Consider the following 72,089-nt stretch of genomic DNA (forward strand, 5'->3'; position numbering starts at 1 on the left):
ATCGCATGTTTAGACACAGCCTCCTATGTAGCGTCAGGGGTTGTGCTCACTCCTTCAAATAGGAATATCTTGTACATCTGATTTCATAAAGAATTTGAAATTAAAAGTCACATAGAAGCAGTCTTCATACTTAGTCTATTGATAACAAAGAACAGTTTTGGCTTTTTATCCTTCTAATGAAATAGCGTTACACACAGTGCAGAATTTTGGTAATTTTATTTTACTGTAATTCTCAATAATTAATAATAATAATAATAATAATAATGGATGTGCTGTAATGCACTGAGGTATTTTACTAGAAAACTGAGGGCCAGTCTTCTCTCTGTTTTCCAGATAACTTCTCTCCTTCTGTCTTTGTTGTGTTTTTTTTTCAGAATTGTATTGCTTTGGTGCCATCTCTCTCCTGCAAAAGGCAATTTTGTTAAATGTATTTCCATATGCTCTGATGAAGTTATAACTGTTTGGCAAAGGCTTGAAGATGAGGGTGCTGTACTGAAAAATGAACCTTGTCAGCTGGAAACCAATTTGTGATCGTGAAATGTGGACAGTATGGTCAACATTGTAATGTCTCTTTGCCACTCATTTTCAGGTGCATCTGCTGTCGTGAGAGAAATGTTACATGTCAGCACCATGTATGGGCTCTGTCAACTCTTCCTAATCAAATTAGATCAGAGGTCTTTTTTGTTTCTCAGGAGTACAACTTTTACTTGGTACTACTGGCTACTAGGATTTGGTCTAGACTGTTTGTAAAATGCTGTATCTTATTCCATTCTAAGTTACATGGTGTTTTGGTATGTGTGTGCAAGGCCGTTGCTCCCAGAATCTGCTAGGAGATGATATTTCCTTCCCCTAACTTGTAATGCATTTACCCTGACTGTGATTTATGTAGCTAAGAACAAGAACTGAAGCAGTTACACAGGGGAGAGAAAAGGTTCCTTGTATGCCAGAATTATTAAAACCTAAATCTTCATATCTTTAACCCAGAGGACAGTATTTCTTAGGACAATGCCCTAAACCTGTTTGTATTTATTTGTTAGTATCAATACTGTGTTATTTCTACACTGTTAAATGGCAGCTGATACTTTCTCACATTTTGTGAGATGCTGGGGTGTTTGTTGCAGTTGTTCTGTCCTGTAGACCAGCAGAGCAGCTGAATACCTATAGCAGAACGTGTTCAACCAATAAGCCATTAGTGTATACTGGTCTAGGAAATTATGCTTACTATTAAAATGCATCAGCTTATTTATTATCTCACAGAGTTGGCATTAATATGGTATCCAGTCTTTTTGAGATGCACGTGGCTTGTTTTGTTCCAATCCATTCCATGTGTTGCTTTGATGACAGATTTGGAATTTCCTGCCTTGGTGAAAGAGCTTTAACGGTGCCTTGGATTAGCGTTAATGGTGGACTTCAGCCTGAGCCACCCAAATCTAATGCTTGCCTTGCTCAGGGAGGAATAGCCCTGCTTTTACAAGGGATTCTATGAGAATCCCCTTCTGAGGAGGACAGGATATTACCAACTGATAACCACACTCCAGATGCTCAGATAAATTGCCAGGGGTGTCATTTGTTTTAAAGGCAACTGCTAAGACTTAGGACTGTCTTTCCTCTTTGCCACCGACAGAGGACTAAAGAGTGACTTTCCATGAACTATTTTTGTTTAGTGTTAGAGTATTGCTGCACATCCTACCTAAAACATGGGTCACTGGAAAGAGCATGTGATACAGGAAGGTTTAGCAGAAGGGCAGGCAGAAATGTTCTATCCCTTGTACAATTAGCATAAGAAAAAATTTCATGTATTTAATTATGTTCCCTTGCTACATGGGTACTCTTCAGAAGAAACAGAACCTGAAGAGTAAGGCAAGATCCTAAAGCAGAAATCTCATTAATAGGTGAGAAAGTAAAAGGTTGAAGTCTATGGTGGGCCCTGGGGCCTACTTGCATTCTCCCTAAAAACCTGCTGGCCTACTCACTAGTCTCTTTCCTTTTGTGTTATTGGTGTGCCATGCAAATAGTCTGATGCATGTGCAGTCTGGATCTCTTGCATCAGTAGGAATGCTGCCTGCAGTCTCCCTCCTGCCTCTGAAAGGAATGGCAGCTTCCCTGAGCAAACATTTTGGCCACTTTGTGTGAGAAATGGCCTCTAATTACTGCACTAACTATAAAAAGAGTAATAATAGCACATATTTAAATTACTTCAGAGGAAACTTTAAAAGATAACAAGCAAGTGTGAAGGGGACCAAGAGAGAAGGAATAGAACTGTATTAAGCTCTTTCTGTTTTGCATGTAATGGAGCCAAAACAACATAATAGCCTTCTCTGTAGCAGAAAACATCTTTCAGACTGGATCTGCCATGTGGGCACTGTAAAGTAAGTTTAAACATACTTGAAGTAGATTTACTGAAAGAGCTGTGTGTGGGCTCTCATTTCCAGCATCGGTGTTCAACTCCAAGGTATGCAGAAGCATCCGGCATAGCAGCCAATCCCAAACCTGTCTGACTACCACTTGTGTGGATATTGGTAATGTATGCTTTCCTGCCCCTTCAATATGCAGAGGTTGTATGGATTGCAAAGCCCTGCTTTGTGGTGTCCCACGCTATCTGAAGCTCCCATGGTTGAAGATCCATTGGAGCAGGGGCTCAGATGTGCTCCTGACGCAGTGCAGAAGCAGGGAGGCTCTGGGGATGCCTTTCTCACTCTTCCTGAAGGAACAGAGGGTGATGGAATTAACCAACATGGGTCCTCTTACGCTTTTTATTTAAATAGGATCTTCAATTAAAGCAATAGGTACTTAGGAAAGTATAACAACTCCCCATGCACCGTTTAAAACCTGAAACAACTATAAACACTTGCAAGGCACTTTTCACAAGCTCTTGATAAATCAAGAAACAAAAGAGGAAATGATATTAGAAGCCTATTTTTATTTTTATTTTTTTTTAATGAATAATTTCACACTAAAAGTAGGGAGATTCCAATTAGAGGCAAAAATACTCAGTGTTAGAGGGACAGCGCTGAATGCTGGAAGATACCTGAGCTCCCAGCTGACAAAAAGCTGCTAATTTAGGGCCAAATTAGGTTGGCATATATCCCCTCGTCACTTTCAGGAGCTTGAGCCTTACCCCCAGTGTGGCTGAGACCGTAAACAAGCCCTCGAGAAGCTTCTTTGCTACTGAGAATTTTTTCAGAGCCTTATCATTAAGTTCCTTCCTGAATAATGAAGAAGCAGAGGTAGTAGAGAGAAAAAGACTGGCAGAAATCTGCTGTCATAAAACAATGCAATTACACAAAACTTAAGGGCTCCAACTTCAATGTTAGAGGTAACACTATCTGAATAACTTTTTGTTGATGATGTTTAATTCCCTTAAACATTGAAAATCCAGAAAATTCAGATAATTAGTAAGCAATACGCTATTCATTTGGAGTCTCTTGGTCATTGTCGGAGGCTTTTCATAACTGTCTATCAGTGACTTTTTTCCCCAGACTAAGTAAGTAAATCAGATCTGTGTGGCTGGACATTTGGGTGGTACAGGAGGTGTGTTACATCCAACTCTGACCTTCAAACACCACTGGAGGTGGGTACGTCTCTTCTGGTTAATGTGATAATATAGTTTACGCTGGCTAATTAAATAAATCTGTCTCATTAGTGCCATATAATTTCTGATATTTTTTTCCCACTCGATAGTGCGACAGGTCACCTCTTCTATCTGTCTTTGTTAGATCAACAGCTAATTTTTTCCCTCTTCTTTCTCGGCTCTCCATCTGCTTGAGAAATATATTTAGTACATCTAATAAGAGAATTGTTGAAAGATAACGAGTAGCACCTCCTACTTGCCCATTAAATTCATTTTCACCAGTTCATAAATGGAGGCCCTTCTGAGTCCTTGACAGACTTAAGTTATAAACCTAATGGAAGTAACATTTTTCTTGTATGCGTTATAAATTGTGTTAATGCAGGGAGAGAACAGGAGCTGAAGGATTTTTGTTGTCAGCATGTTGTACGAAAGAATGTAGAGAATCCTACAAGAATTTTCACTCCTGCAGCACCTGCAGGGATTTTAGTTAGGAATATGCCAAACAGTATTGTCCCTATGCCTATTGTATGTGTCTCTATGCTTCCACATAATAGGAAGCTTCTTCTGTTCCCTCCTTGACTTTAGCCATGTATTAAGTACCTAATAATAGAGGTTTAAATTCTTCCTGAAAAACATGAAGAAAATGGCTTAACTCTCTCTTGGAAAATGTTGATTTTCTTGTACTTTTTCTTTTTTCTTTTTCCCATTTTCAGTACCACTTCATAAACCCCACATAAATGTGTGTGTTCCCCCCCCGTCCCCTCCCTTTTTTTTTTTTTTTTTTTTTTATTTTACAAGGCTTTTTTCCACATGCAAAGTATGAGATGAGGGAGCAATTCTCTTTACTGTTAAAAGCTTGGAAGAAATAGGTTTCTACAACAGCTAAACAAGATGAGACAAAAAAGAACAAGTGCCAAAGTTCTAGGCAACCCATAGCAACAATCCATGCCAGGATAGCTTGCTGTGATTCACATATGTGTTTTACTGGGGGAAAAACAGTGTTGATTTGAATGCACTGAATGGCAGTAATTCCCAAACTGAGAACTTCCCACATCTGGGCAAGCACCAAATATGAAGTGATTGCTCTGATATGAATGAAGTTTATCATCAAGTCCTAATGCATCTCGATCTGTTCTCATCCTTGGAGCATGTCAAGGCTTCGGAACACAGCCTGCTTCACCCAGGACTCCAGTTTGGGACTGTAATGAAATGATAGATACATCCTTGAGTAGTATCAGAGAGAGCTGCCCTCTCTGCTCACCTTTCTAATAAGCACGGCCTAAACCCACTAACACCGGGTGAATTAGTGCACCCAAAGCATCTTGTTCAGCATCTTATTTGGGTGCCTTGGGCAGGCAGCTGGCATCTGCTTTCAGGAGGCTGAGCCCAGAGCCAGAACACCTGTCTCTTTCTGCCTTCTTTGCGCTATATATAGTAGGTATGTTAGTAAAAGGCCTCGATATAAGAGAAGTCCTTGGGGTGTGTTGCTTCATCTACCACTAACTCATCACACTGTGGCTCGTCCTGCAGGAATCTGGGTTGCATTCAGAAATTCAGCTCATTATCCAGAGGTGGTGCAACATGACATTCGCCCGTCCTCTTTTTGCAGCTAATGGAGCTGTCAGCGCTGCTGTCACTCACTTATCACCTCAGCCAGAAAGGCAGTACAAGCCCTAAAGCAAACAGATCATGCCAAGACCAGGGTATTTAAATAAAATTGACCCTTATTCAAATGAATGCAAAAAATGAATTGAACATTTCCCTTCAAATGTTGTTTTTACCAGGCTTGCCTTTAATTCCAGAGATTTAAGGTGGGTTGAAAATATGTCATTTTTCAGGAAAATATGTTACAGGTTGTTCTATTGTCAGTGTTTTGTGATATTTTCATGACATATTTGGAAAAAAGATTTTCTCCCATCTCTTTCAGTTGCATTAATCCCAGCACTGTCATGTCATTCAAGAGACAATCATGACCGACTTCACTTGTTGCACTAGATGTTTGTGCCGAGATGTTTGTGAATGTTCTCACTGGTTCTCAATATAAATTTCAGTACTGAGAGATTCCTTCTCATCAAAAGTAATTGAGTTGCCAAAGCAGGGAAAGGAGAGGTTAAACAGGTAAAGTGGCAACAGTTAAGAAGGTGCTGGTTGGCAAGTAAAGTGCAGGGGATGACAGCTGGGCTGACAAAGTGACATTTGTATCTCCAGAGAAGTGAGACTTTCTTAATTTAACTGCGGAAGTGTCAAGATCATCTTCTGAGTGACTTTGAAGCAAGCAAGTTTCAAATGGAAAGAAAGAAAGTTTCAAGAGGAGAAATTAAATATGCTCAGAGCCCCTGAAAATGGAATTCATTATAGAAGTAGGTGAGCTCTGTGGAGGAAAGGTTTTTCTCTAACAAGTGCAGACTATAACCCATGACACATGAAGGAACGGAATCTCTGACATGTCAGGAGGGCATCTGAGTGGGATGTGGAATGAAAAGGACCTTTTGTAATTTCTCTTGTAAACAGCTTCACTATGGCCTTTTTCCTTAGACCTTGAAAAACCTTTACTCTGTTGTCCATTTTGGATACTGTAAGAAAATACTTGAGTTTTGCTTTAACCCATCATGAGCTGAAGTAGTTTGCCATAATTAACACATTCCTTGGCTAATAGTCATCTGGGGAGGACACATCCCAGGAGTGAGGATCTGAGGTCGCCATCCCATCTGGGAGAGATGACTGCATAGACTTTATCAGAGTGCTGCAGAGACACTGGAATGTCTCCCCAGTGCACTTGAGTTATTGTGTTTTTTATTCATCTCTGAAAGAGCAAATCTCCCTGTTAAGGGGAAGATCATCCTTTCTTAGTCCTTTCTTTGCTTGCAAGCAGCTCTTGGTTTGCTGGGAATGCAAGTAGTTTACCAGCAATCGTGTCAGATTGTTTGTTAGAATCAAACTCCCCCTTTTATTCAGTAAGCAGCAAAGAAAATTATTGCTGCCATCTTCTGATCTGACCCAGCTGTACTACTTGTACTACACAGTCCTGCCTGCTAAGCAAAAGAAATCTGCTCTATATTCATCACAAATCCAAAATGCAGCACCATAGTGGTCATTATGAAGAAAATTAATTTTCTCAGTCCAAACTAGGACACTCATTTAGGAAAGATGAAGCATGGACTTTCTTCTCTTGCTATGTATTGTCTACTGTAATATTTTCATTTGAAATCATACTTAGATATTTTCAGGCATCTGTCTGTTGTACAAAATAAGGCTGCAGTGGGAAGAGAAGTGGGTAATTGGTAAGTTTCTCAAGCAGGTCCTGAGACAGTGGAGTGATCATCTGTTGATTTGCAGCATATGGTCTTCGGTTAGTAAGTGAATGAGGGAAGTTGAGTGTTCCATTCCAAACTCAATACAACGTACAGTTTTCATGGGTGACTTTGTGCTCCAGTGTGTTCTGCTTGCAACAAATACTGCTGAAATGAATCAGCCCCTGGAGGAGATGCACAGAAAAATAACAAGGCAAAGTAGGTGACAAGTGTCCAACTGAGAAGATTATACTACCAATCACCACTAAATAAAGTGTCAGACCTGTCAGTGTGACCATCAGGCAGAGAAGTTAAAAGGTAACAAGGCAATCACTATAGCTGACTTTTAAGTATATGCTCCAGTTCTTATCAAAAGTGGTTGTCATCATTCCCAGGCTTCTTTACAGCAATAAATAAATAAATAAATAAAAATAAAGAGGCTATATAAATGCTAGATTTCTTCCTCTTGAGATTATTCAGTGACACTGAAAACTCACTATAGCCCAGATCAATTACTGCGGTAGAGGCTGTGCACTTGAGAACAACATTCTTCCCATTCCTAGATGCAGTGGTTGGAAACTTAATGTGCGGTTCAGAGCACCCACTATCTGCAGTCTGTGGGCATGGCTTATTAGGCAGGCAGTTACTAAAAGAATTTCAGTATCCACGACAGGCATTCATAGTGTGAGGCTTGAACTGAGCCCTAAAGCTCTTTGGTACCTTTGGAATCCTTACAGGATGACCAATCTATTTGCTACTTTATTATCATCATTATTATTATATTTAAAAGCTTTAATTTTGAATGTTTAAGCAAATACAAATATGGAGGAATTACAAAGGTTCGTCTTTTTGCTGTACAGTCACGAAGCCCCAGAGTATTGATATACAATAATACTACCAAGCTAATTTACTCTGAAGATTGTAACCAAGCCCACTGAATGCTTAGTCCCCTCCATTCCAGTCACTCTGTCTCCTATAGTTAGTGGACATACTCCCATCAAATTTGGCCAAAATGTTATGTTAGCACCTGGATATTTCACTTAATTTCTTGACCACAGCTGCCTTTTCTCCATCAAGACACAGTGCTGTTCTGTTATTAAATCAATGTTTATTCTATTTCCTCATTGTTTGTTCTGTTTCTTCTAGGGCTCTGCAGTCAGAATGATTATACTTCATTAGTGTTGGCATTAAGGGGAAATTGTCAGATCTGAAATGATCCGTTATTGAAGCAGTAGAAACTCCATGGCTTCGGGACATTTATCTTGAGCTTAAGCAATTAAGTTGCTCTGTAACAGCCAGATTTAGGATTTAGAGAACTTACTTTTGAAGCAGCTTGTTCTGGCTACTGTTGGAAACAAGACAGATGGCAGTTCCCATACAACACAGCAAACCTTGTATTCCTTACGAAGAAGATCTCGCCTTCCAAAATAAACCTTGGCCAAGGAAACAGAGGAGCTCTGTGTGTTTCTGCACTTGTTTCACTACAGTTTGGCATAAATAAAACTATGCAAAAGTTATATAGTAGATTTCATTCATAGTAGACAGTGAGACACCAGCTGATACTGCCTGTATATTTAGGTTGAATGCCTGTGTTAAAAGTACAGACAGTCTGGAGCATAATAGAGTCAAGTTCTGTTTATTTTTGGTAAGGTGACTCCAAATCATATTAGGAGTTGGGAAACATCATCAGTTCCTGAGGCAGTCACAATAGCGTTAGCTTTATCAGCACTCATTCACCGTTTTAAAGAATAAAGGTTAATAAACAGGAGATAGATAGAATATTTATTCTAATACAGGTCCCTGGAGTACTAAGTCATCGTTAATGAGAAACAAGGTGATTACCAGCTCTGCCACCTTACATCTCTCAGATACACATGAAACTGTTTAATATGAGCCCTGTGTTGTTCAATGAAATTTAAAGACTTGCAAATTATTGTAAACCACAGCAATATCACTCTATCAATGTAAAGACAGCGAAGACTGAATATCAATGGTGTTTGGAACATTCCTGTTACATCAAAATTGAATAAGGTATCAGAAGAAAAAAATAAACATCAGTTGTCCTGGTGTGTTTTCACCCCTATAATTATGGCTAAATAAGAGAGACTTTTTAGTTGGAAGTGGAAAACATAGTGGAAGAATTTGACTATGAAAAGTTTAGGAAGGACCTGCTTCCAAATCTGCATCACCTTCCTGTTTTGCCAATTGATGGAGTCAATGGGAAGGACACAGACACCAACAAAAGGGATAAGCTGTCTATTCCTTACTGTCTATTTAAAAATAATAGATAAATAAAGTGGTGCCTATAGTCAAAAGATAAGTTTAACAGTAAAGAAAATAAGCAAGGAAATGCATCTAATCATTACTACGTGAAGCTAATGATGGTGATTAAGAAAAATACACCACCATTTATCCTAATGCTTTGTCATCACCCAGATACACAGTCACCAGGGAGCCCTGGTAGCAGCAAGGATCTGGAGAATCTGCCTCAGAAACTGGGAAGTCCTACAGCGGTGCCTTCACCAGATAGGTGAGGTCTCCAAAGTCACTGAAAGCCAGGTCCAGCTTTTATATCACAGAGTAATCAAATCTGCATAACAGTCAGGCGAAACATCTGGTTTCTTCTTTCTCCTGTTGATTTCTCCCCTAAAACCTGGCCAGGGTTCAAGGATGAACCAAAGGACTTGTGTTATCTGTTTTGGAGCACCACGGGCCTCTTCGGCAAGACAAACTGTCTGCCCAGATCAACATGCTTAATTGGGTAACAAATATCACAGCAAAGTTCCCTTGTTATCTAGAAAGATATTATTTGACCATTATTAGCACATAAACGCTGGAATACACATATTCATCCTGACATGGCAAAAAAAAAAAAGGATAAAAAGCATCTTATATGTGCAATTAATACTATACATACTATGTATACTGTGAGGCTGTGAGGTTCATTGACAGGTCAGCTTTGATTGAAGGCCTATCTCAGACCCCAGCCTTTCACTACCTTCCAGCCAGAAAGCTCATAGAGAGTGATATGAGATCAGCTAGGATGGAAACCAATTGATCATGAAGAAAGAGCACAGAATGGCTCCCACAGTTAAAGAAAAGACAAGCAGTCAAGCCTCTGTAAGACTGTAAGCCTCATTTTCCTTTGTTTTTCTCTACTTGCTGGATCAAAGATTCTTAAAGCGGATTTGCCTTTCTGTGCCTTTCTGCAATGTCAGAGCAGTGTGAAGGAGATCCGATGCAGACAAGAACCACGTTCTGCAGGATTAGGTTATGGAAGGATAATTATACAAACAGCTCCCACCCACATGCTGCACGGTGCAGGCAAGATTTTAAATGGCTTCAGTTATGGAGGGTAAAATAAATAGTTGCTCTCATTTGGCCATAAATGCGCCAGGAACACAGCCCTCTGGAGGACAATTTCATCCTCAGGCAATTTCTGCCCCAGGAGTGTGGTCTGGAGAGAGCCCTGACTGCTCCTCACTGCTACATAAGAGGCTCACCAAGGAACAGACTGCCCCCATGGGCATTACATGGAGCAGATCTCCACGTGCAGCCATGGAGGAGCCTGTGGTACAGCAGTGGATGAGGTGTGAAGGAGTTGCAGCCCATGGACACCCCCAGAGAAGCATCCTGGGTCAGACCTGCAGCCATGGGGAGCTGTGTGGAGCAGTGCCTGAAGGGTGAGCCCCGTGATATGGAGCTGTGTTGGGGCTGTGCTGGAAGAGCTGCAGCCCGTGGGAAGTCCATGGGAGATCAGTTGCGGATGGCTGGCATCCCACGGGAGGGACCCACATGGAGCAGGGGCCAAGTGACCATGGAGGAGTGGCAGAGATGAACCATTATGGATTGGCTGCAGCCCACATTCTCTGTTCCTGCACTGATCTGAGGAATTAGAAGAGAGTGAGAGGAAGGTGTCTGTAGTTTGCTTTTAGCCTTTCACAACTTCGGTCTATTAGCAATAGGCAATAAATTACATCGGTCTCTGTTATGCTGAGTCTGTTCTGCTCATGATGGTAATTGGTGAGCAATCTCCTTGACCTTATCTCAACCCATGAAGTTTTTTCATCATATTTGCTTCCTCATTCCTCTGAGAAAGACAAGTGTAAGAGCGGTGTGGAAGAGCTGACTTAGCCCTCAGTGTGAGTCCGCAGCTGCCTCAAGAAGATTATGGTCAACAGGACAGAGTGGCTCCTTTTGCTCAGCCTGAAAACTCAGATGGCAGAGAGGCCCACAGTTGGATGCAGAGGTGAAGGCCAAAGGGGAGTGGGAAGAACAGGAGCAATAGTATATAGAGCAGGTAGGGCTGAATTCAAGTCACCATTTGGTGAAATTGTGGGGGAAAAGGCAGCTGGCAAAGCTGTGACAATACAGAAGTTTCTGCCTTTGGAAGAGGAGTAAACACAACTGTGACAAGAAGCTGTGAAAATGTCTTGTGGTGTCACCACCTGTGGAAAGACCTGGTGGTCTCGCTGTCAGTGTTTGTGTCTGTTCCTTTAACAGTGGTGTCACAGGCACTTGGGATGTTCCAGGCCCTCCTGGTTAGTCCTGGTTCTGGGGAAGGCTCTTGCAAAGGGAGCCATAGGGGCAGAGATCACTCTTTGAAAATTCAGCTCAGTATCCACAAAGAAGCAGTGTACATGCCCATTATCCATTGCTTTTCTCCATGTAAACATTTATTCAACTTTCAAGAGTCACTGGAAAGTGGCTGATGGTGTTGTTCTCGGGTTATAGTTGCTAAACCACCTCTAGGCTTGGTTCATTACAGAGTAATGATGGCTTTGCATCTTCTTCTCTGATCTTCAATAATTGTCCTCTTGAACGAAAGTGACTATTGACCTGAACGAAATATAATTGTGTCTCCCTTCAACTTTCAATTTTTCAAAAGCATTGCTCTGCTGAACTGGCTTTCTCCAGTAACGATTGTATTTGCTATAGATTTCCTTGGCAACAAAACACTACGGAAATAAGGATCTGTACTAATCCTTTCCACTTCAGTTCCAATATGCAATAGTCATTTTTAAATCAAGAAACCGCATCTCGCTTTCACTTCAGCGTAAAGGTGAAAGAGCTCCTCAGCACCGCTAGTGCAAATGATGTTTCTCTCTGCTTGTCTGCGTCACGGCTGCTCAGCAGCTCCCTGTTCCTACTTACTCAACAGGGATAAACCCAGCTCCCAGCCCTGCGGGTGCCGCAGCATCTGCAATGGGTTGGCACCTACTTGCAACTTAATCTGTAAAGACAGCTCTCAGAACTGCTGGCACTGGCAAATCTACTTAAAGATAGCGATAACCTGCAGGCTCTGATAAATCAACCTGTTTTTCATTTTTATTTGAAGGGTTGGAAAGCTTCCAAACCATGGAAGGTTTGGGACTGTGTTTCTCCTTCCCTCCTCCTGGTGCACTGCATGGGGAGTAATTGGGGGATTCACTGCCAGGTGGGCAGGGAAGCGACCCAGCAAACTCCCAGCTAACTTTGTGCTTTGATACTTTCTCCATACTGAAAGATCAGCAGTTTTATTTAAAACTGTGCAGTATAATTCTGCATAGCTGACTACTGTCATCGAGAGCATTGATCCCTTCCCAAAACTGCATATAGCACTTCTGAGTGTCATTCAGTGTTTTGGGTTTATTACCTTAATGGGCTGGAGAAAAATTTTCAAGACCACTCCAAGCAACAATTAGACGTTTTGTTACATTTAATTAATTCCAGTTTGTGTGATTTAATGCAGCATAAACAGTTAGGTGTAGAGAAATGGATAACTAAACAACTAAAATTCAAAGCACTTGTTTCTTCAAACCTGACTATTCTATCTTTGTTTCAGAGACCAGAAGTGGGTTCTGCTGACAGCAATGAGTTACCAAATAATGTAACAGCACACCGTGGGGTTTATATATTCAGTACAATTTTCACTATGGTTATTTGGTGTGGGAACTTAAATATTTCATTTAAAATTCCAGCATATGCTTGTTCCACATGAAAGCCCACTGCAAACAGTCCCAATTACTGCTAATTGATTTAAACTCAGGACTCAGTAGGAAATCACAGATGTTAACTGCTCGACGATGCACTAAAACTTCCTAACTTTCTCACAAAAGATTCAGAGTAATTGCAAGAGAGCTTTTTGAGGCTGGGGATTACATAAAGCTGTTCGAAGGAGAGTTGTTCCACAGGAACACTGATGTTAGGCTTGTAGGTCTGCTGAGGAAAATAACTCTGTTTTGGGACTTTCACACTGAAAAACTGAAGTCAATGTGCAACATTTTTTGCACTACAAGGAAGAGAGAAAGTCCCTCTTTCTTTGGACTCCTATGGAGGATCCCAGAACCCTTTAAAAAGAAAATTAGCTGTTTTCTTGAAAAGCTATAAAACGATGAAACATAAAAGCTTGAAAAAAAACTAACACCCAATATTAGCAAAAAAGTAGGTTATCAAAACTGTTGTGCAACACTGAAACTGAAAGTTGAGGACAAGGAAAATAGGGAAAATGTTCCAGAAGTCTTTGATTATAAAAGCAGAAAGATCAGCTTGGACTATCTGGGAGTCTGAAGTTAAATTATGGATATAATATTCCATAAGAGCAGGAGGAAGATGCAGTGACCACTGAAATGAGTAGAAAGACAAGCTTCTGCAACCAAATTGCTTCTAGAATTAAAAGGTCTGTTTCCCTCCTCATCCACAGAAACTACCTACCAAAGAAATCTGTTGGCAAATCACTGCCTTCATTCCTCTTGCTGTGGCAGTTATGATGATCTGTCTAGAAGTGATTTATCTAGAACTAAAAGAAGCACTTAAAAAAACAAAAAACAGCAACAAAAAGCAGAGCTAGTAGTCTGGGAAAACAAACAAACAAACAAACAAAAAAACCCAACAACAACAAAAACAATAAAGCATTAAAACATTATAAGGAATTCAGTAATATCCCTGGCAGATGGTGAATCTCCCAGCAAGATGTAGTGCTACAAGTCAGGCATTGGCAGTTTTCCCAGCAGGTGAGTCAGTAGCTCAGCTTGCAAGGTTTAAAGCTCTAGGGCATCTCTGGGCTGCAGATTGTTTTTCACTGTGGATCTGGGATTTCAAGGGTTGGTGGCTATGGCACAATACAGACTTGGAGCAACAGCTCACAGAAGAGCGTTAGTTGGATAAAACTTTGAACTATGGATCAGGTGAATAAAGGTCTGCTGTGTGACAACCATTTTCTCCTTCCTCTGCATTCCATTTGTAAAACAAAAGCATTCTTTGAATCGTGTGTAGCTTTCTGAAATCCAGTTGGAATCGCATACAGCAGGAACGTGGAGTTGGCAGTGCAGCTCGGGGGGGCCAGGCACAACTCCCAGCCCAGAATAGGGCCCAAGGACAGTCCCTTTCCTAGAAGGTGCTCTTCGATATGTTAATACCTGTTAATACAAAGGGAATTAAAATGGCTGTCCTCCTGTATGTCTGAGAGGCAATTGCTCTGGACAGAGATGTATGGCAGAACAACCATATGAAGAGGGCACACTGGCCTCAGATGAAGAGGACAGTTCTCAGTTAGGCAGGATGAGGGAATCCGCTCTGTCTTCACCTTATTCCAACCCATTCCAAGGCATGAAGTCTCCTCTGCCCCATTCTGTCCTCTCCAAATCTGGTGACACACATAGGTCTGAGAGGACCTGGGATGCCCTCCAGATCCAAGTCAGCTCTTAAGGCAAAGTCAACATCTACTAGGTTGTGCTCTCTGTCATCTGAAAAATTCAGAGATGAGGAATGAGAGATGGATGGTATTTATCCTGGGAAGCATTCCCAGAAGCTGGAGTAACATATTTCCCCATGTTATTATACGTACATTTTGGAAATGTTATCATGCTGTTTGTTTAATGAATTTGTGCTGGGGAACACAGGAGAAGGATGCAGATGTGGGAAATGTGTTCAGCAACTCCTTAAAAGCCTGAGTGCTGATGAACATAAGGTTTATTGCTGTACATTTTAGAAACTCATTTTAAAGAATTTCAATTTTGCTAGGTATTCATATGCATACAGGCAGTTCTGCCCCCTCTTCCTTGTAATTTCACTGCAGCTGTAACAGAGATTTGGAAATCAAATGCCTTCCACTGTATTTCAAGACTGCCCATGCTAGTGGATAGTATCAGATTTATGAAAAGGAGGAAATATTTGCCCCACCCTCTGTCTACTTGACAGAAAAACACACTAAACTAAGATGATTACATGATGATGTGGGTGGTTATAAGGGAGATGCAGTTTTGAATCTCATAAAAGCTTCTCCATCTGTCTCATTGACTTCAAACATAGTGGTCTTTTTTTTTTTTTTTCATTTTTACTCTTCTATTCCATGTTGGATGCAGCAAACAGGATGGTACCTTTGTTGGCTATTGGGTCTTCCTTAATATTGCTATAGTATTGGTCCTTCGAACTTGTCTATCATTTCTGCCTTCTTCAAATTAAATGGAGTCCTGGAAGAGAGGAGTTAACTTCTCCTGAAATGGCTACTGCCATTATATTGTTTTCTTTCAGACTCCTACCCATCTTAGCATCTGTTCTTTAGATAACAACTATAACAAAGCAATATCCTTTCAGTAACTGGAGATGTGACTCTTAGGAATAAGTCAGATCCCATTATTTCTGTAACCTATCAGCCAGTTTTAATTCAAAAGTGGCTCTGAAGACCAGATTCCCTTTCCCTTCCAAGTCCACACTGCGGATCCTGAGAAAGTCTTGATGGAAAACTTGTGGCACTGTGGATTAAACCTTCCATACAAGGAGTTCTCCCTACTTGCCAGTCTCCTTTGGAAGTAGTGATGCTCAGTGCTGACCAAGATCTGACAGATTACTCTCTTCCCAATCCATTTTTAGTTATAAAAATGTACTTGATATAAATTTATTATTCATTTCACCTTAAATCATGCCTCTGATTACCTGATTTGAAATGTTATTGTGTACTTTTTGAAACAATTTTATCAAATCATATTTAAGCCCTGGAGATAGAGCAGAATAAGCTGCAAACAGAACTTTATGTTGCTAAGAATTTAAGAAGGGTGTTGTTAGAAGATAACATCTCATAGAAAACTGGAGAGATGAAAAAATAACCTCAGTACATCTGGATACTGGTTTTGTCATGGCATTAGATAGGTGGTATAGAACTGCATGCTATCTTTCCTGCTGTGAAACAAGAGGTGAGAGAAATAGACTTTTAGCCATTTTTTAATGTTATTAAAAAATAATCTTGCTTGAAAATGCTATTCTTGAGATCTCAGCAGCAGTGAGGTGTCTGTATACAATAGTATAAACCTCTCCTTAGTGATTTGTGGGGCTGGATAATAAACTTGTAAATTGCTAAATGTACCTGGTTGCATATCATTAGATGAGAATACTGGTAATGTTATTGGCCAACAAACTATCCATGAGATCCATGCAATTTCACAGTGGTGTAGCAGACTGCAGCTTTCCATCTTCAGACTTATTTACTGTCTTCCAGATGAGCACAGTGCTCAAGAAAAAGTAATATCTGTCTTATTTTCACTTTCCAGTATCTCCTTAGGCCTTGCAACAATAAAGAAATATTCTTCTTGACTCTGAGAATAATTTTAATCTACCCTTAAGAACCCAACAAATGAAAGTAAACGTGAATGCTATTACACACTATTACCTCTCCCAGGTTCCTTGCAAATAATAGTTATTGAAAGCAGGGTGCAAGCTCCTGGGTGCTGACATCATCTGATGCATAATGTGGAGTGTGCCAGCACTGAGACCCACGTGCTGCTGCTTGGGGCATGACGTGTGCAGAACACATCTATAGCTCCACTGGGGACTTTTTTATATTAGATAAGTATTATCAATCCTTGCTCTCCCTAGAGCCAGATGGAAAGCTGATGAAAAAAGGACAATGTGGGAAGTAAGGCAAAATGCAGAGGGCTGATGTGTTCAATGTTAAAGTGTTGCAAAGTACTTGCTAGGGAGCTTAGACCAGCTTAGAGAGTGATGGAAATCACAATGGCACAGGCTTTATGCATTATTAACATCTCTATTTTTCTCTCAAAATGACCCAAATTAGGGTTAGAGTTAAAAGTATGTGATTCTGGGCACTGAGCTAACTGAATCTCTCCTCAAATGCTCACAAATATTATGAAATATATCTCCCAGGCAAACTTGCATCATCCAGTGATGAAAAGGCCAAGGAAAGTTCAAATGCTTGGTACCAATCCAAAAGCATAACTCCATGAAAGGCCACTGAATGCAGGAATGCTTTTAACCTAAAACACTGTAATTGAACATTACATTTTACAATTTAGTCTCAGGTGACTGCCACAGGTTCCCTTGTGGCCATGGGCCGCCTGTAACAGTGTGCTCAAGCAAGTGGGTTTGAAACCACAGTGAAAACATGTAAGACCTCAATGTGAGTTGTATAGTTCAATGCTTCCAGCCTTGGGGCCACAGTGTGAGCATAGAGAGGACATCACAGCTCATGTTTCTGTCCTGGTTATTAAGCCCCTGTTGTCAATGATTATACACATACAAGTAGCATGCAGTACTGGTTGTAAATCATGTTCACTGTAAGTCTTCACTGCTTATCACAGAATGGTTTTGGTTGACAGAGACCTCTGGGTTTACCTGTACCTTTTCTTGCTCGAGCAGGGATACCTGGAGCAGGGTGTCCAGGGCAACATTCAGGCTACTTTTGAAGATCTCCAAGGACCCCACAGCTTCTCTGTGCAACCTATGCCAGTTCTCCATCACTCACACAACACAGCAGTGCTGTCAGGTGCTCAGAAGGAACCTGCTTTGCTCTAGTTTATGTCCATTACCTCTGGTCCTGACACTGGGAACCACTAAAAAGATTTTGAATCCATCCCCTTTACATCTTCTGTTCAGGTACTTATAGATGTTGATAAGATCCCCTGACAATCTTCTTCTTCTCCAGGCTGAATTTTAGTGACAGTATATCAGAAACCTCTTTAACTTTTGGTTAAGTCTTGACTGCTGTTGATGTGAAAAGGCTGGATTCGAGATCCCCTATAAAAAGTTTCAGGAAGCAAATTAACCTTCCAAGGACCACTACAGGACTTGCTTGGACCAGGCACGGTTAGCCTGGCTGCAGGGCAGCTGATACTGGACCCCAAATAATGCAGTGATCTGACATGTTGCTAACTCCCCTGAGGTCTCAGATCTGTTTCAGAAAACTCAGCTGGGATAATGTGCTAAGAAGCTTTATAGAAGACCAGGTTTTAGCTGTACTCTACAACTAGTCGTGATTGCACAGAGCTGGATGAAATGCCACACTGGCCATGGAGGTTATTCAACAGAAGTACGACCATCTGCCTGTGTCTGCTCCAGCTGATGCCTGTATCGCTGAGTAGCTGGTAGCACTTTGATAAGCACTAGTGATCATGGAACCATAGTCTCATTTTTATGAATTTGAGATCAAAAACAATCTTGAAATGGTTAGTTCTTTTTGCTGTGATAGCTTTGCTAGCTAATCTTTTAGATGCACACTTGCAAAAGGGCACAAGTTGTTGGGGAGCACTATAAATTAGAGGAGGAGTCAAACCATCTTTCTGCTGCTTTATTACCTTTTATGACTACAGCAGGATTTGTAAGGAAATGATGCCTTGTGTCTTCCACTCTTCTCTGATACAGAGCTGGGTCACTAAGGCTCAGCTAATAAAGTCCATTTGGGTTGTCTGAGCAATTTCCTATGCATTTAACAAAGGAATAAATTCAATCAAGTGTCCAGTGATTAGCTGATCAATGTCAACTGGAAGCAAAAGGGAGCAGTACTGTTCTGCCTCAAAGCAGTGATAGATTTTGATCCATTGTTTAAAGCACAGTATTCCACAGTGAGCTTTTATCTGTCCTCTACCAAAAGTGTCTTTAACAGGAGCAGTACAGACACTTGTCACAGTCCTGATGTCTGCTAGCTATCTCTAATTCTTACAAAGCACTGAAATTTATAATGCTGCATTAAGCTTGATTCATTACCACTGTGTTTTGCTCACAGTGTTCCTGTTTTTGTCAACAAAACTTCATGAAAGGCATTGCCTTTTACCCTGAGGGGACTGATAGCTGTGTTCCTTGTACCGCAGCCTTTTTTTTTCCCCTGTCAGATCTTATCTACAGTTATTTCAGCTTTCTTTTTGCTCCTTTATGCTGACTGAAGTTTAAAGTTGCAATAAGAACTTTTGCTAGCTTTTTCTGTTAGGATTGTTATTAAGGTAAAGATAAAATATTCTTTTTCTAATGGACCATGTTTTCCTAATGAATATAACAGGTTTGCAGGGCTTTGTGATTTACTCTACCTAATAGTGAGGGGATGAAAATGAACACCGTGTTATGTGATGCTGCAAAGCGCAGGTTAACTTAGCAAGCTAAGCAAGGGACTAACTCTGCCAGAAATTGCTTTTCACACATGCACACCCCTTCAGTTGCTACCTCTCCTCCCCAGTAAGTTGGTGACATTCTCTGGTTCTTCAGGTGTGTTCTTCCAGCAGTCGTTTCTACATCTACTTTTCAGGTCAGGTGTTAGGAAAAGGTGCTTCACCAAAGGCTGGGCAGGCACTGGAACAGGCTCCCCAGAGCAGTGGTCATAGCACTGAACTTGCTGGAGTTCAAGAAGCGTTTGGGGAAAGCTCTCAGTCATATGGTCTGCTTTTTAGGTGGTTCTGTGAGGAGCCAGGAGTGGAACATGATGATCCTCATTCCAGCTCAGGAATGATTCTGTGATCTCTCCAGTGGTTTCCAGTGTGCTTTTCCTTCAGCCCATGGCCTCCATGAGGCTCACATTGCTCTTTTTATTGCCCTATTGGCTACGTCTCACTAAATCAAGCCAGTCTGCATCATGCCCAGCTCTTGTCCCAAACAAAGCTGCAATGCTCCTGTGTCACCTTGAATTGTGGAAATTCCTGCAGTAAAGCTTCACATCTGTTTTGGATCTGGCTCTAAATCTCTTCCTTTTGATTAAATAAAGAACTGATGAAAAAATATACGTTATTACTGTCTGCTTCATCACAGCAGAGCAGACCAGAAGGCTCACTAATAACAAAGACAAATAAATACCTCCTTTTTTGTTCTCTCTGACACAGTGACATTTCATTTAATTCCCATTCCCATGTGACTTGCCTTAGCTGCGGGTCTCCCTTCTGCTCAACTGAAGGAGCACAGGTGTACCAGAGCGGGGCCCCATCCTCCACTGACCATCTTGGACAGGCCTTGGTTCAACTGAAAGTATGGAGGGAAGTGCTTGGTTCTCACAGGCTCTCCTTTAGTCTCCTTGTATATGCAGTGCATGTGCCATACCCACACCTCTGTCATTAACTGTTCTGTTGGGTGGCATCTTGCAGAGTCCAAGTACCAGTTTTGGAGTTTATACAAACCATTTATTCTCTGGCCTAAAATGGAAAGCATATGGATCTTGTTTGTATAAAAAATTAAATTAAATTAAAAAAGAGGAAAAACTGATAGCGAGCTTCAGAAACAAATCCCTTTTCTCTAGTGTGTTTCAGGAGCAGCTGGTTGTAAATGGTAATTGTCCCCTATTTAGGAACAATAAATTAAAGCAGAGTGAAATAAAGGGAGTGATATTCCCAAAGACCTGCTGATAATTTTTAAGGGCTTGTAATCACTGTAATTAAACGTATATTAGTAATCTATAACTGTGATACAAAGATGATTTAAAATGACAGTTACTCTCATGTACCATGCACCTTTTCCCACTGAAGATTGTATTGGACTATTAAACTGTTCTTGTAGTTTGCTGCACAAACCTGTCAGGTTTGGCAATGACAGCCTTTCTACAAGCATTTCCAAACATTAAGAGGACACTGGACTTCAGATTTAGGGAAAGACTGAGTGAATTGCTATCCTACATTGTAAAAATCTGCAGGTGCGGGATTATCCACAGCAGAAACAGATACATACAAATTTCAGCTGTCAATGTGTGTCTGCAAGGAGCAGCTTTCTGAGTTTCAGGGCAAATAAGATCATGTTCCCATTATGAAGTCCCTGCCTGTCACACTGTATGCTCCCTGCTAAATTTTGTTACAGAGCAAAACCTTGCTTCCCTTAATGAGATTCCTAATTAATTGCAGAGTACTGTATTGAATTAAAACCTATTTTTTTCTTTTTTTTCTTTTCTTTTTTTTTTTTTTTTTAGGATTTTTTTTTTTTTTTTTTAGTTTTTTGGTAACTAAAGACCCCAGACTGGAGATCTGGGAGTCCAGGTCCCCATGAACATCAGCAGTTACTGAGAGCTCTGGAGGAAAACTCTTGTTCATGAAAACAAGTCTTAAATCTTCCAATAAATGGTTCTCATTAGCAGCTGTTCAATGGTTAATTATGTCTCACTGCTGTTTCTTCATGAGCCTGTCTGCCTTCTGCCTCACTTCACAGATACCTCATCTGGATCTGGGAGGGTAGTGTGGCAGAGCTCTAAACTGGCATCTTTTGCCTGGAATTAAGAAATATTTTTCAAATGGGAATTTGGAAGGTGAGTATTTTGGGGCTCACAAGTTACGGTTTCCCAAAGTATGGTACTATGCTATCTGATGGGAAAAGAACAGGCTCTGCCTTATGTAAGTCTGAAGTTCTTGCAATGTTTGGATGAGAATTATGTGCTGAGATGGAGTGTGCTTGCCTGAACTGGAACAGAAGGAGAGGAGAGGTCAGACTTGGCTTGGGACTCCTCTATGAAACACTGGGCTTGAAGGAAAGTCCTTCAGACATGGGAGATGCAAACTACAGTTACTCAAGCAAACTCTTTGTGGTGGGTCAGCCTTGGCTAACATCCCAAGTCCCACCCAGCTGCTCACTCACTTTCCCATCCCCACTGAGGTGTAGGGAGAAAATACGAAAATGCCATGAATGAGACAGCTGGTGGGTTGAGATGAAGATGGGAGATCGCTCATTGTTTGCCATCTCGTGCTGGATGGTCATCCAGAAATTGAACAGAAATGCTTGGAAAATGAAGGGCTTTCTGGGAAGGAGTGTGCGGTTGATAAGATCAGAAATGCTGGCACGTTGCTTATGCCTTTCTTCCTGACAGAGGAAAATAATTAGTAAGGAAACACAGAAGTGCCAATGGATATGAAAGAAATGCACGCATGAGTATAAGCAAGCCAGTGATGGTGAGGTTGAAGCTGCAACGCAGATAGCAAATGGAAATTTCCTGTGTGAGCTGGAACAAAAAAGAATTTATGTGATTGTTGCATTTCAGCTGGCATCTATGTGCCACCATGATGAGCTGACATTTCTGAATATCATGTTGCCAGATTGCCACATACTTCAAGTACTAAGTACCCAGTTACATAATTGTGTACAACTGCACGAGTCAAATAAATACATTAGAATTGACAACATTCTATATATGTGCTATCTCTTTCTTAAACAGTGCTATCAGATTAAGCTAATAACCCGCTGAAAATAGGCACACATATGAATAGTTTTCTTCGTATATCCATATCCGTCTACACTTAAGTTGCTGCTAATTACATATACGCCTGTAATTTACTGCTGTGAATATACAGGAAGACTTCTGTTCATTTTTCAGGAAAAGGAAAAAAGAAAAAAGGAAGCCATTGAGAGAAATGCTCCAAGTAGTTTCATACGGATGTTAAAAGAAAATATATATAATATATAAGATTTATATATATAATATATATGTATAAGATTTATATTTTATTTGTTCTCACTTAAGCTTTCGATTTTAAAGTACCACTAGAGGTGCACCAGCACAGGGATGGCCTAATGCTCTTTTTATTCCTGCCATCTTTTCAGTGTGAGTAATGAAGTACCATGGGTACAGATGACTCTTAGAAGGCACAACCCTTCTTTTGGGAAACATTCTGAAGACTGGAAGCATCCAGTCTTCATTGGAATCACTCCAAAGAGGGCTGAAGATGAAAACAAGCTCAGAAAATGTGAAATGGGAGAGGAAGGTCTGTGTCCTGTACACTTGTGGGTTTTGATCAGAACCAGATGGCCATCAGCAGTCACTGAGGAGCCAGAAGGCAGGAAGTAAATCTTCCCATGGACACTGGCATCAAATAGCAGGGAGGAGGGGTAATGCAGGCTTTTAGCTACCAAGAAGTACCTTTTACCCCACTGGCTGTAAAGAGACTAAGTTGCTAACAATATGCATTTCAATGCACAATCAATCCAGATGTCACTTCAGTGAGGGTCATTAAATCAAAGCCTAATGAAAGCATTCTTAATTTCCTCTAAAATAGATCTCATGCAATAGTATGCAATAACCATGTTCTCTGTGCTGAATGTGTTTTTCTTAATTTTTTTAAGTACCTTGGCATGATAGTAAAATCTGCAAATCTTAAGAGCTGCACTGAGAGTTTGCTACAGTTTCTCCTGTTCACTGCAGTGTGCAGCTCTTTTTCTCATATCTGGAATCATAAATGAAGGGTGGGGTCAGCCTCATCTGAGGGTAAACTGTAGTCAGAATGGATGTGACCCCTGCACAGGAGCAAGGTGATTTTCTCACCTTTGTTTGCATCAGAGGATGATGGGAAGAGGTTTCCTCTGTCTTTTTGATTATGGGAGAAAGAACTGACCCACTGTAAGAGGCTGAAGAAGTCAAGTGAAGATGTGTATGTCAAACCATTTAATTTGATGTATGGAAAAGCCACCAGTTTTCTGGACTGTGCTAATCCAATCTTTATGTGTGTTCAAAGTAAATTGGCAGTCTTTAAAATTATACCCTAAGGGACTGGCAAATGCCAAATATTTATTCATTTAAAATGAAAACCAAAGTAATAACTTCCCCCCCCCCACACACAGTAATAATGACTTGGGCAATCATGGGCCAGTAATTCTCTTCTAGAAACCATAAAGAAACAGACTATGCTTTGAAGCAGTGTACTCTTTCATGAGCTTCTCATCTGTCATTCTTTAAAAGGAAGTCTCCCTAAGAAAAATGGGAGCATGTCAGCCAATTTCCCCCTTAAATGCAGTCAGCAGAATGAGTTGATGGGAAGGAGGATGCTGCCCCACCATCATTCCTTTCTGTACAGGGTAATACTCGCAGATCAGCACTTTTCCTCCTTTACACATTGCTCCCGAAGAGTGATAAGGACAGTGAATGGCAGTACAAATTCATGAGTGTTTCTGCATGTGGGAGGATGAAGTATCTCTGAGGAGTCATTCAAGGAGTCCCAGTAAGTGCTGAGCCAGCACCTTTGGCCTGATACCCTACCTTCTCCTTAATGCTAACTGCAGAAACTCTCTGAGTTACTTTCAATAAATAGGTCTTAAAATCTTTTATATGGGAGAAAAAAATTTAATAGATGATATCTTGACTGATTCAAGAAAATACAATGGAAATCTTTTTTCAGATGCCATCTGTCCTGAATTTAATTTCAAATATATGATCAAAGTACTGTATATAAAGATCCTTCTAATAGTGGATCAAAGGATAAACAGAATGACTCTGTTTCCGAACCATTTTTTTATCTGCATAATTAAATCAAGGCTGTGGATAGACATTTGTTGAAAAAGGCATCATTTTTGGATGTATAATTAGATAGGAATGCAAAGTAACCCCAAACCTAAGTACAAATCTGTCTCTTGTTTGGGAGATGGCTGATGTAATCATGCTCTAAAACTCTTGCTTATTCCTAGGCCAGTCTGATGACTTTGCCTAAATGTATTTCAAACTTTTTGAGGACATTGTGAAAGAAACAAATGGAAAATAAAGACTTATGTGGTGTTTGCCAGCATCCACAATGTAAGCTGTTCTGTTTTAACCTCTCTACTCTTACCTACGATTATCTTTTATTGCAATGATGCCAGAGGCAGGGAGTCAGTTTTAATAAAACCATCTCTATAATAACATGTATACAGCCTCTTTCCCACAAAAAGAGAAAAACAAACTGAAAAACAAATAACTTCAGACAATTAGAAAATCTTTAGAAGTTCCCATTTGAAAAATTCAGTGTTTGAAGAACAGCAGTTCTGCCTCTTGTTGGGCATAGTTCATTCGTACAGTGTCTTGAGGAATGGTTCATGTTGACACATGTAAGGCAATCATGACAGTGCTTTAATCCCATCAGTGTATGCGCATGCTCCTGGCTGACAGACACTTTAGTTTCTGCAACATGCGCACATCTCGTAAGGGGGGAAAGAGAAAAAGCTTTTGCTCAAGAAACACTCTGATCCAAAATTTAAGGAAGTGGTTGATTTTATGTGGCTTTAGTGCAGTTTTGTTTCAGTAGGATTGCAAACCTGCTTTCATGATAAAGAAGGAGGAGCATTAGCTGGGCTTTTATACAGGGTATATGCTCCCAGGGCACCCAACAGGTGCTAATGCACGAGGTTTCCGGACTTGTATCTAGTGCTGATAGCACAGAAGTTGCCTTATACTGTTCTCAGCTCAAAGGAAAATTCCTGAACATAACAGAAGATTAAAGGATTACTTTATTTCTAAACCATTTCCTATTCAATTACGATTCCTGTTCAGCAAGCATGATGACATGTGCTATGTGTTCAGACATTAGCAGTATCTGTTTTCTCATGTATCTAAAGCAGCAGAAGGATGTTTAGATGCTGCATCCTAAATGAAAGGTTACTTAGAACTGTGGTTCTTACAGAAACCTGTCACTTTCTTGATCTAACAAGTACTTACTATTTTTTATACTTCCAAAAATTCTCGGTGTAGAATGTTGGATTTGTGAGTGTGGGTGTGTAGTATTTGAAGGAGAAACATTTGTAAAAGCGGAACATGTGGGAACCTGCAAGTGGCAGCTTTTGCACTTGGTGCAGTTTGCTTATTTTTACAGTATTTCCCACTCCAGTTTCCTTCCCTGGCAATCCCAAGGTCAGCATCTCACAACTCTGAGCAGCAGGTCACTTCACCTGCTTACCACTATCAGAGATGGAAAGTGATTTTTTAATGCTTACTTTAAATTTATTTTTTCTTTAACTTCAATTTGGATGCTCCTTATCCAATCTTCTGCACTGAAGCTAAAAAGGAAGCTTCTCTTATCTCTGTTATTTATGATTTTGGTCACTTCTATTAAATCTCTACTTACGAACATAGTTTTCTAACTTGTTCTCATAACTCATTTCTTTTAATCTCAGGATTAGCACTGCCCTTCTTGGTTCTTTCTGACTCAGTTCCAAGAGCTGTACTTTCAGTATTTCCATGTTTCCTGTGGGGAGTTTAAGTCAGCTTTTTTTCCTTTATTTCCCCACATATAATTCTTGCAAGTAAAAGAAGGAAATCATGGGAAGTGTCTGACCAACACTAAGGCTCAACATAACTTTTGTTTATCTTATGATTTCTATTAACAAAGATTATGTGCGAGGGGACTTCTTAAGAGCAGGTAGTTCAAGTATGAAGGCCAAAAAATGATCCAAGGGATGGAACACCTCTCTCTATGAGGACAGGCTGAGAGAGCTGGGGATGTGAGAAGGTTCTAGGAATAGCTGTTAGGTAGATTTTCACCCACCAGCTGGTGCTTAAACCCCACCTGCATGGGCATGATGATGTAAACACAGCTCTTGTTGTCTAGCTCAGAGATTTCATTTACCTTTCTTCCATGCAAGATTTTGGCATGTTAGGAGAGCTGACATACAGCATCACCTGTGTGTTTGGAGTAGATTTTGAGCCATTTTCACTAATGTCAGTTTGAACTCAGAGTAGTGTTTTATAGTGCATAAATCACAGTATACGATAGAAAGGCGCCCATTTCTTCACTTGACTCATTGTGCCTGAAGATAAGAAGTCTAAAAGAAGAGTTTTTCCAGCCCTGTGCAGTCTGACAGGCTTGTCTGTCTTTCAGATCTTTCCAAGGAAGTGAATATAGGGATGATACGTAGAAGGCATCTAAAGGGGAAGTTGTAAAAACTCTTCATGTCCCTCATCAGACTTCAATCACTTTAACCTAATCCTGCATTGGGGTTGTAGGAAAGCCTGCCTTACAAGCAGTGCTGCTGCTGAAACCATGGTCTGGCTGAGCAGAAAGGCTTTTTATTATGTATAAACTTGGTTCCTTGGAACCTTGGTGCTTTAGTCAGGACAGTAACAGACTGGAAGAGTTGTGAAATAGTTGTGAAATAACTGAAATAGTATGAAATATGACTTTTCTTTTTATCAAAGCATTTCTTGGTTTCTGAACTATATTTACATTTTTTTACTTCATAAGGAATAATTTCTATTCAGCTTAGGACATCATCTGTTCTTTACTTGTTTGTGCATCCATGCTGCAAATTTTCCTTTAATCATTCTTTCTTAGTACCTTCCTTTCTAAAAGAAGCTTTAAAAAATCAGCTTCTTACCGGGGAAAAAAACACTTTATAAATCCCTGTAACAAGCCTTACTTCCTCTCTTCTTACACGTCAGTAGAGAGAGCTGGAATACTCTGGTATTATTAAATAAATACCTGTGATGGATAAATTATCAACTGCTGCACACTAGAGCAAGTTTTACTTGCACTGTGAGGCAAGTCAAACCAAAATAAACATTCTCTCGCTGGTGGAGTGAAATATATCATAAGGATTTGGTTTGCCAACTATTGTCTCATCTATTTTCTTTGCCTAAGCGGAGGGATAGAAATATAGTAATTCTTGTTGATAAATGCCACTTCACAGTGCTGACTGCTGTACTTTCCAAGGACTCTCATTGCTATATAACCGCTGCCAGTTTTGACAAATAGTGTTTGATTAATGGAAACTTTCTTTTTCTAAAGCAAAATACTGGGAAGCCCCCTCCTCAGGCAGGGGAGGAGAAAGCTCAGGGGTGTGTTGGCAGAGGTTTTACAGAACCATGAAGGTGCCAAGCATTCTAAATGCAGCACTAGTAGCCACCAGATATCCCGGGCAGAGGCACTGGCTGAAACAAACAGATCAATTGAAAGCAGCTGTGCAGGGCTGCTCTGAAGGCAGATGCTGGGCTCTGGGTTGTGTCACCAGTGAATGTGCTGGAGGTGTCTGCAGGTTGGAAAAGGAACTAGACACTTTTATGACTAAGAAGTTTCTAAAAAGATGTTAGCATTGTCAAGTCTCATGGGCTGCCATGAAGAACTTCTATGGCCATCACTGGGCTAGTTGCACCATTGGTCAACACCAGCAGTGCATTATGTCCTTAAATGTGGAAAATGCAAAAGTTCAGTAGGTGTCTGCAAAGAAGGTTTTGTTACTTCTTCATAGTGTGCAGGAGAGGGAACTGGACTATCAGCATGGAAACCGAGAGTCTGAAATTATGAGTAGTAGTAAAGAACATTTCCAGATACATATATGAGCCTCCCTTGAATCTTGATTATTTACTTCAAACAAGTTTTATACAGATATGTTTTTATGGCTGTGAATTATAGCAAGGAGTTCTTTTCAAATTATTTTCTTTTTGTTTTGCATGTATCTTCACATGGCTAGTGAACATGGCATGTTAAGAAACCCAGCAAGGCAGTTTGAATGGTGTCAGATTGTGCTGCATCATCTTTCAGCTGCCTTTGTCTATATCAAGATCTGTTTCTGTCTATTTTCTTAGAAATCTTTGGAGATTCAACAATATCCATCAGCTGTGAATGTAATTGCAAGAGCCCACTTTGTTTACAGCTCCCTTTGCTCTACTTAGATCTATTCGCAGTGGGAAGTTTAATTTAGTTATCACTTTCTGCCGAGGAAAGCACATTTTTAGGTTTTGTTTTAATTTTAAGTTAGTTTTCATCCTCTTGCTGAATCTAAAGGACAATCTGTGTTCCTTCCTTGTCATTCATCACAACCTTAACAGGGAGAAACCAAAGACAAGCTCCACTGGGAGACATCTGTGCAAACATCAGGGCTGCATTTCTATCCATCAGGTTTTAATCTGGACCACTGCTTTTACCATTCTTCCTTCTGCCTTATGTTTCTCAGGGCTTGCGCAGCCAGCTTTTGGTTTTATTTGTTCTCATCATAAAGTGCCCAGAAGCTGCTGTCATTGACTGAGACCCCATTGAGTGGGAGGCAAAAGACAGCTGAGGTCTCCAAAGATTTATTTTTAGGAGTGGACTTGAAAGAACTTGTACCTCCAACACTGTAAGTAAAAATCAATATGCTGTGTACGGCAGTCTGATTCATAAATGGCAGTCCAGGATAAGCTAGGTCTTGTCCCTCAAAGTAGTTGCTGAGGAGAAAATGATCTCTCCTCTGTAATGACAGAGAAAGGAGTCCAACTAATTGATTATGATTCATTTATAAACCAAATATGTTCAGTGTTTTTCTTAGTGTCTAATCTAATATTGAAGATACAGTAGCGTTCAGAAGAAGTGAGGAGTAGGGGTTCTGCTAGTCCTATGTAACAACACCAAATCCTCACAGCCTGGAGAGGTGACATCTTTCCCCCAGAAAAGCCAGGTGTTTTTGTGGTTTGAATATCAAAGAAACAAAGTTAAAAGTTGTATTCCTATTCAGTTAGATTGTCAGAAACACTGATGCTGCATCTTGCATGAACTTCATAAGGAATTTCACACATCTGTCTAGAAACAACCAGTTAGGTGCTTAACTGATCAGCCAGACCAAACTCTCATCAACCCCTGTAACAATTCTGCAGTATGAAGCTCTCGCCAGTTTCTATGGAGAACTTTTTCTCTCCTCTTGCTGACAGTGGCTTTATGATTCTGATTTATTCTGAGCTTTATTCTCTGTACTCGTTAGTCTTTAATAGAGTCTTATATTGTAATCACAGCTGAAATCTGCAGATTATGCTGCCACAATAAATTATTCAGATGTGCTACTTAGACTTCATTTTACTGAAATGGTTCCATCTCCATCAGTGATTGACAGTTATTTTGGAGTATTATTTAGCCTTTCACACTACAAATCAGGGCTTCTCCCTACTGCCAGCTTCAGTTTCCAGTGCCAGATTTCCATCTGGCACTGCAACAGGGAGTATTTGAGCAGGACACACTGCCTTATTTTAGAATCATATCCACAAGGCTCACAAAAAAAAAAAAAAAAAAAAAAAAAAAAAAGCAGTTTCTTTTCTCTGCTGAGCTTAAACTTATGTATTCTGTAAAACATCTTCTAAAGTGTTGAGATGATTTTAATAGCCCTAATTGAACAGAAAACAGAGCTGAAATTGTGATGTGGAGTTGGAACTTTCAGTGAGTTATAAAACATCTTTTTTTAATAGCCCCTCTATTGGAGGGGAAAAAAAAAAGTTAAACACTGTTATGTAGACATTTCTGTCAAGTTCCTTCCTGAGCAGCAATTAGTCCTGTTCTTTCTTTACCATCCAGCTGGAGCTCTGTGGAATTGCAGAGGCTTCCAGCAGGGAGTAAGGCACCCTGCCAGCTCCCAGCATCCATGATGCTGTACCAAACCGTCCTGACCATTGCAGCCTTCCTAACTTGTCAGATCTTCAGTGAGAAGCACAGTGCCCACCTCTGTGACTCTCTTGGCATCCCATCCAAAAGGCTGTTTCCTGTGTTGGTCAGCTGTGTGAGCAGGGCTTTGCTCATGTTTTGTAACAAAAGGAGGCAATCTCCAGAAGTGCTAGAATATCAGACACTTCTATCTTAATTTCTATGTCATTGTCATTCCTAACAAACCAAAATAAAATAGGTGGTCCCTCTATGTCCAGCGTTTGTACTAACTTAGGTATTTTTTATGATTGGTGGAAGTGTCTTTACCCAGTCAGTGTCATTTTTGGCTCGCTATTACAAAACTGTTTCCTAGGAATGTTCCTGGTTTGGATACTGAAGAATTTGACCACACTTTTCTGTCTTTGAAGGAGGATTTTGGTGTTTTTTTTTTTTTTTTTTTTTTTGTTTTTTTTTTTTTTTAGTTCCTTTTTTATCTATTTCCCTTAAGAAATACATTAGTAGCTATTTATACCTGTTGTCTTCTACTGCTATCAGAAGTTCAGCTGCAATATTTCAAGAATAAATGCAACACAGCATGGGGCTTTTAAAACACGTTGTTTTAATATATCTCCCCTTAACTCTGCCTTCTTCTAAAATTTAGCACTGCAAATTAATCTGTGAGAAATCAAAAGAAGTAGTCTCATTGTTTCTGCCTGGGCATGTTTTTGCTCCTAATACTTTAATGACACATCAGTGGAAATATTTCAGCAACAGTTGGTGGGTTGTGGAGTTTTTTTTGGAGGTTTATGTGATGTATAACAAAACCATAGTTGTCCTGACTCCATGTCCAATTCTTGCTCTTGCACAAATCAGCACCCACATCTTTTTGTACAGCCAACACCTTTATCTCCTTTCTTCTTTCTTCCTGCCTCATATAGTTAATCTGTCATTCTCCAACCTCAGCTAAACTATGAGGGCTATGCTGAAAGCAATGCCTTCTATTTTATTCTATTGGCCCATGATGTCAGCAGCAGATGTTGATAGGATGGCAGTAGATGTTGAGTCTTCTGACCTGTATTCCATTTCATGTTGTTGCCAAGTGACAGATGGCAGCTGAGGGGCAGTCTGACAAAACTGCACCTGACATGGAAGTGTGGGTGAAGCAAAGGTGTGGCACTGAATTCCTCTGTGTGTGTGTGTGTGTGTGTGTGTGTGTGTGTGTATGGGAGGAGGGGTGGGACCTGCACCCACTGACACTCATTGATGCTTGCTGAACATTTAGGGAGACCAAACAGTGGTTGTGAGCACAGTGAGGTGGTTGGTGGCATGTTTCTGCAGTGGTAGAAATGACAGTGGATCACTTCTGCTGGTGTAGATATCTACCAACATGGCATGCAGGCTCTTTTTCATTGCTGTCAATAATGCATTGTTAGTGCTGGTGACTGTGTTGAAAAATAGTGTTTTGTAGATGAGAATTTGCTCTATCAAATAGTGTTATTGTGTTGTTTGTATCTGACTCAGCTGAACATGTCATTCTCATGTTTGATTCTACTGCCTTTAATTATACCTATGAGTGGAAGGAAAAAATATCCCTTAAGCACGATGTATTTACTGGTTAGCATGTTGTGACTACCTATCATATGTTAACTAATACCTTGTAAGGGCCAGAAGTTGTTCTGAATATTTGTCAAAGATAGTGAGGAAACACAGCCTTTAAATCTGAGCTTCTGTGTACGTATCAGTGGAAGCAGCAGTTGACAGAGAGCCAGAATACTTAGGTTTACACTATCAAAATATATTTACATATGAAGCATAGTTTATATATTTAAATAAGTGGTGTAGAAGTGGCATTTGATAGCTGGATTGATGATCCAGGAGGAGGGCTGAGAGGAAAGCTTCCACAAGCATAAGCTGCATCCCAACTATCTTCTGGATACTGCTTTTATAGAGTGTAGATAAATATATCTAGGAGTGTGCGTACATATGTATACAGGTGTACATTACTTTCTACAGCCTTTTCTTGGGGATTAGAAAGATACAATATAGCTCACTAGGAGTCATGACTTGCATATTTAATAGAATAGAATTTAAGGTGAGCTATATTATTAGCTCCACCATCCAGTGTTTGGCAAGAACTTTATTGTCTGGTTTTAGCCAAGTGACAACAGCACCATTCTTGTTTTGCCACATTGCATTCCATTCATTCTGGCATAAACAAGCTTATGTAGAGCCTTATCCCAAGCAGACCACAAGCTTTGCCCTTTGTTTGACCCAGACGGTTATATTCACCGTTCCTAGAGAACAAATTCTAATTATGGCATGCTAGTCTTTGTGGTTGTGGCCTTAAATAGCTGGAATAGGAGATTCCTTTTAATAAAACAGGATTTCAATTTGCATACTTAAGCAGCTACAGACTTCTGACATAAAACTGTACCATTATACAGGCTACTGAATGGACCAGTACTTAGTGTTGTGCCTGGGTTACCATTAACTGATGTATATTGCCAGAGTCTGCAGTACTGGAGGGGTACTGAGATGCTGCACAGCAAAAGGACAACCAGATTGTTTGGTTCTCATTGATTCTCATTCGTGCAAGGCCTCATTCATCTTTGGAAGAGATACAGAGTAAAAGAAAATGAAATTGTTTGAAGTTTCCAGAGGAATAACGCGTACCCTGCTCTTCCCACTTTTCACATAAACACAAGTCTTTGCAAATCATGCTCCTTCTTTCAGAGTTTAGGGGGAAAAAAAAGAAAACCAAGAATATTTTAAAGCAGGGTGCTTTTCCTTTGGCTGTTTGACGGAGTTCTTACTGCCATCTAGAATTTGTACTAATTAGCCGTGAATATTTCAGTGGCCTTGTTATGCCAATCAGATATTGGCATTTTTATTTTCTGCACTAACTACAGTCTATTTTTGGTTGTTGTGACTCCTGTTAGCAGGGGCCATTGGGTGCTAATGAGCCCTTTCCAATGAGAGTTGCCTGAGAAGTGCTGTAGCAGGGATGGCTTCCACACCCACATACTTCTCCAGAGCTTACATGCATACATCCAGACAGCTCTGCCCCAGTGTTTGTGTGTAGCCCATATCCTGAAAGCAAAAGTACTTTGGGAACTATTTCAACTAGAAATATGGTATTCAAATATATATGGGGTGAGTCACCTGTACATCTGACTGCGAAGTCCTCCTCTTCCTGCACTCTTTCTTGGCTCACCTTTGCTGTTAGTGAGTCACCCCTCATCTCTTTAGTTCTATCCTGGCAGTAGGTACACTTAATGGTAAAAAAGGACTCCCTTAGCAACTCCCAGCACAAGGGAATCAGTGTAGAAATCAACTGGAATATTGAACTGCCTTTGCCAGCAGAGGCTGGATTTTTTCTGGGGGAAGATCAGTACTAGTGGATGTGTTTCCATGCTTTTTTTTTAAAAAAATAATGAAATAAGCATTTTCTGGCCATAAAGATCTTGATTTTTCACAGAAGTTAAAGACTGATGCCAGTGATATGGGGGAACTTTCTGCAAACTATGATGAAGATAGTGAAATCCCAGGTCCTTGGGATTCTTTGAAGTTCTGTTTGTGTGGAAAAGAGCAAAATCATTCAGTGAATAGTACCTAGTTGGGTTTGAGCTGCCAAGTACGCCTATGGACTGGAGTTTTCCTAGTCTCAATGTAGATGAGATGGAGACATGTTGAATTAAAACCTTTTGTTCTTCACAGGATATGCACAACAAATACTAATCACTGGCCTCTGAGCTCATGGGTCTGTGTAAAATTTGTCATAAGTCCTAAATAAAAAGTTCCAAAGTCAAGACTAAAATACATTGTCTAACCTCCCTAGGAAAATGGCAGTGCACCAACCAAACACATCTGCCCCTTAAACTCATGAATCTTCCCTGACATGTAGGAATATCACTTTTGGCTACCACTGGAGCTGCACGTTTTATCAGTACAGGATTGTTACTTCATATGTTGCTTAGGGGAAACAGGACCTTTTGATGACTGTACTGTTATACATCCTTTCTTGCAAGTTAAAAATTATACTATCTTCAGTGAAGTACCATCTGCTGCTGGCACATAGGGAACAGTGAAGATCTCAGTAGAAGAGTATGGCTTTTGGTGCATCTTACATTGTTAACCTTTCCTCCCTACTTGTAAATAGTTACAATTCAAAAGCAGTAGGTATGTATGCTCGAATTCCAGATTTATATACATCTGCCTGGCACCTACTGAGCAGGAATGCCTCAATGGCATTTTTAAGTTGGTAATATGTTGCTGAACATTTCAGATGGCATTCAGATTTCAACAAAGATTCTGTTTCTTAAATGGATAAGATGCAAAAAACAGGAGAAGCTGCAGAAGCACTTAAATGCTGCTCTTGGTAGAGGAAGAGAAGGGAAAATGAGATTTTTCCAGTGCATTTGCTACTGACCTGAAATTTTTATTGGGCTAATTCTGTTCTAATTTTTCCTGATATCAAGAGGCAGCATTAAAAAAATTTCACTCTTACAACACAATAAAGGAATCCAATAAGCAAAGAACCTCACTTAAAGTACTTCATGTACCTCTGAAAAGCGAGAAAAGGTGATTTAATTACATATTTTAAAACTAAATTGCTGTGAATTACCATAATATTCTGCAGACAGTTCTCTTCAGTTAGTTGCTTTTGCAGTTGAAAACTTACATCACAGTATTGTTCATTTCTCATGGAATAAAACAGCCTCTATTTTTTTGTTGTTTTTTTTTTTTTTTTCCTTATGTAGTTTATTCTAACGCATGCAAAAAAGGAAAATGTCATAACTTTCCAAAAGAGTACTTCATCATAAAGAGATCTACTGGGAGTTACTTTGTATGAGGACAGCAGTAAATGGATTATTTAGCAGGTGCTTGTGCTCACAAAATATACATTTAAGGTTAGAGTCAGTGTTTCCAGAATACTTTATCTCCCAATCCCATCTTATCTGATCAGAAATTTCTTCACAAAGAGTAACTTGAAATTGAGTATACACTGTGTTATTGCTTTTCAAGTTTTTCCACCTGCCGTTAGTCAAAATACCTAGGAACTTGAGAAATGAAGTGTCTGGTTAATTTCACTTTTCATAAGTATACTTCATCTATTTTTCTTATACAGAGTGAAATAACCTTGGTTAATGGTGCTGTACTAAGTGCCCAGAACCACATCCAGATGACTTTTAAAGACCTCCAAGAAGGAGACCTCACAACCTATCTGGGCAAGCTCCATCACCCGCACACCACAGCAGTGCTGTCAGGTGCTCAGAAGAAACCTGCTCTGCTCCAGTTTGTTTGTTTGAACCACTAGAAAAAAACTAGCTCCTTACACCTTCCCTTCAGGTATTTACAGACACTGAGATCCTCTTCTGAGCCTTCTCCAGGTTGAACAGCCCTAGTTCTCATAAGAGAAGTACTCCAAAGAAGTCCCATCACTGGATGCTCTCTGGCAGCTCCACGTCTCTCTTGTATTGGATTTCTCAGACTTATAATTGGTAACTAGATAAAAATACTAATTAGTGTAGCTATGCACTTGAAGGGATCAACCCCCCTGGTTTCTAGGAAAAGCACTTAGCAAAAGCTGTACTTGATCATGTGCAAAACCAAACTGCTGGTGCTATCAAGAGGTAGTCTTTATGAGATGTATATTGCCTTTACTGTGCTGTCCTCATAAGTCTGAATATTAATGCCGCATGTCCCAAAACTATGCTGACTAAACTGATCACTGATTGGTGATCACCTCTGGCCTCAGTCTACACACTTGTGGTTGCAGTGGAAGAACAGAATGCCTATTCAATGTCGTAAAGTCCTGGCACAAGAAATGAAGTTTTTCTGGCTCTGAAGTATTCACACAAATCCCTGTAGATTAGTCCTCAAGGAACAGTAGACCTCCCAGCACCTTGGTCTGAAGCCAAGCAATGCAAACAATAGAGTAAGGAGATGGTTTAAGAGCAGCCTTGAAAGCAGCAGAAATTGCTGGTGACTCTATGGAGAAAGTAACTTCTTAGGGACAGCTGTGTCCTCAGGATCAATGTCCTGATTATCCAAGCCTCAGGCTTTCTGCCAGGGTACTTATTTTCCAACCCTCATATGGCCTTTGTTTAATGTTTGTTGTAAATGAAAGATAAAAACTAACTTTTCTCCCCCGCGAACATTAAGTTTCTGCCTCATTATAGCCTGTGTATCCAAATGACAGATGATGTAAAGAGAGCCAGAACACAGCGTTTTGTTTGTCCTGGCATTAATGAGTGTTTGAAATGCTGATGTGTAGGCAAATCTATTTTTGTTCTTGTATTTTGCATATATATTGCTTTATAATGCCTTATGGGGGGGAATAGGAATTTAACATCTAAATATTTTAATATTCATCAATAGCAGTATGTATAAAAAAGGAAGGATTTTTTTTTTCCCCCTTCAAATATAGTAGTGAATGTTAGTTTGGCTTTATGCAAGCATTTACATTGTTCGTACCAATTTATTCATCTCATTTAGGATTGGTGTGTGTTAGTTCTTATCTTCAGGAAATAGACACATCTTCACTTGTTCTTTACATTTGAGATCACCTCTTCTTTGTCTAAAACGATGTACACTGGCAAAAGGATTTTGGTATGCTCACTTCCAGGCAATGAAAGACATTACAAATGCCTTGAGTTGAATCAGCTCCAGGTGGAAGTAAGATACTTGTTTTTAATGTGCTGTGGCCAGCTAGAGCTACACAACACACCTGTCTGTTGGGGATTACCATGGCCCCAGATCTTCAGCCAAGCCTGTGGGTCCTGCTAGAAGGCACGTGCTTATGTTGCCCTATAGTATTGATAGTTATAAGCCAGGGATAAATGGGTCACATCTTGTTATGAAGACCAGAATTTGTATTCAGAAAGGTCCTTTCTCCTCTCAAAATATGTCAATTTATTAACTTACTGGTTTACTTAATTTGATATAGACAAATTATAGAGATATTATATTCTGCGAGGTAGATGGAGACACTGAGAGAGGCTTACAGTCAAATGAGAAACAGTAATCTATCAGCTGGTGCTATGCTAATCGTTTTTGCCCTTAGCATATAGAGGTGTGCACACAACATAAGTTCTACCAGTCTGTCATCTAAAATCCATCTAAGTTAAACGAAAGTCTTTCAGTGAATGGGAGGAGCAATAGATGTGGCTACAGGAGTGTGGAATAAGCACTCCTGTTCTGGTGACACATCATAGCAATATTTTTTAATGGGTACAACTGCAATCAGTGGGGATTTTGCTGCTCTGAGGTTGGCCAGATCAGTGAGTTGATATACAACTCTGCAAGCTCAGAATTCAAATTATTTACTCAGAATTATGAATAAATAATGCTGCCACCCCATGACATCTATATATGAAGAGTGCCAGAAAGTAAGGCTCCCATCTATCTTTGTGCCTTCAGCAAAAAAAAAAAAAAAATAAAAAAAAAAATGAATGCATGTATGGATAGCTGTCTTTTAGACTGTGGATGAAAGTGTTCCACAGGTTACAAAAGGATTTTAAATTGTACAAGGAGTGTTCTTTTTTGGGTATTAATAACACTGTACACATTGAACTCCTCCTGGATTTATTTGTGCTGTTTCTAGCTCATTCCCTCTTATGGTTGAGCAACAATTTATCATACAGACTCTTTAGCCTCCTCATTAAAGACCTTTCAGATTAACTCATTGCTTTCCTCAAACCTAGTATGCTTTTCTCGTAATACAGTTTGATTCATGTAGTTCCTTCCTAGAAAGCTAAATCACTAGGATCTGTAAACCAGAATAGCCTTTACTTACGGTGTTACAATGATTTATTTGCTGTAATTTGATTTAAATCAAGACAATCAAATTGATTTATTTTTTCAGAATTTGCCAATTTTACTGAACAGATGTATTTTCATGGTAAGGCATGTAAAATTTCCTCTCTTGACACAAGAGATACTGGCTGCAATGTAACTTACAACTCAGTGAGGGATAACTCCCTACAAAAAAACAGAGAAAGCCAATCTGCTCCAACTACTGACTCTTGTGCCCTAGAATTATACACAGGCATTTTTGCCTGTACTGCTAACTTCTGATGTAATAGCACTCTCACTTGAATCTCTGTAGACACCTCCAGTTTTCATCTGTATTTTGGTAAACTGGGACTTTTACTTGAGTATTTAGTTTACATTTACTTTAGCAAGGGACTAAGATAATTCATTTAGAAGTGGTCATAATTTGAAAATGTAAGGATTTGAATAGAAAGCAATGACAAACTTTGAGGTACATGAAATGCAACAGCTTCAAGGGAGAGTTCCAAGGGAGCTCTGTGCTCCCTTTGGTAACCGTGCATACATATTTATGCTTTTCTTTTCAAATTGATGCTTTTGTGACTCTTTTGTTCCTTTTGCTGGGATTGCTTTTTAAAAAAGAAATCCAGATTAAAATGAAGAATTTGAGGATGACTTCTGAATATTTGTTTCTGATTATGCCTTCTACAAGGATATAGTTCTATTATAGCACTGGAAACTCACTCAAACAGGAGAACATAATGTTCTGAAGAATTGGAGAATAGCTTTTATTATGTAAATAACTTCCAGGTGGTGTTTTTTCATCAGATACTTAAAATCAATATTATTTTCATTTATCTTGGCCTCAAATTATGCAGTCCAAAACTGCACACATATTTTCATTGAATGAAATGAATTATATTTGGAGGGGTTTCCTCCAAACCTTTTATTGTGGTCTTTCCCCCCCCCCCAATTCTTATCTCTTCTGTACTTCTGCAACTTTTGGAAAATCATGGGGGAATGGAAAAATTAAAGAAGAGACTCTAACACTCTTAAAATGGATGTTCAAGCTTGAAAAAGTCTTTGGACACTCAATGAAACAGGGAAAGACAAAAGTAAAAACCAATATGCATTCAGTGGTAGAGAAAGAAAACTGAGAGATGGTACATGGGGAAATGAACACCCACTTCATGTTCGTTGTTCAATACTTAATACTGAATGAAAATAAAACTAGGGTAGGAATCCCGTGTGCTTTTTGCAAAATACCTGGGTAGCTGAAATGCTGAACCTGCAGGGAGGAATGAATCTGTATCTTGAATCTGTATCTTCATGCAGATGCTTCCCATGTACCTTGAGCAAGGCACCTTTCCAGTCTCTATTGGCATTTACACTGCCAAGCGACGAGTAGTCATAATTTAGTCTACCAGTTAGGGCAGGCAGACAGCTATAGGTAAAATGTATCGGTATTTACATTAGACAAATCTGGATTAGCAACATAATTCTGGAAGCCTGGGCCAAACTCATTCAACTCAGTTGTTCAGCCAGAGATTCTTCTCTCTCTTCACAAAAGTAGCAGTCAGGCTGCACTCCAGGGGTGGACTAAGAAAACACTCTGAACCAATCTCCTGTTTAATGACTTGTTTTGATGTCTAATAAATCTGCACTTGACTACAGGGCTTTTCACTGTGGAAGTGAGAAGTATTCATATACCACAGTGCTGCTGGCTGTTCAAGAAAAGCCTCAGCAGAGGAAATAGGAGTAAGCTGGAGGCCATGGAGCAAGGGAAAACAGAGCTTGGGAAGGCTTCTCATGACCAAAAGCTCTGTAATTTACAGGGCCAAAGTAGAGAATGGTTAGAAGTAACATCTAGGTAATTTCAGACAAAAAAATGAGGTGTAGGAATGCAGCTGACCAGTCAAATGTCCTTAGGTATGTGGTGGATTTTCTGCTGCTTTAAGTTGGATGGGCTTCAGCTGGCCATCAGCGTGAAAGTGCTGCACTGGGAGAAATCCTATGAGTGCTCCAGGTCTTGCTGCTTTGAGTTGCTGTGTTGTCTGAGCACAACATGATTTAAGCAGATCTGAGCACAGGAACTGTTGCTTTAGTAAAGAATAAACACAGTTGCTGTGCAGGAGGATTCCATTGCATTGTTTTCTTTGAATTCTCTCTCTGGTTCTCACTGCTCTAGATCAGTTTGAAGTTATTCAGGGTAATATTTTCTGCAGTCCTGCTATATGGAGTTGGTTTCTCATAATGTTTTGCTATGGGAAAGTGCAGAGACAGAGTGCTGATTGTAGAAGTGTTCTTATAAGAGAGAATAGATATGAAAGGACTGCTAAAAGCCTCTGGAGATCTTTTCATATAGAGTATATATGTACAAAGTTGCAGGTGTAAAATTTGGGATGTATATAAGTAGAAATAGAGGAGCAATAAGGCAGAATGGAGTTTTGGGCAAGATAAACCTGTAAGCTACTTGTTTTGTGATGGGCTTGCAAGGTGGTGAGAGGGTCTGCTGTGCTTGGAAATATATGAAAGACTGACAGTAAACCTTATTGGTTTCATATGCATTTTTCTGTATGGGTACTTGGATCAGCTTTAATGTTGAATAAATTCCTAGGAGAGCGCCAAGCATTTCTGAGAAATGAGAAAAGGGCAGAATGGCAATTTTGAAAACAAAATTGCAAAAAAAAGGTAATATAAAAGCAATGCACAATATGGTAATAGTGTGCTAAGTAAGTTATTAGAATGCAAGAGTTAGGAGGAAAACTAAACATATTCTATGGTCTGTTCAGTTTAAAAAGAAACACAATGGTTTTGTAAAGAGTGTTAATGGGCTGCATATATTATCTTCTACCTGAAGTAGAAATACAAACGATTTACACAGAGTTATTGTGAAACTAATTTATTAAAGAGTTCCCTGAAGCTAATAAGGTAGGCCAACTTGGAGCTTGATTTAGAGTGAGTAGTACAACAAGGAAACAGTGAGGTTTAAATGAGGAGTAGGAGAAGATAGAGTTCAAATGGCTAAAGAGCAAACAAATGGCTATAACTTACTGTCTGCAAATAGACTCTGCAAATCTGACGTTTGTGAGCAAATTCATGGCCTTTGTGCTGTTCTGACACGAAATCCTGTTGTTTTTTTTCTGTTATTTGCATTTTTTTCCTTTTATTGTTTATTTGTTATATTTATGTATTTAAAATACCATCTCATAACAGTTCTTAAAAATAAGGAACATCCTGTGAGTGGCATAATTTTTGGCAGGAATGAGAGACCAGGGGAAGTCTTGAAGCTGGTGTATGTCAAGGAGCGAGACAATGCAGAAGAATGAGCTGAGACTAATATTATAACACTAATCGTGACAATTCATGTATTAAAACCACTGGTTGGGATGAGTTCAGGACCCTCACAGTTTGAAACAGTAGATAGACCTGTAGGAGCTACATGGAGGAATCATCTCCAACATGCCTAAAAGTGTCACTGGAGAGAGAATGAGTCAACCTGACAAGGGGTTAAAGGTTGAAAATGAAGGCATGGATGTCTTTCTGAAGAAAAACATGATGTCTGAATCCTTAGAGTTCCTCTGAGCAAGTATATATGCCATGGTGGCATTAGCTGGAATAGAGAAAATGAAGCTGTAAACAGGTAAAATAGACCCGTTTTTTTCTTTATGCAGTAGGCACTGCAAGTAGGCAAGTCTAGGCTATTGGGAGGTTTGTATTTGCTTCATTTCTCATCTTCCATATGCTTCCCAGAGCTCAGCAGTTAATGATCCAGGTGTTTCTGCCCCAGAAGGGAGCTCTTGCTGGCAATCCCGTGCTGCTCCTGACTGCAGCTTCTTTTCCAGGTTGCTGTATTCCAGACACATATACAAAGCTCGGAATTGTTACCGTTTTTTTTCCCCCCTCATAATCTTGTTCCTTATAAATAAAAGACAATTGTTCTCATTCAAGGTAATAAATATGCAGCTTGTATATATAAATGTTTACTTGCTGCTGCTTTTCATTCCTTAAAGCCATAATATTAGACGTTGTAATTGTTCCTTTTGTAACCAGTGTGACAAGCCAAAGAACTATAGCCAAATAGAAGGTTCAAAGCAAACACCTTTAATAAATTTATCTTCACCGATGAAAAGAAAATCAAAGCAGCTCACATTTTTCCTTGAGACTACTTCAGGGATTTCAGCATTTAGGTGCTTTTATTATTATTTTTTATCTTGGATAGTATTTATTTAAATTTTGAGATGTTATTTAACCACTGGCCACAATTTGCACGCTGCAAGCCACTTTATATTTTGGTGAAATCATAAAATGATAGATTGACTTGGATAGAAGGGACCTTACAGATTCAGTTTCAGTCCCCTGCCATGGGTGGATCTGCCCTCCACCAGCTCAGACTGCCCAGGGCTCCATCCAATCTGGCCTTGAGAGTCTTCAGGAATGGGGCATCCACGGCCTCTCTGGGCAGCTGTGCCCATGCTCTGAGTGAAAATCTTCTTCCTAAAATCCAGTGTAAATCTTCTCTCTTTAAGATTAAAACAGTACCCTCTTGTCCTATTACCATCAGACCACGCAAAAAGTTTATCTCCCTCCCATTTATAAGCTCGCTTCAAATACTGGAAGGCCACAGTGAAGTTTCTCCACAGACTTCTCCAGGTTGAATTGTTAGCTCTACAATTTTAGCATTCCTTTATCAAGGACTTGACTTTCTAAAAGTTCTGTATCCAGTGTTGGCAAAGAAAATGTACTGAAACTTTAAAAAAAAAATCCTCTGCTCCCAAATAACTCTGAAGTCTGTGTCTCTGAAGTAGTGTATGTTTGGAAAGCAGAACTGAACTCTCCTTACTCCTGAGATAGCTATCCATGCTGAGGTATTAGGTTGCACAGATGGGTAAAAGTAAAATGGAAGCTTGCAAAATGAGATTTCAAATACATAAACAGGTTTCTGTTGATGGCAACCTAATAAAGAAGGTAATTCTCTAAACATATTGTTCCTATTTTGTTTCTAATTACAGCGAACTACACGGTTAGTTCTGCTCTTTAGGTGCACTTTAATTACTCTCTCAATGTTGACTTTCTGTGTTATGAATCCTTTAACACACCATAGGAAATAGACATTTAATTAACCAGATGTCACTCAATAAATCTTCTCTCTGAATCAGAAAAGCCAATGTTATCAGGCATAAAAGGGACAAGATTTTAGAAATAATTTATGGAGGAAAAACTACATGGATGGTTTTAGCATTTAATGACAAATATCTCCACAAAGTGAGAACTAGTTTTTAACGTTATGCAAGTGTTGATGTTTCATAAACTGTAGGAATGACAATTGATAACAGTAAGGCTAGCAGTGTGTTCTAAACACTTCCTGATGTGTTACCCCAAGTTATCTCACTTGTACTTCACATCATCTTGTCTACGCTTATCTTTGCCTTTTTGGCATGACTTTTTGCATGTAGCTCTATGAGCCCATAGTTCACATAGTGCCATCATGGCAACAGTAGCTGTAATATTAACACTTAGGGCACCTAGCAAACACAAGGTTACAGCTAGGAGCAACTCCTGGCTCCAGCAGAGGAGGTCAAAGTTTGGCATCCTGATAACCTGCTGATCCCCCACTGGACCTGTATGGAGATTAGGTTAGTACCACCGCAGTCATCAGCTCTATTTAGAGCTTCCTGAAAATTTCCAGTAGGCTTAAAGTCAAATGAACGCAGCCATCCACACAGGTTGATGTGTGGATAATGATGATAACAGCCTAAGTTACTGAAGTGTTTCAATAGCTGGATGGTCTCTTCAGGTGTATTAGTCTGGTATCTCAAGAATTTGTTAGAGCTTTCCACACTAACTTGCAACAGCAGTCTACTTCCCTGACCTTGTCTCCTTAATGCCAATGTCTTGTCAGAGACTTCCTCACACCTGACCTCAGTCCCAGACCCACTTCCTAGTTATTCTTGTTCAGATTTTAGAAGCCTTTTCTCTACTATAGCCACATCCCATTACTCCTAACTTGACAGCACTTTTAGCCTTCCTTTGCAATGTCACAGAATATGGCCAGAGTCCCATAAAAGAATACAACAGGGCACGTTCTTCCATTAATAATTGCCGTGTAAAGCTCCTATTAAAATTAATGGGCACTCCATGTGCACTGAAGTGTAAAAATAGTCCCCTTATTCTTACAAGCTATTTTAGTTTCTTCATTCTTTCGAGCTAAAGTTTCCATTTCCATTACACCTGACGTTATTCCAAAAGTTGTTCCTTGGTCTAACATTCACAACGGAGACACTCAAAAGTCCCTTCTTCAAAATGGAACCAGGCACATGTTCTGTAGCTCCTCTGAGACTATATTTTAGCATTTGCCAAGAGTGACAAGGTATAATACTAAATCTTTTTGAATCTTTTTTTGTTTTATTTATTTATTTTTTAAAAAATCAACTCATATGCAAAGATAGTGAGACCAGGGAATAAGCTGTTCCTAAAGGGTAACTGTCAAGGATTAATTGCTTTCCCAATCTAGTTCTTTGCTTTTCTTTGATGTCCAGCTGCCTTCTTATTGGAACAAGGGCAACTTTTTAAGGTTGGCCTCTCAGCCACAAGGTACTGTTTTTGCTAGTATGGTAAAACACAGTTAAATCTCTTCTTGCATCTCCCGAGCAGATTCTTCTAGAAGCTTGCTGTGCCCTGTTTGGAAATAGCTACAGCCAATACATTTTATGAACCATGTGATTTCATCCAAGTGACAGAAAATAAGAAGCAGAAGAAGGTTAATTTTGCATGCGGGTCCCTAACACTGAGAAAGTGTTAAGTCTGATAAAGCTTCCAAGATCTGGTGGGAGAATACTACATAAATATGACTTTCAGAATTGTGATTAAACCCTAGCTCTTTTTAAAGTACTTCACACAGACATCCACAACTTCAGCATAGCCCTTTTATAAGGCAAATCAACTTGTTTGGTACGACTGACCCATGTAAGGCAGGCAGGGTGTCTGAAATTTCACCTCCACTTCACAGCAGCATCCCAAATAACTGGGGCAGAGATCTGCTGGTATGATCTTTGGGTAGCCCCAAATAGCCCTAGCAGCTCCTACCACGACTGGAGTAGCTAGTGGGCACCATTTGTCATTTGCCTTTCACTGCCCCTGGTGAGGACACAAGTGGTAGTTTTCACTCCCCACTTCTGACCAGAGGCTGAGTTCACCTTGATAGCCTGAGGAAGTCCCTTGTGGTGGGACTGTGTACCCAAATGAATGCTCTGTGAGGGGTAGGCTGGTCTTGCCTCTGAAGATTGCACTGGGAGTTATTTTTCATTTTCAGTGCATAAAAACAAATGTCTCCCAACTGATCACAGTTCCCTGTTAAACTTTGGATCAGCAGTACAATTTCTGGGCTGGAATTTCCTTACTTCTTACTTCCAGCAGTGTCTAAGCTCTCCTAAAGGAAATAACTCTTTAGTTGCTTAATTGAGCTCTGAGTTTAGGAAGGCATTACCCATTCAGAAAGTCTATAGCGAATTCCCCTTTGTGCTAAATTGACCAGGTGACTCATCACTACATTTTTAAAATAAAAATTCCCATAACAGCACTACAGCAATAGTTTCAACAATTAAAGTGAACAGTATTGAGCAAAATAGCTTCCCAGTGATGAAATGGTATTTGCCAAAAAATCAATTCTGAGGGGCCACACAGTACCCTGGTTGTAAGAGAGCTCATCTTATGGCTATGACTTTACTTGACTCTTGAGATTTAGACTTTCAGTAGTAGTTCCCATCTGGCCTGTTAGGCTGCTGCTTAACTTGGTAACATAGTCTAACTGAGCCTTCTTAGAACACATGGTCTGGTTTCTCTTATAATTCTTCTGTAACTATTTACCCCCCTCTCTGACAATCTAATAAGCATACCCATAAAGCAAAATTCTTGAAGTGGCTGAGCTTTTTGAGCCTTTTATCTAGAAAATTTCTTGCTTTAGCACAGGATTCTGGGAGTGCTTTGTCACCTGCCATTGAGAAGGAAGGGTGGTGGCCAACACAAGGGAATAAACAGAAGACATTGATTCCAGAACAAACAGAAAAAAGATCAGAGAGATTTTTAGCTCCTCTCAGTCCTGCTTCTTTGGAAAATACCAATAGTCCAAGCCTCAGGCAGGCTCCTTGTGAATATCAATTGGGTCATTAGCTGGACGAGGACTTGCTTTCCTTATTGAAAGCAGCTCTGCCTATTTTATAAAGCAGTTTATGAATTTCATAGAAAGTTAAATAGACAATAACTAATTAATCCAAATTAAAAAACAAAACAAAACAAAACAAAACAACACCCTCCTTTTACTGTACTTGAGTTCTGTGCTAAAATTGTGGCTAATAAAAAGGACTGTGGAGACAAAAATGACTAAGTGCAGCGTTTACCAGTGAATTAAGCAAAAGGAAACTCAGTATGCCTGCTAAAAGGAGTAACCACTGACATTGTGGTTGCCTGGTCCAATGTATTATGGGGTCTCCCATGTCTTCTTAAAGCCCATTTAAGGCACACCTCTGAGCCAGAGAAGGACCTGTGTGATAGTCACCAAGTTGGGAACAAGTTTCAGGACAGTTTAGCAACTGTGAGGCTCCAGTTTCTTTTGCTGTCCAAGCATCATATTTGCTTCCCTGCTTTCAGTTTCTTATTTCCAAAGGTGCATCAGATAAACCCTTTGTGTCCCAGAGCTGACAAGAGCCTTCCTGGACTCAGACAGAATGATGGTCTGAGTTCTGGGCTTGTCTTCTTCCAACAGTGAGTCTTTCTTTGGAAGGAAAAACTACATAAAATGAAGATTTCTGACTTTGATATTGTTCTTCCTGTTCTCTACATGTCTTGCTTCGTCTTTAGAGAAATAGAAACATTTAAAAACAAACAAACAAAACCAACCCACCTTGAATAACAGCAGTCTTTGTATTTCACAGCTGTTTCCCTTTATCCTCAAATTAATCCCTCTTCTCCCACCCCCCACCCTTAATATTATACAAAAGGTGACAAGGTTGATCTTTGGATAATCTTTTTTTTCTTTTTTTTTTTAATTTTTCTTTAAGGCAGCACTTCCCCACCTGTCAGATTTCATGGTTGAGAATGTGGTCCTGTGTGAAATACATAATATGACTACTGCCTAGTATGTATTTGTCAGTCAGTTCTGTCTTCTTCAGTGGCTTCTCCTGACCATATCACTCCAGCTGAATCTGAAAGCCACTCCTTCACTCCAGCAGAATTACCCATATGCAAATTCTTTAAACTGAGCAAGATAACATTTTCTTGCGTTGCACTTTGTTTGAAAACAGGGTAGTGCTCCTGCATATTTTAAATAGCTTCCTGAGGCAGGTGCAAGTGATGGCAAGAGTGCCTGGTCAGCAGAAACAGCAGCAGTAATTGGATCTGCTGTTATTGAGTCCTGCGTGTTGCCAGATGGGAATGGATTTGCCGAGAATCATGGAGTCATTCACCATTTCCACTGAGGCCAAATGCAGCAGCACCAGGAGCAGGGTACTGCACCCTTCTGTGTTCCAGAATGACCATGGCACTCGTTTTCACATTCAAATAATTAATTACCAGTTGCAATTTCAGTCATGCTGGGTGGGAATCTGCAGCTGTAATTAGTGGCAAATTTTTAATTAACAAGTTAAGCACTTCTTATTAACAGCTGTTCGAGAAATAAGCCAAGATTCTTTAATGTGTCCCTTGGATCTACAAAATATTAGACTTACATTCTCTGCCTTATTGTGAATGCTGCCGTCGTATTTATGTCATGTCTATAACTATATATCTCTAGAAAATGCATAAGGTCTTGCTATATACATTGGCATTAAGAGTAAGATTTACAAGTGTTTGGTTCATATGAATCATCCTGTAGATAATTTAATTATCGAGCTCCTATACATTAGTAGTGGAAGCCTAGAAACTGTTTGACCTTACAGAAATTTATGAAGACTTGGGAGGAGAATAAATAAAAGAATCAGGCAGTGTTTAAACATAAAAATATGTCATTTGTCACAGAATCATCACACACACACAGAATCACAGAATGACCTGGGTTGGAAGGGACCTCAAGGATCATGTAGTTCCAACCCCCCTGCCTGGCAGGGCCACCAAACACACACATTTACTAGATCAGGTTGCCCAGGGCCCCGACCAACCTGGCCTTGAACACCTCCAAGGACGGGGCATCCACAACCTCCTGGGCAGCCTGTTCAGGGCCTCACCACTCTCGCTAGTGAAGAACTTCCCCCTAAACACCCAACCTAAATCTTCCTCTTTTAACTTAAAACCATTTCCCCGTGTCCTGCTATTGTCAGCCACTTTCGAGAGTTTACTGCCCTCCTGGGAAGTAAGTTCCCTTCAGGTATTGAAAGGCTGCAATGAGGTCACCGCCGCAACCTTCTCTCTCTAGGCTGAACAAGCCCAACTCCCTCAGCCTGTCCTCACAGGGGAGGTGCTCCAGCCCCCTGATCATCTTCCTGTCCCTCCTCTGGACCCTTAACAAAATCTCCACGAGGGCTCCACACCTGGACACAGTACTCCAGATGGGGCCTCACAAAGAGCCGAGTAGAGAGGGACAATCACCTCCCTATCCCTGCCGACCACCCCTCTCCTGATGGAGCCCAGGATCCCATTTGCATTCCGGGCTGCCAGAGCGCACTGCTGGCTCACGTTGAGCCTTTCGTCCGTCAGGACCCCCAGGTCTTTCTCCGCCGAGCTGCTCTCAAGGACCACTCCTCCCAGCCTGTACAGGTGCCTGGGCTTCTTCCGGCCCAAGTGCAAAACCTTGCACTTTGCCGTGTTGAACCTCATTAGTTTCACCTCCAGCCTGTCGAGGTCCCTCTGAATGACATCCCTTCTTTCCGCCGTATCGACCGCAGCACTCAGCTCGGTGCCATCAGCGCACTTGGGCAGCGCCGTGGCTGGGTTGGTTAAAGCGCCTGTCTAGTGAACAGGAGCTCGTGGGTTCGAATCTTTCGGATGAGCCAAGGAGAGGCGGGGAAGGCAGGGGGCGGGGCTAGCGGCGTGGGGGCGGAGCTAGGACGGAGCTCGCAGCCAAGGGGCGGAGCTATGCCTGACCCTTAAAGCGCCGGAGATGTAGCTCAGTGGTAAGTGCGCATGCTCGGTAAGTATGGCACCCGGTTCGATCCCCGGCATCTCCATGGAAGGCGCGCATTGTTTTTAATCGCTTCTCGGCCTTTTGGCTAACATCAAGTGTAGTGTAGTCACGGAAGAGCTGATGTAGTTTAACTTTCATGCAAGGAATTGCATTTGATATAATTGGAAAAATTATTGAACTACTTCACTATTGAAAACTATTTTCAGTGTTAAAACTACTGAACTTTCTTCACCAGGAGAGTGGTGAGGCCCTGGAACAGGCTGCCCAGGGAGGTTGTGGATGCCCCGTCCTTGGAGGTGTTCAAGGCCAGGTTGGTCGGGGCCCTGGGCAACGTGATCTAGTACATGTGTATGTTTGGTGGCCCTGCCAGGCAGGGGGGTTGGAACTACATGATCCTTGAGGTCCCTTCCAACCCAGGTCATTCTGTGATTCTGTGATAGTTCACATCAGCTAAGTCTAAGAAACAAATGTATTTTTATGTATTTATAAATATATGAATACCATATGCCATGTTTGGGGAGTCAGCATGGTCCAGTAGGTTGGATGCAACCACCCTTGTTTGGAAGTGATGTGCCATGCTAAAGAGCACCAAGAGCTGGAAAATGGTCCAAGACATACAGTATTTGGTAGCAAAAACATATAACCTTAGTTTCCCCCAGTGATTAATAGTGATTGTTTTTATTAAAAGATCTGCTTTGGGAATTTTCCAAGGCTGCACCAATGTTTTTTATTTACTTGAGAAACAACAGGCAAGAACATTAGTATACTGGGAATCTACTTTTCCTTTGTTAACAAATACCTTCCTCTGTTCTGCTCCTGCTGAAACTCTCCACTCTCCTTTCCTCCCATCCATGCATTTATTAGCGTGAAAAACACTGTTGCCTGTCTCCAAAAACTGGATACTACTTCTCAGTGCTGTTGAGGCTCTCATTTAACTCCAAACCCCATGATAGCAATGCTAGTGAATAATATCAATTATTTTTATATCCTTGCCTTAGGGGCTTTCTTTTTCTCAAATAGGACATTTTTTTGATGATCTAGGTAGAATTTTTTCTAACTGTGAACAGGTTTTGACAAGTGCCATCTTCTCAATTCACTAAATCAAATCACCCTACAGGCAGTCACCTACTGTATGGAAGTATTGTTTGCATCTCCCCTTTATGCACTCATGTTTTATTGTTTGACATATTACTAATTGCAGGACCTGGAAATTACCATAGGGCCAATTGTGTTCAACAGGTTATGCTTGTCTGTTGTTATCAGCATCACAATTAAGGGTCAGCAGATGTCTCTGACTAAAATAAAAATAGAGTGAGAAGCTTGTCCTCTTCTCAAATTAAACCTGTCTTGAATTTTGGGGAGATGTCATTCTTTTTACTGATTTATTTTTCTGCATTCTCTGGTTATGGACAAGAAATTCAAGTAAAAGCATTAAACACCTCTCAGGTGGTATCAGGGAAGTATTTATAGTGTTGATATAAAAGTACTAACCAAAAGAAGTAAAATTATCTTATGCCTTGAAGATGTAAACTTGTTTAGATGAACAGCTGATAGAAGTAGAGAGTCTCTGCTATGCAATGAATGTCGCCTTAGGTTTTGTCTTCTTTTAATGAGGTTTTAATATAATTCCCCCAAAGTCTTGCATCAGTTGCTCTTTCCAGGACTTAACGGTGCTTGTGGACACCATACAAATGCTGAGTTTCAGAGTTGTGCAGCTGCCATGCAAGACTCTGGTTCACCCCAAGTTGTGCATTACCTGCATACATGGCCATAGCTCACACCATTCCTTTACTGCTTCATTTCACTGTTCTCCTAGCTCTGTGTATATATTACAATATATATTGTATATTATAATATACAATATTATAATTTCTTATGATTTCTTCTCTTGCCTGCTTTAAATAACATTTTTTTCTTCCAGGTAGATTTCATTTGGTTAATATCTATGCTCTAGTCTTTCTATTCCTTATCATATAATAATTCAGCATTGCATCATTCTCTTGGCCTCCCATTTTAGCACATGTCATATGTTTCCCAAATCATCAGTGGAAATTCTTCACAAAGCATTGCTATTGTTTACAGGTGTCTGGATGACCGAGAAAATTAAACTGACTTTCTGACTTGACTACATTTGCTTTCCTAATAACAGTTAGGGAAATGTGATGATTTCACTTTAAGATTCAGAGGTATCTCCTAAGATTTTCTTTTGTTTTGGTCCCTATGAGAATCAAAATCTGGACTTTAAAGACTCATGCTTTCTTGAAAATATTATCATAACTAACAGTCATTTTTTTCTGTACCTCATCACACAGCTCCTGAGATTTTATCACATAAACTATTTGTTATCCCTTGTTACAGTTCCTTCATCTCTTTGCAAACCATTTGTTCACATTCCAGCCTATCCTGATGTAATCTTTTTGTAGATTGCATACCACTTTTTCATGTGCTTTGCAAAATCAAAAGGACCTATCTATATTATTTTCATTTTCCATTTATTTTCATAATTCCATCAAGCACAGAACTCAGATTTCTGGCATGATTTATTCTTTAAAAATTCATTTGAATTCTTTTCATAGATCACGTTATCTTCGATGTGAATATCTATACATAAAACTTGAAGTGCAGATCCTGGTCTTAACATTTGAATTTCCATCATTGCTAACCTAGTGGAAAAATGAGAAGTTTTCCAGTCAGGAACAACTACACTTCATATATATGTGTGTATCAGACTCTACCTTGCTCTCCATTTACTGCACAGTGCTCTTGTGCTTGGTCTGAGTGACTAACAAGGTTTGTGCTCCTAAGGAAAAGGTAAGTGAGGCAGGCTTGGGAATAAAGAGGAAAGGGAACAGAGGCCCCTGGGTCTTCATCTGCTGCCTGTCTCCCCTTGCACTTGAAAAATAGCAGCTGCCTTTTAAGAGGGGAAGATGGAAGCTGTTAGACAATTTTTAATGGCATACCTTGCAAAGTTCTTTTACTTATTCATACTTTCTTCTCCATATTCTTTTTTTTTTTTCAAGCAACTATTTCCAGTATTCCAATTAAAAGTTTAACATTTTCCCACAGCAGTATCAACTTATTATTTTGCATCTTTAAATATCATTCACAAACAGGGTGTTGTGTGTAATCTGACAAGCACATTCCCCAGGTGTTGACTGGAGAATGTCACCTGGCACACACTGACCCAGGCAGGGGATGTAACCAGTTCTGCTCTGGCCAAAAGTAACAGGTAGAAAATGTTGCATGGCTCAAAACTCATCTCAGGGCTATTGAGGGAGTTTGCATAAGCAAGTAATAAGTTGTGTGCTTTTAATTGTAATTTTGGAAATATGGAATGGAAAGCTGGCCCCTACTAGCCAGACATGCACTTAACATGCACTAGAGAAGGTGAGCACTTACACTGGTTCAGTTCACTTTCAGTTCAACCGAGAACATGAATTATGTTTTTCCAGGTCTCCTTCTAAGTATACACACACTGTGCATTATTTTCATGTACATTCCCTGAAGGATGTCTGCAAGATCCCCCTCACTTAGTGATGGAGCAGCATAAGGGCTGGGTGCTTCAGCAGTGTGAGTAGAAGTAGACTCATAACCCAGACTCACATCCTGAATCCTCCACAGCAGAATCCTCCGCCTCTGATTCCCCACAACAGCCTCCTGGTGCATATGGGATCATACTTTCATAAAGCCTTTCTAGCCAGGTCATTGGAATTGCTTTTAACACTTGTGTGAATGCAATATGACATCCTAAATGAAGTTTAGGAAGTCAGTTGTATGCTTTAGTATTTGTGGCACAGTATGCATCTTGCCTGTTGTACACTTCACCTTTGCCAGATCTCTCTCGTGTATTGAACTAAGGATTTCTAACCTACTTTTAGAAGGATCCCAAAGTGCTGATAAATCAATAGGATTATTTTGAATGGGAGCAGGATTAGATGATAAATTACTAGCACCCAGTGCTTAATAAATAGCTGACCCCCACCATGCAGTCAAAGAAGTTGAAGGGGCCTGGTGGCCTCCCTATCCATGGTATCTGCTTGATACCCCGAACTGCTGGGCAGGGAATCAGAATAAATGATGACAATTGCATAAGCAGAACAAGGGGAGCTATTAGTGTATGAAACAAAAGCTCTTCTTCTGAGTGTTCAGAAGAAGTTTCACTGCCCCAGAAATGTCAGTGAATTAGAGAAACGACTTCAGCCATAGCTCAGCTCTGTTGTCATTTACATGTCAGGTTCTCACACTTTGCTAACTGAAGGCAATGGAGGTGGGTGTGAAATAGAACCTTAGCAAATGCTTTAAAAAATGATTGCTTAAAATGCTAGACCTCTGCTCTGCAGAAGTGCAGATGTGCAGGGCTTGGAAAACTGACACAACCAGACATAGGCAATAGGCACCTCCAAGCCTTATTCATCCAGTAGTATTTGTAATCTGATAGTACTCCATTCTGTTGGTCCTCTTCAAAAGCAAAGGCAGATTATCAATATCTCAGCTCAACTTTTACCCAAAGGCCAGAATACTTCTGGACTTGAGAGCTGGTGAAAACTGACATCGTTTTTGCCATCTGTCTGATCCATCTGTATTAAGGTATCATCAGAGATCTCAGAAGGGAGAACAGAGTTTAGGGAAGTGGAAAACTGAGTTACTTCAATCTGAGGCATTGGAATTTGAAGTCAAGCCAAACGCACATTGAGAGGGGTTCAGAAATTAACCCCATGAAGTGGAAACCAGTGCTCTACTGTTTCTGAGCTTTGCTTCTGGCTCTCCCAGCCTGACATATTTTATAAGAATCAAATTCATGATAAAATAAAATGATTAATATGAGAAATATGAGACTTATGAAAGGAGGGGAAGCTTATATTCATCACTGAGCTGATTGCTTTGCCTAGGTTTTTTTCTGTGAGCAGAGCAACTGCATTGTTCCTGATTTGCTTGGCTGTGTCGGAAAGTTTATCCAAAAATCTTAATGGCTTGCAAAACTTGAGATTAAGATTTAATGGATGGTTAGCAAAACACATTCTGGGGCTTGTAGCGTGATTTCATGCTATGATGCCTACATTGACTGGTTTGTTACAAACCTGCTTCAATTCTCCGCTACCAATATATTTCTAATTAGCACAAGTACAGCTGAAATATTGAAAATCTCTTCCTTTATCAAGGAGATGTAGGGCTTATAATTATTCTTCCTGTATTTACCTTCTTTTCCTTCCTTTCCCCAAAGGGATTTTGTCCTCCTTAACACTTCAGAAAACCTCATTCTCTCCCCAGCTTGCTAAGCTCCCTCCCTCCTCAGCACTGTGCTCACTGTATGAGCAGGTGATTTATGGGAATGCTAAGTCCACAGACCTGCTCACGCAGAACACCAGCACCATCATTCATTTCTTACTTAAAATGCTTTACAGGCACTTTGTGGGAGGATGACAACAGCCGCTTACAGGACTTCCAACTTCCCACTGCAGCCAAAGCAGCATGATGGTTTTGGAGGAGGCTGCTGCTCTGCTTGGGTGAGGAGCTGACTCATGGAAATACAACTTCCAGGGCAGAAGCAGGACCCCAGCCTGGCTGTATCATACCCTGAGCAGCAAAGCAAGGCAGGATCTTCATCCCAATCATGTCACCTGAGGACCGAGAGTGCGTGTGCTAGAGGAAGAAGCACTGAGATTTCAAGCTGAAATGCTGCCTGCATTGCGCACTGTAATTCAGGGACACACAGAAGGGGAGAACCATGGAATGGAAGACTTCAGAATATGCCCTAAATCATAGCTGGTTTGTATAAGGGACAAAGAAGTGAGAACACAAAGTGCCGCTGGCACCAGTACCTGGTTCAGGTGCATTTTTAATGCTCTCTGCTTCGCTGATCCCCACTCCCAGCTCAGAAAGTGTTCAGAGGGCTGGGAGGGCTCAAGAGACAAAGGACACAGCCTCTGCATGAGGAACAGCTAAGTGAATGGAGATTATCAACTGGGGAAACAGCAATGGCAGTACAGCAGAGGTCTGTTCAAATGCAAGAGGCCTGATGGAGAATGAGTGCAAAGGGATAGACTGTTTTCTATCCCTATGATGGATGAACAGGAACCAGATGATGCTAGGAGGAGCAAGAAAAAACAAAGGAGTTGTTTCAGTCAAACAGTAGAGGAAATATAAGGAGTTTACACAGAAAATGAGCCATGATCACAGAAGAATTACACCAAACACACACTGGGTGTAGCAGTCTCAGATCTTCAAGGCATGGAAGTCTGGGGGGCTGAGGGAGTATTTTTGGATGCACTTTCCTATCTTTTCTATTCATATATTCCAGGCATTTTCCTTTGCTCACTTCTTGGGTACAAGTCTCTGAGCTAAGTAGACTTTTTCTGACTGAGTAAAACAGTTTCTATGTGCTCTGTGTTTAAGAAAATCTCTGATTCTCATTGGAAACCTGATCCACAGCCAGAAAAAGAAGAAATTACAGGTGCTATCACCATGTCTTCGGCCAAAGCTTATATATCATCTTTGGGACATGCCGAAGCAGCACTCATTGCTGTATATATAGCACAATTAGCTGAACAATTAGGGAGTAAAACTACAGTTTTGTTGCTGTATGTTACACATATTATGCTGTATGTGACAGTCCTGCTTCTAAATTTGTGAGTTCAGTGAGCGGTGATGAAAAAAAAAAGCCCATTACTACTGTTACTATTTCAAGAATGTTCAGCCATTGTCCAGTTTATAGCAGTTAATAGAAAGTTTAAAAAGTCAACAAGATCTGCAAATTCTTTTTCTTTTGTTAAGCCAGTGCTCAAACTCACTGCTGAACAAAGGAGATATAAGGCCAATAGGAACCTGGAGCTGTGTTTCTCCTTTCTGCTCAGAGTAGGAGACTGAAAGTTTTTGGTATCACAGATATTCTGGCTTTGCACTACCATACATGCAAACAAAGCTGTCAGCTTTACAATTAAATGAATAAAGATGGAGGAATGTTTGCTGCCATTACTCAATAGGACCCTTTTGCTGTGCATTCAGAATTGAGAAAAACCTCCAGTGAATCAACGCTACATCACTTCGTTATCTGTCTCCATCATTCTACATCCTGGCAGATGTGAAATGTAGATGTAGCTCTGCATTGAAATTACTGTGCAGAGCTACGAGTTGTAGAAAATAAGGAAGGGGAGAAATCCGGCTGTTCCACTTATCAGTCAAATTGAACTGATTTAGGGTTATGCATTCCCGGTCCCCTGTTTTGACAGCACGTGGTTTCGTATTTTCATTTGTAATATTTCAGTAGGGATTATTTGATTTGTAAGGAAAAAAAAAAAAAAGAAAAAAGAAAAAAAAAGGCAGTTTCCCAAAGGTTTCTACAAGGCCCTTCCTCTGGACCCACCTAAAAGCATTGTGTTTTAAAAGCTCACCGCTTCTCTGGGAAACACATTCAAACATCCTTTTCTTTTAAGGGATATGATTCCTTTTTAGCAGCCTAACACTTTATTGTTGAAAGCTGTTGGTTTTGGAAAAGAAAGTGAAGTTTCAGGATCATTGCCAGCATGTGGGTAAATGCTGGAGAAACTTAGCCACTGGCCATGTGTAGTGGTGGTGGTGATCTCATACCTCCTCCCAGCTGTGTAAAGCTGGTATGTAGGGAAAGCTACTTTGTTAGAGGTGTAGCACAGCAATCAAGTGTTTGGATGTGGGAGACCAATACAGACCTTACCCCAGGAAGAAGGTGAAAAATGTAAAACTGTCAATAAAGGAGAAATCTTTGAGAGTAACATCCATATCTAAACTTGCAAGGAGCTCTTTCACACAGGGAGAGACTGAGAAACTATGAGGCCTTGCAAGAAAGCCTGCCCTGATCTCTGCCCTTTGTAAACCTGCCATAATAATGACAGCAATGAGACCAGGGAGTGATGTTCAGCCTGGTATCAAGGAATCATTCTCATAGCAGGTCGCATTCTTCAAATTACCACCAAATAGGCAGAGAAAGGTTAAGAAGCAAGGAAGTATTTAGCTCTGCTAGTGCTTTTCTTTCCTCTGCAAAGGAAAATTCAGGGCTGCAGAATGTAGCAATCTTATCAGAAAGCAGTGCTTTCTTGCACCTTCTTCCCTCCTGTTCTGTTGTCATTTATAGTGCTGCAGGATGTCAGTCATGGTTCTGGGATAACTCCTTGTTTTTCCTTCTCATTTTGTATGTGCCTGCTCTTTGTTCTAGTCAAATTGACTAATCATACAAATAATCTGGTGGCCTTTTGAAAATGGAAACAAAGTAAAGATTAAAAAGGTTAAAATCTGCATCCGCACAAATACCACCCGCACCCCAGGGAATCGAGCAGCTCAGTATCTCCAGCTAAATTAGGAAAGTGCTGATGCTGCCCTGTGTCAGATGAGGATCTGCTCCTCCCCTAGGTTTCCCCAGACCTTCTTTAGGGTACCTTCATTTGCAGGAAGGGAGAGTCCTGAAGGAAGAAAGTTTACCTTCCCTTCTCTGTCCTGTATCTGCCCACAGATGCTGCCTGGTTTGGAAGGCCCAAGGAATGCCCAAAACACTGCTCCTGGCATGAATAGAGAAGAAGCTGTTTCTGGATAGCGTAACTGTAGCTGTACCTCCAGTTATGCAGCTTAAAATTCTGTTTTCCATTTAAAAAGCCCTGCTTCCAGGCACTTTTAGCTTTGGCAAATTTCCATCCAGGCTGAAATTCCCCATGCCACCCTGTGGGCTTTAGGCTGAACATATCTGCCTGTGATACTCTCAGCAAACTGTGTCATTTTTTTACCACTAATAAGCCAAGGTAATAAAGGAAAAATACTAATATTGTTAAGACTTACCAAAGCTGGTGGGTTTACCTGGCATGCTTCTTTTAAAATTCATTTAATTGATCCTCTAAGCTCATTTCTGAAAGCGGGTGGCTGTATCACTGCAGACTCCACAACACAAGGATGTGTCTGCAGGAGTGGCTTCAGGGCAGCTGTGAGCATCTCCTGCTTTGAGGGAGCAGCCACTGCTGAGTGCCTGCAGCTTCTTCAGCCATGCTATTGCTCTGTACTGGGTCACATCTGCCAAAAGAAAAGCAAATACGAAACTGTGGAAGAGCTTCAGGCCATCTGGAGAGAAGGTTTGGGTTTGCATATGAGCACTGGAAGCTGGAGAAGCAGTGATACTGGGAGAGGAAACCACCAGAGAAGGCGCTGCTGGGGTTTGTCCAGCACAGTCCCTGGACCTGCAGTGTGGCCCTGAGGCCATGGTCTCAGCAAGAATGAGGTTGAAATGGTTGCAAAACCACAGAAAGATTGTATGTTAAGGTGGGGCCGGGGAGAGCTGGTGGGAAATGCTGCAGTTATTCAAGTTTTATTTAATGGAAAATGGGGATGATTCTATATTGCCCAGCCAAGAAGCTGACCATCACTCTGCACCCCTTTACTTCCTTCTAGAGCCATCTTTTATCTGTAACATTAATGGATATTACCTAAACTTCAGACAGTGCCCACTCCCTCCTTACATCTTGGAACAGATGCCTCCTACAGACTTAAATAAGGCAAACTTCATTTTTTAATTCTACGAGTCTCTGGGGTGCTTTTCTTCATTCATGGAAGAGGGGAGAGCATGTTGTACAGGTAGATCATGTTGCACAGATAGAGAATGTTGCACAGGTAGAACATGTTGCACAGATAATCCTGGAAAATATTTGCCTTTATTTTTTTTTAAAGAACCTTTCATCCTGTTGATCAGTATTGAATGAAAAAGAGCAGAAGACCCTTTCGGCCCCTGCCAAGGATTCTTGCCAAAATCCTGGCAATAAAAGGATCCATTGCATAACACTGACTTCCGCATTGTCCACTCTGTAAGGAACTGTGAGCCATGCCTGAGGAACAGGATGATGCTTACCACACTCGTGTCCCAGACGAATGTCAGCTCTCCCCTTTAAGCACTAAAGAAGAGCCCTGCTGGTGCTGCAGGACTCATAGTATATGCTCTCTCCCCCAAATTAATCCTTCCCTGTCACTGATACAATGCTAAAGCATAATATCAGAGACCACAGACTGCTGTTGCTTTTGCTTGTACTCCATATCAACAGTTTGCTCTCCCATTCTTGCGTTAGATTTCATTTATGGGTAAAATAGGCAGAACATGTATTTTCACTGTATGTGTCCTGCTTTCCAAACAGCATTTTGGATTCTTGCTAATTTTCCCTTCAGAAGCAATAGGGTACAGTACGGCCCTCATTCTTCACCCAAAGCTGCCTCAATTCGTGATCCAGGAAAGAAATGTAGTCAAATGGCACATGGAAATACAGGATTCAAAAACATGATTTCTCTGAGTTTGATTTTCTCTGAGGAGAGAGGCAGATCAGAGACCACAATATGTGAGATGACAGGCCACAAAGATGAAAAGTTTAATCATTAACAGTCAAGGGAAGGACGTGAGGTTAACAGTAAAGAAGTCAGATAAAAAGGAGGAAATCATAAGAGTTTAGCAAAAGGAAGGGAAAGGCAGACTGTTTGCAAGCGTGTGTGATAACATGCTGTTCCAGATCCTTTGAAATGTTTTATTTAACAGAACAGAACTTGTGGATCTTCTAAGCAGTGCGAGATTGGGTCCACTTCTAATTTAAATGGGAGCTGTAAGGTATGGTGAGATGGGAGCACACAGAATGTGGTTAATGGGGAAAATTAATGTGGAGCGAAGGAATGAGGGCTCTGCAATAACAGCACTGGCAGAAGAGAAGAGAAAAATCTTGTACTGCAGCCCTAGTGCAGTAAGGGTGGGTATCTGTGGGATTGCTCACAACTCCAGCTATGGAGGAAGGCACTGATGTAGGACGGCTCTTCCTAGGTGAAAAATTAGAAGTCTCACTCTGAGTCTGGACAGTTTGGTCCACAAGACTGAACAGGCTCTGGCAGTAGGAAGTCCACATCTACAGCTTCATTTTGTTAATAACCTTGAGATGCACAGGGAAGGTGGTGGATATATCCTGTATGTGATGCTCTAGGGACAGAGCCACAAATCTCAGGAAATGTTTGCTAAGCACTTAGTTTGTACATTGGAATAAAACAATACAAGCCTGTTCACAGCTGCGTCAGCTGCTATTTCACTTCCCAGATAAGCAGCTCCCTGTTCTTCCCCTTTCTCTCTGTCTCTTGCAAGCTATGTCCTGGGATTTTTCTCCTGCTCATCCAGCATTTTCTCTCCATAAGCATGGAACCAGAATGCTTTAACAGTTATCGTTGTAAGTTGCTGCTTCGTTTTAACTAGAAAACAATTTTTTTTTTTTTTAATTTTTATTTTTTGCATTTAGTGAAATAATTACTTAAGCACTTACAGGACTTATACAGTTATATTATTATAATTTGTGTTAATATATATCATACTTCTGTATTTATTTTTAATAGTCTCAAATTTCACACAATGTGCTCATGTGGAAAAGTAGTATTTTGCATAAAGGAGTATGCCCTTTGTGTTGTTGATTTCATTAGGATATGACAAGTATTGTTGAAACAGGCTTTAAAACAGACACAAGAGAGAGCCAAGCAGTTGTGAGCACTATGGTGCTCTGTTCAAGTTCTTAGTTCTTTGTAGAGTGTTTATGACTCTATCTATAACATGACAAATGTTATAGAAATTGGGTACCTTTGTTACAGTTTTTACATATGCTTTATTTTAAATGCTGCTATCTCCTTTCTCCGGTTTTAATACTTGCATCCTTAATGATTTCTTTTTTGCATTTGTTTCTTGAAATGTAAAAATGTTAAAGCAAACAATAACAACAAAGCCTTTTGTAACACATTCCTTCCTCCAGATAATTAACTTTTCCACCCTGCCTGTGCTGTCCTTCTCTTTCTTCTCATGAGCTCTCTGTCCTCCAGCAGTGCCCAGCTTGCAGTCTTTAGTATGCCAGGCCTCAGAAGCTGTGGGTGCCCATTTGCACTATGGGGTCAGCTGCTCTGTAGCATAAAATAAACTTAAGACACAAAAGATTCCAGGACTTTTGTTTATGCTGTTTGACATACAACAGTGATCTGAACGTACACCTCTTACTGCAGCTCATCTGCTCTTGAGCTAACAATGCTGAGGTTTATAGAGGGCAAAAGATGACGGACTACAGGATCCTATAAACAGTACTATTTGAATCTGGAAATATTTGCTTTCTGCTCTCTCCCAGGATTTGCACCCCTGCTCTCCATCTTTCCCCATCTGTTTGAGCTGTGGCCTCACATGAACATTCTGAACCTCACTCAGAACTTCAGACCAAGCAATAAAGTTCATACACCTCCTTATGAGTAGCCAGACCCATCACTTCTGTTATCTATTTCTTCCCATACTAATCTCTTTCCTTGGCCTTATCTGTTATTCTCCATCATTTTCAGAATGTCTAAACACATTCAACACAGTTATTTTCAAGTCCTTCCTAGGTGTCAGCCCATAGCTACTGCGATCTCAAAGTATCTCCTACCTTCTCAACCCAGGGTTTCCATGCCCCTGCCCAGCATGGAGCACAGTCACCTCCTGACACTCCAGGTTTTGTGGGAGGGAAATCCAGATGCATGATATAGCCAGATTCGTTGTTTGGATATTACAGGCCTAAGTTTAAATTTAAACTTTACTCATTGTGTTTGTCTTAACGCATGAAAATATCTATCTGAGCAACTAATTAGAAATATCGTGGGGGCTATAATACAGGGAACAATTTGATGCTGAAGGAGTAGAAACTCTGTAGGCAGATGTTGGACTTAAAAAGCTGGAGAATGTGGGAGTTTAGCTGATATAAGAAAAAAAAATCCTTCAGGATTCAGCAAGGGTCAGAAAGCCAGCTTATTCACCAACAGCAAAGGGATGTATTCATTTAGCTTGTATAGAGTAATGTAATCTTGTATCAGGGCTGTCTGGTTACCTTATACAGATTAATACGACATTTATTAGTGGAAAATTCTCTCAGATATATGCACGCAGTACCAAGCCTGGTATGTAGAGATTCTCTGAGATCACCTTTGAACCAGATTCTCTGTGTTTAGATGGACCAGATGACATCCAGAAGCACCTCCCAGCCTCAACAATTCTGTGATAAGCCAGGTCAGATTTCTTTCCTACTAGACAGGCCAACCTGCAAGAAAAGCAGCCAAAGTACAATATGGATTTTCCCTGATGTTTAGTCTTCCACTGTATCATTTCTATTCTGAAAAGTGTCAACTCATCAAAACTCTTCCTGTAGCATATGTAGATGGAGAAATCTTTCTGCTGCCCACTTAGCTTTGAAACACTGAAGCTCAAGATTCTATACTAACAGAAGAGATTTCATTTGGTGCCCTGTTCTATGTGGCTGGAGTTTGCATGTGTTACTTTGAAAGGTCAAAACTTCACTATGAAAATAATGACCTTGAGGACCATGACACAAGTATTGTCTGTTCTTCAGCAAAATGACAGATCCATGTGAGAAAACTAAGAGAAAAGTAGAGAAGACACATTTTTTATGTAACTTGAGCCTATCATTTTCACAGCCATGGAGCAACTCAGAAGTGGGCTGCGTAAAGACCTACTTATTGACTCATTAACATAGACATGGAGATACAAGTGCATCTATTGCATTGAAAATTCAACTTTTAATCTCAGCATTACTGCTGAAAACAGAAAGGTGAGATATATGAAATGGCTTCCTGCCTCCTCTCTCCTTGTCTGCCCCCATTCTGACATGATGAGAAGTGTGTGTGGAAGCCTGTGCAAATCTGGATAACACAGCTTTAAGTGGTTGCACTCTGACCTAATTATGTTAATAGAATAATAAGACACAACAGTATTTCTCTTTTGCAGGGGGAACCAATACAACCCAGTCTTAGTTATCCCTTCTATGTAATGTTTGCTGGCCAGGGGAAAGCACTTGGGTTAGGAACTAAATGTTCTAAAAGCCATCCCTGTGAGAATGATGAAATGCAATTTGAGTTCTAGCAAGCTGGCCTGGAGTAGCTCCTTATTAAACAGCTGCAATGATTGTAATTACAGTTAGATAAAATAAATAAATAATATAAATGCTCTTCAAGACATACAAAGTTATTAATGGATAATGCATAAACTGGAACTGTAGTCAGCTGCTTTGTTTGAAGATACAGTAGAAGACCAATAAATCCTGCAGGTGGATTAGTTGGAAAAAGCCAATAAAAATTATTTACCTAACCAGCCAGCCCACTTGCTATTTGGTTTGACAGATTCAATTTATTTTCTCCTTTAAAACTAATTTTTCCTCTCTTTATTGCAACAGTTTCTTAGTTTCTGGAAAGTGCTGAGATGGAGTATAAAGTTGTGCTTGTATTTCTCCCAGGGTCTATTAGAGTTTGGGGAGCTGTGAACCTAGACTTTAAGACCAGATATGATATACTGAGCAGCTGAATGGCTTATGTGTAATCAAGAGGCAGAGAAGCTTAAGTGAGAAACTGCACTTGCCCAGATCAGTGATCTCAAAACATCCTATTTCAGTGTTCTTACATTTGTCTTTCCCTTCACACAACAAGGAAATGGAGAGGAAAGGATTAAATTAATGTTTGTGAGTATAGTCTGATAGTGCCAAACACTGAATCATTTTAATCCTCAGAAAGCTTTGGTATGGGTCACAGGAGAGCCTATTTACAGAATGCTGGATGGTTTCAACGCTGACCTGGAATGATCACCCCTCCAGGTTAATAAAATGGTATTTGGTCTTGAATGTGAACTGCTATTTAAGTGTGACTGAGTTATTATGACAGACACCAAAATCACTGCTGCTTCTTGAATAACCAACCAGTCCTGCTGGAAAAAACTCACTTTGCAGCTGAGAGATTTCACTTTTACCTTTTCACCCTGTGAGAGAATAAATTCACCCAGCAAAGACCAAAGTTAATTTGCATCACTCTTCTTCCGTGGAGCTGAAGGAGTTAAGGTTGAAGAAGCACATGATAAATAACCACCTGCCCAAGAAAAGCTTGGAAATCAAAGCAACATTAGTGGGCAGCTGAGCATGGCTGTAACATGGTGCTGAGGTCTGCAACTGAGGCGTTAAGCTGAGGTTTGAATCTGGTGCTCAGCATCCAGTCCTGGGAAGGTCAATATGTTGAGGTCCTTTGTGACTGCAAATCTCCATGTAAATGGAGTTGTCAGCAGGGAGAGTGCTAAATGGGGAATTTGTGTTCCTGACAGGGAGTGGGTGAGAAAGACGACAAAACCTGTGATGATCCCACTAAAATTAGCCATCAAGGATCTATCTTTACCTCTTCCACATGGTTTCTAGAAGCTATATGGCTGTGCACTTCAATACAAAATTAAGGTGAGAAAAAAAACACTGTTTGCTTTGTGTCTAAATTTGGCCTTCATTAAGATGTCTGGCAAGTTTAATTTCCATGAAGCATGAATGAATGTGTTTCAGCTTTCTCTTCTCACTGGACAGGAGCTAGTCTGCACATCAAGGTAACCATCTGCTGCAGTTCAGTGGGGCTGATGGGGTAGAAATGTGTGAGATACCATGGCTTCTTGGTGCAGAAAATGCTAAGATGAGTGACTGCAGGATGCATCCACTGAAAAAACAACAACAAAAATGTATTGGGATTTATAGCTATATTTGCTCTTGGTCTCTTTTCTTTTTTCCTCCTCATGTATCTCAGTCTTGCAAAAGAGGGAAAGCAAAGGTAATGGTAAGGGTAGGCAGTCATGGAAGCAGGGTGCAGTTACCTCAATTCCTCCACGTGTAAATTTAAGGATTACAAGTATCATACTAGAGATGGGGTGTGGTGAGTTTTTTAAAATGAAAGTAGTAGTCAAAATAATAGTGAATGTGTGTCTAGAAGACACTCTAAGGCTCAAAAGGACAGTATCATACCATGGCATGTGTACCCTACCAAGGTAGATGAAAGCAGTTATTCTTCTAATTTATTAGAATTAGTTAAATGTATCGTTTGCACATTAAAAGTAAATAAGGAAGACCCCTGATGTTTATCGTGGTTACCACTAAGTGTCAAGCAGGCTGTTGGCTGAAAGGCCAGGCCTTGCTTGTTGCAGAGACATTTCAAGAGATGGAGGCCATTGAAAGTATTGTGAAGGACGGGGATGCAAGATAAGCTTCTGTAGAAGACACAAAATTATAGTCTAGTCACCACACTTTAGTATTGTTCGCACTTCAGTGTTCTCCAGCCACAATTCTCCTACTTATACCTCAACCAGTGGTGATCAAGCCTGTTCCATTTACATATAAGGTGTCCCCTGTATTGGCTGAACCTCAGGTTTAGCACTTTCACCTTCTAAAATACAGTCACACGTGAAGTAGTTTAGGCAGTGCTGTGTTAATGCACACAGGGGCATCATACTTATGTCTCTGCCAGATTCCTGGTGTCCTGCTTATATCAGCTCTTATCATGAAGAGCAGAAGCTCTGTAGACAGCTCTGTAGGTCACTCCTGCTGGTACAGTAAGCCAATAATTTGATTAGCAAACATTTTGAAGTGCCAGTACACCTTTCTGTCCTGTATAAGACAGCTGAGAATTATGCTACAGCAAGCAAACCCACTGCTGTTAACATACACACAAAATAGTGATGCATATTCTGTTAGCATGAGATTAAGCTCTCCACACCTGTATGATGTTGAGAGATAGGAAAGCCCAGCTGTTTTTGACATCATACTGTATTTTGCCAGTTGTATAAGGGAGTTAGGTCTGTTCAGTATATGTAAATGTAAAATATTCAGTGCATTTCATATCTAAACCTCTCCCAGTCCTACAAATGGATGCTTTAACAGAGCAGGATTAGATCAAGATATGTTGATCATGCCCCAAATAAATAAATGAAAAAGAAAAGCCTACAGTTATGTAGGAATAGATCTTGGCAGCTCTCAGATGTAGCTTGGGGATACAAGAAACACATTATGGGATAGTTTTAGAAATGTCTTAGCTAGTGAATCAACAACAGGGCTATGCATAGCTGTTTGAAACCATGAAACCAATATTCAGACTGGCTAGTCAGCATTGTTCTTTCTGAACAAACACCCAAGTTGTGTGACCACTCCTGGTACTCCTGGGCTAACTAAAATACTCTCTACCATCTATTTTATTATATTTTACTGAGTATTTTGGATTCAAGCTGCTGATCAGCTGAGTACTTTACTACCTTGTACCCTCTCTGATCACAGAGCCACATAAATGGGACAATAAGAGGGAGCAAGCTCCATGTTAAGTGAAGGTGCATGGATGAGTAAGGATGTATTCCAGCTTGTTAGAGAGAAGGGGTTAGAAATAAGTTCTGAAGCACTAGATTTTGGAAAGCCAATATTGTTAAGCAGTATTTGTTTTTTCAGCTGTGGCCAGGACATGGAGAGGACTAGAGGCAGATCCCAGGTGGAAAAAGACATGCCTAGAAGCCCGAATTACTGCACAAAGAAACAGTGAAATATTTAGTGAAGAATCTGAAACATGCAGCTGAAACAAAGAAGCTCAGCAGCTTGATACTGGCAGAATGGCTTGAGGTTTGGTGGCCTTCTGCTGCTGTTCAGCAGCAGAGTTTGTGACCATTAAGGCTTTCATACCATCAGCAAAGAGTATAAACAAATCTGAACTTCTAACAACATCTCAACCTGTCACATGGCCTTTCTCTGATAGCCACTTTACATCTACTGATTAAGTCAACCTCAATTCATACATCGTAACACTGTTACTGTACTATGACATTGCTGGTTGTGCAATAATGTATTGCAGTACTTTACCTTGTAAAAGATACAAGTGGAAAATCTCTCCACGGTTATCTTTACTCCAGTTTTGTTCCCATCATGAAATTCAGACCCATCCCCAATATACCATAGTCACTGGCATCAATTAGTCTCTGATGCTGTAGCTCTCTCTTTGCTATACCTTGTGTCTGATGCCAGTCTGTTGTCAAGGATTTCTGTGAGACACACTCATCACTCCCTGAGTTTTGTGAATAAGGGCATCCTTTGTAACCACTGACACATGAGTACTTTAGCAGAGGCACAGCACTGACACAACACAGCAATGCCACTTCCAGCACCCAAGCAAGGATGTGAAGGGAGTGGTCTGTGCATGGCTCAGCCTCCTGACTGATGTTTAGGCAACTCAATGTTATTCCAAAAAGAGTGGTGACAGACTGGTTGAACACTACTTTATTTGGATGCTCATACCTCTTACCAGGTGCTCCTCTGAACAAACCTGTGTTTGTTTGAATCTTAACCTTGATTCCCTAACAAAACTGGTTTTAGGCAGCAAATAGAAGTGTTTACAGAAGTGCAGATATTAGTCAGTCTGTCAAAGTACGTCAAGTTCAAAGAATTAAGTTGCTTAATTTAAATAAAATTGTGTTTAAACCTATATAAACTCCCAAGAACAGCATTTTCGAATACAGTCATTTGAACAGTAGTATTTAAAAGTTCACTGTTCCTAGGAGCTGAAATCAGTGGCTGCTATAGAAACCTTAATGTTTCATCATCTTACAAATTAAAAACATTGATAATATTAATGGAGGCTTCAGCACTTACCACGTTTCATTAGTTAAAACACTCACTTTTGTTACATCTTGAAGAACAAGGAAAATTACTTTAGCACAGCTTCTGTTGCTCATAATAACAGTGCAGAGCTGAATAATACAGCCAGCTACTGTTGAATTGTACTGCAGTCACTGGGCTGTAACAGCCCAGGTGATGCTAATTGAAGATAACTGCTAATTGAGCTGCCAGGTAACTGCTAATTGAACTTTACCACTCCAGTGTTTCGGCTCAGCTAAGTGTTGTTTTTGGCACCTCAGTTTATTGCTCACATGACTGTGGATACGGAGGTTTCATTTTCAGTGTGGATTGCTTAAGTAATGAATAACGTGAACAAAGCAGAAGTGATATTAAAAAGCATCGTAATGAGCGAGGGGTCTAGAGCACCTATGACTCATATGAGGAGTGGCTGAGGGAAAAGAGAATGTTTAGTCTGGAGAAAAGGAAGCTTAGAGGGGACCTTGTTCTCTACCACAACCTGAAGGGAGGTAGCTGTGAGGTGGGTGTTGATCTCTACTCCCATGTAACTAGTGATAGGAATAGAGAGAATGGCCTCAAGTTGTGCCAGGGAAGATTTAGGTTAAACATTAGGAAATGCTTCTTTGAAAGAGTGGTCAGGCACTGCAACGGGCTGCCCAGGGAGATGATGCTGTCACTGTCCTGGGGGGTGTTCAAGAAACACCTAGATATTGTACTGAGGGACATGGTTTAGTGGGGAATAGTGGGGAATGTTGATGATTGGAGGACAGATGGACTGGGTGATCTTGGAGGTCTTTTTCTACCATGGTGATTCTATGATTATTGTGAAAGGTGCTTTTTTTTACAGTTTCTTTTAACTGACATTTTTATTTTGATGACTCTGTTTTTTGTTTTTTGAGGGTCTTTTTTTCTTTCTTTTTTTCTTTCTCTTTTCCCCCTGTGCTTCTTGTAACTATCATCTCTTCCAGAGCAAATAGATATAAAGTTTCCACTGTATGTGAACACTTAGCAGTTTTAGTGGACAGGCATCTATTTTAAGCTAGGTCAGCAGGGAGCAGGTTTTAGCATGAGCGTGGGGCAAGATGAATGTGTACATTTGGCATTGCAGTGCATCATCTTACCTACTGTGCTGCTGGTCCCTGTAGCAAAGGATGAGTAGCTACCTGAAACTGCAGTTCAGGAAATGCATGAAAGATAAAGGAAAAAGAAGTGACTTAGCTGATTGCCTGTTGTTAGAAAATGAATACAGAATTAATGTCCTTTTCAAAATTCATCTGCATTGAATGGTAATTTAACCAGCTTTTAGGAAGTAAAAAGTAGGATGAGTAAAAATGAGAACGATCTTTTAGTGAGATTCCAGTTTATAACTCAAGATGGGTTTTAATATTGAATAGTTCTCAAGTGCAGAGGGAAAACATGTACCTACAATAGAAATGACATAGTGAGAAATAAGGAGCTATTCTGGTGAATGATATGAGTTGAAAACACTTCCTCCACCCCAGGTGGGAGGCTTTTGTGAGAGAAAAAATAAATCCTAGCCAACAGTTTGCTGAAAAGAATGGTGCCAGTACCTATGACAAACAGCCCATTATGTGGTGAAAAAATGTTGGAAACGGTTTCCCTGAACCTAAGAAGTCTTCCATTTCATCTTTTCTATTTCCCTCTCCCTCTCTCTTTTCCACCAAGGAAATTTACACAGTTTTCAGATTGCAAGAGACCAACTTATTCCCTTCATATTTCACTTGGGTCTGCTGACAAGTGATAGAGCCACCTCCTCACTCTGGCCCAAGCTGCTGCCCTGGGTAGGCATTCATTAGGCTGAGGGACTTTCAGAGTGGGAACTGTGGATGAAAGCCAGACCCTCTTGAGGAAAAGTAGAAAACCATGCCTTGCATTTGGTAGAAGAGGGTGTTACCCTGTTTCTACTTCTGCTTCTGTCAAGCACCGTATCTACACACAACTATACCCATGTATCAGGGTTTGGAGGTTTAGGATCTTGGCACAGAGCTATTCTGATATCAGTCCTCAATGATACTATGGAAAATACTTCTCTCTGCATCCTGTTCTTTTCTGTGTTAAATGTCACAAAATAGAGAGCCTCAAGAACAATTCTTGCCCTAGTGCACATGAGGATCTTTTTAACCTTACATTTGGGCACGTTACATGTGTACCAAAAAGTGATCAGACAGATTTCTCTGCTTGCTAAAACAAAAAACAATGGCTCTGTAAAATAGCAGGATCTGGGAATTTTCTGTCTGAATATCACCACGGTTACTTATTGTTTTCTTTTTGTTAACTTCAGAGTATGAAGATATACACATCATTTTCCTTCTTGAAAGCAGTTATAACAAGAGTACAGCAGAGCTCATTCTCATAACAAAGAGACTGGTTGTTTCCTTTCCAGTAATATTTCTTTTGCAGAAAAGCTTATGCATAAAAATACCTTTTCCCAAAGCTAGCGTTAGAGCAGTAATTTGAGCAGATTGGTGCTGTTCGTAATTAGTGCTGCATTTCGTATTGACTGCTGTGCTGGTTGAGCTTTGTGACACCAGCTATATTAGTTATGGATCTCTTTCCATCTATAGGCAGCCAAGGGGATGTATAATGTTGAGAGTAAAGTGCCTCCTGAAGTCTTGGGAATGTTCTTCTTGAACCACAGGTATAAGGTGATGGAATAGCTGAAATCCTCCCAGGACATCACCCTGATGGTAAGCAAACAGGAACGTGGGCTGCTCGAGATGCACGCAGACAAGACAGAAAGTGGAAAAAAAAGAAAGCATTCATTTGGAAATTTCCAGCTGTACCCTCCTGTTTATGTTCATGTTTTAAATACCTACGCTACCTAAGGGAAACTTTCACTGCAGAAACAAAGGGCTCAACTTTTTGTGTCTTCTGCAGGACAGACTAGAAGGAAGACATACTATAATTTAAAAAGTCCCCTTTCTCTTCTACCATTCACAAGAGCTCAGCTTTTCCTCTAAGGGACTGATTCAATGGATAACCTCCCCACTGCATTGCAGACGATTCTGATAAAAAGGACTCAAGATTTCTTTCATCATTTTCTCATCAGGCACACACGTTGCTTTCAGTCTGCAATTTCACATTACACAGAGGTGGAACAAAGAGCTTTCTTCTCCTTACACTCACCAGCCTGCAAAGAACATCTGCAGCACGGGGAGGACACCAGCAGCTCGCACAGAAGCTCTGTAATTGCAGCCAGTCTTTTCCTCTTACCCCTGGGCATTGGTGATGGGACAAGCCAGGTCCAAAAGTGCAGCTTAAGTGAAATGAAGCAAGTGCTATAATCACTGCAAGTGTTCATAGCCACTTGGCACTCACATAGTTTGTGATTCCAGCTCAGTGGAAACATACAGAGGAAACTGCCTGAGGCACGACAAAATTGCCAGCAGGGAGTCAGAATCTTCCCTTTGTGACCCTGTGTCCAGTGCACTTCCACTAGCAGGTGGTTTCAGGTGGTACTTGTCCAGAGAAACAGTCTGGGTACCAGAGACAAACCTGGAATAGGAGGCAGGGGACCTTTCTACCTGTAAGAGGGAGGAGATGCAAGCTCATAGAGATTAAGTGGATGCTTTAGGAATAAAGCTGTGCCCAGCTGGTTTTGTGCCCAGTCTCTTTCCTGCAGTCACAAACATTTACAAGCATCTTCTGTGCTTGCATATGAATGTCTTCTGACAGATGTGCTAAGGCATATGTCACTGGGATTGAACCTTGCCATGCAAGCTCTGTGGCATAGCATAAAGCCATCTGATTGCATCCAGTAGTTACTGTGCTGTAGGCAGGTAGAATTCTTCCTTTTTGTTTCAAAACTAGAAATAGCTTCTTTCTGTACAAGCAAAATCAGAGAGAACAGTGGACACCATGCCACTGCTTTTCAGTTTCCCAGCCACAACTGTTGGAGCAGCTTCTGGTTCTGCAAACAGGACCCCCAAAACAGCAGTGATGGGGCTCTCATGGCAATGGCTACCATCACTCTTCATGTTTCAGGTGAGATTTACTGGAATCAGCTTCTGATAATGCTGTTTAGTATAACACCAAGAGAGAAGAGTTTTGAGCAAGTTTTGCATATAGGAATACCTGTTTCTCATGAATGGTGGTCAACACACAGTGTTCAAAAAAACATAATGGTCAAAAGAATGATGTAAAATTCTCTTTGGGATTTGCAAGTGTGCCATTACGAAGCTTTTTTGTTCTTCTGTAATATTTAAGAGCCAGCAGATGTAATGGCTCTCTGCAAGGAGTTAACTCTGGATTGCTATTTAAACAACTCTGCAAGTGATCTCTCAAGGGATCTCATAATCACTTGAATTGCTTAGCTTGGAGAAAAAGTCACAACATTTTTGTGAGTGTTGTGGAACTGGCAAACAAATTAGGACTTACTTTATCACAATTCTTTTTAATAGCATGCAGAATCGCAGAATCGTAGTGCGAGCCCAAGAAGTGCGGAAAATCGGCAGTTTCCTCTGCTCCTTGTTTGATATATTAAAAACTGAGGAATTAAAAAACATTCTTCAAACAGAAAAAGAGCAGTGCCTTTTTACTACCATTTACTGAACATATTTGGAGAACCAGCAGTTTCTTTTTCCCTCCACAGAT

The sequence above is a fragment of the Coturnix japonica genome, chromosome 3 (assembly GCF_001577835.2).
Source record: "Coturnix japonica isolate 7356 chromosome 3, Coturnix japonica 2.1, whole genome shotgun sequence".
In the NCBI taxonomy this organism is placed as follows: domain Eukaryota; kingdom Metazoa; phylum Chordata; class Aves; order Galliformes; family Phasianidae; genus Coturnix; species Coturnix japonica.